Source organism: Meriones unguiculatus, chromosome 2, assembly GCF_030254825.1.
Source record: "Meriones unguiculatus strain TT.TT164.6M chromosome 2, Bangor_MerUng_6.1, whole genome shotgun sequence".
Classification (NCBI taxonomy): domain Eukaryota; kingdom Metazoa; phylum Chordata; class Mammalia; order Rodentia; family Muridae; genus Meriones; species Meriones unguiculatus.
Window position 1 is genome coordinate 165,797,651 of NC_083350.1, and position 72,089 is coordinate 165,869,739.

At 37.8% G+C, this 72,089-nt stretch overlaps 1 protein-coding gene across 1 annotated transcript; it reads left to right on the plus strand.

Annotated features, from left to right (window-relative positions):
• Nucleotides 1-7,334: 7,334 nt before the first annotated feature.
• LOC110539609 (arylacetamide deacetylase-like 2) lies at nt 7,335-49,709 on the plus strand. The gene is made up of 5 exons (XM_060376936.1): nt 7,335-7,478; nt 34,909-35,131; nt 43,233-43,302; nt 44,993-45,164; nt 48,651-49,709. The coding sequence occupies exons 1-5, from the start codon at nt 7,341-7,343 to the stop codon at nt 49,251-49,253; spliced, it is 1,206 nt and encodes a 401-aa protein (XP_060232919.1). The 5' UTR covers nt 7,335-7,340; the 3' UTR covers nt 49,254-49,709.
• Nucleotides 49,710-72,089: the final 22,380 nt, after the last annotated feature.

Sequence of the window (72,089 nt, forward strand, 5' to 3'; positions counted from 1 at the left end):
CTTATCAACATATTACACTCTGTTATGAGGTCAGGTTTTTTTTTGTTTGTTAGTTTTTGTATAGGTTTTATAGCTAGGGGCATGAAAGTTTTTGCATTCTGGTCAAATGTTCTATTGCAAAGTTAAATGCAGTGTGCTATCTGTCTGAAATTTTCTTGACATAATGTTCTCCATGTTAAAATTATGTCATATGTCATATTATTTTATTTATTCATCCAAAATGGCCACATACACTGAATCCAATTACTGATAGAGCTTTAAACTACATTTTTCTTAAACTTTATTTACATTCCCAGAAACTAGAATTTTATATTAGGTAGTAACTAATTCTATTTCTAGTTATTTTTTGACATTTAAACCAGTTTTCAAAAAGGTTATATTCATTTTTGATTCCCACAAAAGAGAATGGAGTTTTCTTTTTCTTCAAACTATCACAAACATTTTAGTTTTTAATTATTTTCATATACATAGAGTGAAATTCTATTGTTTTACTTTTATCCTTAATTCAACTTGTTCCTGGCAGTATTCAACATTTTTTTCCCATTACCATTGTACATTCATGTCCTCTATGAAAAATATTCTACTCATGTCCTTTCTCCATTTTTAAGACAAATTATTTTCTTTTCCCAAAGATAATCCCCATATATATATTAGGCATTAATCTCATCTTATAATAGGATCATTTTAAATTCGTTATTAACTTTACAAACTATTGGAACAGAAAACTCATCCAGAAAACTAATACATAAGTGATCTGCTATTTGCAGACAGGCAACAAGGGGCAACAGAGACCTGAAAGTAATTATACATGAGTCTCCAGAACTAAAGAAATGCTGGGAAAGATCAAGAAATTACTTTACATGTTTACTTTCCTTGTAGTCAAAGCACTACAAGTGGTCTTGTTTCCAGGGAAAAGAGGAGATGGTACATTAAGATACTGAAGTATAGGTGGGAAACTGGGATGTCCCATCTATTTTTATATTTTCATCACTGTGATTTTCAGTTAGTAGATGAAGTGTATAAGACTGTCATTGACTTCATCTGAATGAAACATCTTTGACCTAGAAGGAGCATGAATTTTGTTGGGTTTGTGGTAACTCTTGTTACCTGTTGATCAAATCTGCCTGAGGCAGTGACCTAACCCATGATTCTAGATATTCATGTGAGCAGTTGCCAAAGAGAAGATACTTTAAATTCACTGAGAGGTCAATGCACCTGTTTCTAGATCACCTCTTTCTGACTTTTGACAATACCTCTTAGCTATCCAGGTGTATAAAGAGGTTTAAACAGTAACATATCACTTTTGGTTGCTGGAACAGTCTAGAAAAAATTTTCTAGAGAAAACCTGAGAACATTAGAAGAATCTTTCATATCTACCAAAGCAGTGAAAGTGATAAAAATAAAATATGTCAGAGAGTGGTGGGTTTCTCAGCATTTTTCATGTGCACTAATTATGGTAGCAAAAATCTCAGAAAAGTTGTAAACTCAAATTAATTACAAACCTGACAGTGCTATGGTGGATTGTTCTAATTGCCACAGTGATGGGATCTGGGATCACTTAGGAGATAAGCCTACACAAGCTGTGGTCTTAGACTGCATAAAAAGGATAAAGTGAGCTGAGCAAAATATAAATGTCTCATATATCTGTTTCCTGATAATGGAGATGTAAATAGCTTCTTCAACCCCCTGTTGCCTTTATTTATCTGCTATAACAGACTGTAAACTTGAACTGTGAATTCAACCAAAACCATCCTCCCATAGGTTGTTTCTCATAAGAAATTTTACCAGAAAAACTGAAGAACTGATAAAGAAATATTAAGATGGATGTTTAGTAATCCTTGTATATAGCTTCACTCTACTGACCCAATAGTTGAACTATCCCTTAAGGCAATTTTCAAATATTCCATGATCACACAATGACAAGAGGAACCTAACATCCATCAGTTTTCCAATCTATGCATATATTACTTGAATTTTCCTGGACATTCCACAGGGGAAGATGTAGCTCCTTTCCAATTTATTTTTTCAATGGCAAATCACAACTTGAGTGTTATTAGCCATTAATTATGTCAATATAAAACCAGACCCACTATACCTGTTAGAAGAAAAAGTGAGGAAGAACCTTCAAGTCATTGGTACAGGAGACAACTTCCTGAATAGAACACCAACAGCACAGTCTCTAAGAGCATCAATAAATGGGACCTCATGAAACTGAAAAGCTTCTGTAAAGCAAAGGACATTGTCGTCAAAATAAAACAACTGCCTACCTATTGGGAAAGGCTCTTCACCAACCCTATATCTGACAGAGGGCTAATATCCAGCATATATAAAGAACTCAAGAAGTTAAACAGCAACAAATCAATAAATCCAATTAAAAATGGGGTCCAGCGCTAAACAGAATTCTCAATAGAGGAATATCGAATGGCAGAGAATCACTTAAAGAAATGCTCAACGACATTAGTCATCAGGGAAATGCAAATCAAAATGACCCCCAGATTTCACCTTATACCCATCAGAATGGCTAAGATGAATAACTCAAGTGACAACACATGCTGGAGAGGATCCGGAGGAAAGAGAACCCTCCGCCACTGCTGGTGGGAATGTAAACTTGTATAACCACTTTGGAAATCAATCTGGCGCTTTCTCAGCCATTGAGTGGTATTAGCCTTATTTTCAATCAGTTGCATTAACTCATTGTTTCTCATATGATATTTAATTTCCACTTTATCCTATGTGATGTGTTCCATCCTCCTGGATATTCCAAAGCTCAGGTCCTATTGTGCATCTGTCATCAGAAATGCTGATGAAATTCACACCAGCACGGTGAAAGAGTATGGATGGTAAGAGAAAAACCTCTAGAATGGCAATTCTAACATTTTGTAAGTTCATTTGTGGTAACTTAACAAGAGAAGAGACTAAGAAACATGCCATTTTCACAATTTCTAATTTAATATTCTTGTGGATGCAGCCACTTACTAGATTAGCCCCCCTTTCTTTCATAGCTATTCTCTACCTAACAATAGAAGTTAGGTTTAGCAGTTTTAGTAACCTAATCAGTCTTTCTGTTCATGCTGCAAGGCTATTGTTCCTAGTCAGTACACAATGCTTTAGTTGGTTGAAAACTTTCTGCTCTTGTTATGACATCACAGTTTCTATCCTGACATCAGAGCAATGGATTGCTTTCTAAGCATAGTTGCCTCAGGTAACTCACATGCTCAAGAACTAGATGCAGAGAAGATGTTAGTGTATCTACAACCAATTTTCTGTGATCAAAGATCTCATTCAGCACATAAACTTGTGTGCCTAGAATTACATTAGACCTATAAATACTAAAAGTATTTGACGTCATGACTTAAACATAAATAGATTTCCAAAACCTGCTGATGTCAAGGGTATCTTCTCAAGACAGAAACTTTGTCGGTTACCTTTATAAAGGGGCTAAACACATTCTTGGATGAGGTATATGTTTTCTTCAGGGCCTGTGAAAACCTACCAGACTTTGCTCTCCATTTTATTTATGCATTTCATTAAGTGTAAAATATAATTTTTTAAATATATGGGTTATTTCTATCACTTTGTGGTCAATGCTCTAAGCATTCAGCCTGTGGTTTTTATTCCACTTACACACAAAGAAAGATTAACCACATTGCATTTTAACCGAATCATGGTTTTATGGTAAAGTAGGTCCCAGGAAGTCTTTCAATAACAAAATATTGTATTCTGTGCTTCCTTAGACCTAATCCGCCAGTCTTGACCTAGTGTTGCAAAAGAACACCAGCTGAAACCTTCCCTACCCACTGCCCACATCTTTGTTGATTCCCACAGATCGTCCCTCTTAAACTTTTTATTGCTTTGTCCCAGGCCCCAACTCTAGCAACACCACCTGCTAAATCACTGACCATGCCTGTCAGAAAACTAGGTGAGTTTTCCATAGACACCCAAACCACACAAAGGCCAAAAGAAAAAAGTAGTATAGACTTATTCCCCTGAGACATAGATGCAAAAATACTTAATAAAATACTTGTAAACCAAATCCAAAAACACATTAAAAAAGAGCATCCGTCAAGTAGACTAGGCTTCCTCTAAGAGATGAAGAAATAGTTCAGCAAATGAAAATAAATGAATGTAATCCACCATATATATATATACATACATATGTATACATACATATACATATATACATATATGTATATATTTATATATAAATGTGATCATCTCGTTAGATGCAGAGAAGGTCTTTGACAAAATCCAACACCCCTTTATGATAAAGTCCTGGAGAGACTAGGGATATTAGGGACTCCTGAGTGTGTGAATGGGTACAACTTTGATTCTTGCACCTTTGCTTGGACACTTTTTCTTCTGTTGGTTTGCCTTGTGCAACTTGTTGATGTAATGGTTTTTATTTAATCTTTTAATATTTTATTTTGTTATAATTTGTTATCTCTTAGATGCCTGCTCTTTTCTAATGAGAGATGGACAGAAAGTGGATATAGATAGGAGGGTAGGTAAGGAGGAACTGGGAAACATAGAGGAAGGGAAAGCCATAATTAGGATATAATGTATGAGAAAATAGTCTATTTTTAATAAAGGAAAAAAATAAAATTAATGGGAGTGTATCTGGGGCTACTGGTGACTACATCCCTCTGACTTCAGACAAACATCCCAGACATATTAGAGGAAAGAACTAATGGCAATGTTAGGGTTTGGAGATCTGACCACGTGGCATTTTGCTTGGTATTGTATGGAGCTGTCTGCCTTCTGATAGCCTAGTGCCCACTTCACTTTGTTTATCAAATGAATGGCCAAGGAAACAGCATGAAAATTCCTCCCATTGATCAAAGATTTACATCAACGTTTGGGATGTCTTCTCAAAACCCCTATTGAAAAATCAGAGCCCTTCAGCTTTGCCTTGGCCTTAAAGTGCTCAAATGCACATGAACATCACTCTGGTATTGCTAGTAGCAATGGTTTTTACCTTCCAGGGACTGATGGGAAGCAAAAACCGAGCACCGTTGGTTAGGTGAACTTTGGATGCTATACTGGGTCTCATAGTTTTCTATGGCTGTAGTACTAAAGCATCAAAGAGTATTTCCTATTTATCTCTCCTCCTATCCTTTCTCCCCTTTCTTCCTTATCCCTCCCCTCTTTCTCTCCCTCTCCTTCCTGTCATGTCTCCCTCCTGCTCATCCTCCCCCATCTTCCTCTGTCCCTTCCTCACTCTCTACTTCTTTAATATTTGGGAAAAGATCTAGTTCCACAGTAAGTCTGACTAGGAGCTTGCTTTGTGGCCAGGTTCACTTTGAATTCATGATTCTTCCCAACAACCATTCTCTTGCTGGGACTTCAACTATGCCCCGTCATATATGGCTTAGGTTTATTTTTAGGTTTCTTTTTAATTTTTCTCTTCCAAATATTTCTCCTTTAAAGTCTTGTATTTGATCCTCTCTACGTCAATAGGTAACTTAGAGATTCTCATATGGCCTCCAGTTTTCCCCTCTCAGGCTTGTCTTTTGTGTCTAAGAGGGAAAACCTTTTCAGTTTAATGGATCACATGATTGGTTAGGCTAACTACCCTAGTCACCTTGTCTGAAGGTCCCTTGTCTAAAAACTTCATTCCATCTATAGAATTTCCCCAGAGTGCTAAGATTATTGTTTGACTGACCAAGTCAGATAACATGTATCTCTCAGTGACTGGCAATCTTGAGGGTCACCTCATATCTACTTACTACAAGGTCTGCATGGTTTTTTTTTTGTGAGCAGTTGTGAGTCTCTTGTGGACTCCTTTGTATTTATACTGCTTGCAGGTCACCGAGATAGTGGAGTGTGGGCTTGTGTCTTCTGTTTGTCTGGTCCTAACTCATCCTTAATCTCTTCTAGCCCAGCTCCTCTTCACTTGTTCTCTCTTGTGCTTGTGAGAGCCAACCAGACTTACATTAGATTAATGAGCAAAAGTGTCTCTTAGGTTTTGTTATCTTCTACATTTATTTTTTTTCTCTCAGGTTCTGTTAAGATTAATTTTATTGCCATGCCATTCATGCCTGCATGTTTATGTTTTACTAAAGCAATGGAACAAAATAATTTTATAGTTTCTTCAATTCTTTCCTATTAAGAAAAATGTGATTCAGATTCCAGTTAATTGTTTTTCTTTCTTTTTGATTATAAACTCTGCTTTTGAAACTATGAGGAGAATCAGAGCTTATCTGACTAGATGGGAGTGAGGATAAGATACTCTGAGTTCCATGTGAGTCCTGTGCAGTTCGGAGGAGAGAGGACAGAAATATGCGCAAGGGTCACAGTATTTTAAATACTGTGTTGGTGTTTCCAGAGTGCACAGGCAGGGTTTTCCCACTCTAGCGGTTTTCAGCCTCCTTAACGTTCTTCCATCCATGATCCACATGGCTCTAGTTCTTCACATTGGAGAATGACTTTTTGCTTGATATTCTAATATTCAGATAGTTATCAAAGCAGGGTTGGGTTAAGATTACAACATGAGACAGATAAGCATGCCAGGAACACCTTCTTCACACCAGTTAGTGAGGAGAGTGGGAGAGCCCTTATCTGCAGAAAGTACTTTATGGCAGAGCTGGTAGAATATGGAAAAGAGAAAGAGAGAGACTTTTCACCAACAACCAGATAAATGCCAAGTTACACTCAATTTTAACAATATTCTGTCTAATCTGAATATATGTTATAGCAAGATGCAACAAATATGTGTTTAATCAATATGTAGGTTTTCCATAGTTACATAACTAACTACATAAATCTATAAATTTTAAGTTTAATATATGGTATGTGGCAAGCAAATTTAAGCATTAGATGAATTGCCTCACAATTTGGAAAAGAATAGTAATTTCATTTCTAATTGCCTTTAAATCTCACTGACAGAGTAGATTGCAGTTTTCTAAATTATCTGTGCTATGGGCCTTAAAGTTGATTAAATATTCCCTAATATTCTGTCTTGCTTTTAAAATGTTGTCACTACTGTTTTTAAAATGGCAATAGAACAAAGGGATTTCTTGTTTCTTTTTTGGTGTGCTCTAATTAGGGCCATAAATGCTCATGCTCTTCTGATGTAAACTGGTGAAAGAGGAACACTGTTCCTCACTGTTCTCCTAATGTTTTTGTCATTGCTGTGTTTTTTTACTAAACATTTTTTTTTGGTAAATTGTGTTTCATAAAGCTGCCCAACCAGTTTCAACCGTGGCTTGAACTTGGAACTGAATGTCAAGACATTGTTGCTAAAACCATTGCTTTACTTCCTACCTTTGTCCTATTGCTCCATAGTTTATATATGGGATGCTGTTTACTATCACCACATACGCTTGTGGAAAAGATTTACCATGTGGTACAAAACTCTTTGCTTTGGATTTTTTGGTATTCTATTTGCTTATTGTATTTATTTACCTCTTCCAGAAAATGTTGAAGAACCTTGGAAAGTGAGATTCATTGATGGTGTTATAAAAATGACTTCACTTGTGGTAATGTATCTTCTAATGGGGAATTGGGATGCCATGTCATAAATATATTTGGAACTTATTTTATTTCAAATGTGTAAAATAGATTTAAATCTTTATGATATGTAAACCAGATAATCTTGATATTTATTTGGTCACTAACATACTTGACTGATCTCCAGCAGAGGTATATGCAGTCTTTGCCAAAACACTAAACGTTCTGAAAAATCAATATTAGGATCAAAGAAATAGTATTGTCTAAAAAGAATATTTGGGAATTGTTAAGAAGCCTGGATATTTTTGATGCTTTTGGTATCTAGACTCATAGATTCTCTTGAATCTTACAGATGATGTTCATCTAGTTTAAAAATTCAGTGAATACTAATTATTTATTGTTCTAGCTATTTTCTCTTTTAAGTAATTCTCAAACTTTTTATTCACAGTAGTTTTGTATATTCTTCGTGTTACTGAGACCTCAAAGTAAATTTTGATTTGGATACATTTGTCAATATTAACCTTGTGGTCAGTTTTCCCAGTAATGATAATGTTCTCATGATAGTAACACAATGAAGACTGTTAAAATCAGATGAAATATGTAATAATAACATGCCAAAGTGACAGTGGCATTTATTCTATCTTCTCAGATTTCTTTACTACATTTATCTATGGAAGATAGTTGACTCTCCCGTCTGGATTTTCAATAGTCTGTTTTCATATCCCATCTGTAAACTCAGTTGGAAAACTGCACTGTGCACTTATGAGCAGAATAGAAGTACATGTATTGACACCCTCCCTGACATGTCTCAAAGACCCACAGTGGATCAACAGCCACTTCCTGTGATCTAGTGTTTTTATTATCTTTCTTGGTTTTAAGTTGCTGGACTCCAGAGGTTGTTTTTTTTTCCTTCGAAAGTATCTTTTTTATTTTCTTATGATAACTTTTTAATGTCCTCCAGTAAAACTGAAGCAGGGAGAAAGATAAAACCATCTGCAAGATCATTTATTCACAATCTTTCAAAAATCATGTAATTTTATTTTATAGTAGTAATGCATAATATTAATAAGGTATACACAGCAGGCATTTTATGTCAAGATTTGATCAAAGTAGTCAATCAGTCAATTTATATACATTACAGATTACTGAATGTTCACAAATTTAAAATGTATATATTCTCACTACTACTTTAAAAGCAAATAAATTGATGAATTTATTAGATATATATCTTTGAACTAAAGTTAGAGTCATACACTCAGGACAGTTCCTGGGAGAGGCTTCCAACTCAATCTGAAGAAATGTGTTTTCCAGAGACAAATGATCAGGGAATTTGTTGTGAGACTTTGCCTCCTAAAAATGTCATAACTACACCCATAAAGTGTCAACCATATGACTGCCCAAACATGAGTTGAACAAAGGTGACACCAATGTGCCAAAGTAGATTGGGAAAAGCCCATGTAGCTAACCTTACACAGAGAACTACAGGCAACTAAGGAATGCTGAGTGCAAAAGAAATGGTCTTTCCCAGAGAAGAGTACACCAATTTGTTTTCCATTATCTAATGGTCAGCTCTGAAAATCAAACATATTAATAGCATTATACAGACTGAGCAGGTTATACTTAGGAATATATGTACATATATATCCACATACATATGTAATAAAAAATTAGTGAAAAGGGAGACATGTACATGAAAGAGAATAAGCAGCCATATATGAGAAGGCTTGGGGGATAGAAGGATTAAGGAGCATTGTTTTTGTTTTTGTTTTTGTTTTTGTTTTCAATGCAGTTTATTCAGGAACATTGAACAATCCTCGGACCCCGGGGAAAGCCAGCCCACAGCTTAAATAGCCTCTGGGTAGCCAACCCAGGCGTGCCACGGGGGCAATGCAGATAGGTCCACATACATGGAAGCAAGCCAGATCTTCGGCCTTAGCCAAATGTGGAGTTGTTCGTGACAGAGAGCACTCACCATCGGGAAGGTGGAAGGCGGAAACCAGCTCCATCTTTAAGGCATAGCATTCCGCAGCTCTCTACAGTTCCCCCTTTTTGTTTTACACGCATCAGGCAAGAGTAGAGGTCTGATCTCTGATATTAGAAATAAATTGGGACTTTGTACAGATGTTCATTTAGGTGTCATCCACCCAAAGAGCATCAGACCGTCCGATACCTTTTTCTCAGAGGCGGGACCTGGGGCATCAACCCGCATGCAATCAGATATGCTCTTCTCTGGGTCCAAAGCGGCTGACCCTGAGTGCAGTGCTTAGCCTCACATCCTGAGCGTATCATTTTAGCTTTTTATGGTATCCAACCATGCTTGGGGAGAATGTCCTGCTTCAATGGCTGTAAAGGCCTGAATGATCATGGCTGCATCACACTGTTGTGAGACTCTAATCTTGCATATATACCACAGGCAAACCAAGGAGACCAACACCAGAAGGCCTGCTAACGCTCCCATGCCCGCCCATTCCTTCAGATGATTCATTTTTGTTTTTAATGGAAGGATATACTCTGAACACAAGTCTACCACAGAGAATACACCAGGTTACTTTTAACAAAAATATGCCTTTTTTTCTTAATGTCATATAAATACAGAGATAATAGGAAGATTAGTAGAAGATAGGAGAAAACAGTGTGACAGAGACACAGAACGTGTGGCAGATGGGAAAACGCTACCTAATTCACTGCTGCAGAACGGCTCTCTGCTTTTCCATCTACACACCTACACTTCTTATTCTTAGAGTGCATCATTCTCTGGGTCTTCCTGGAATGGCGTCTTTCTCTGCTAAATAATCTTTCACTGTGTTTACTGGACAATTAAAGAAGAGGTGCATGAGTCAGTGCCTTTCAGTAGAGAAACTGCTACATCTTCTTTGAATTTCTCTTAAATCAAACTTAGATAATGACTAACACATCTTCATCAATAACATTGTAGACTGAAAACACACAATTGTTGAAGTTGACTTTTATTTTCTTAAGTTTCAAAATAGAATGTTACATGTAAATATATATATATATATTTATATATATATATATATCGTTACATGTAAAGATATATATACATATATATATATCTTTAATCACATAGGCACATATAAGAAATATATGAGTTCTTAAAATGTCCATTCTAGTGATTGAATAAAACCAACTGGATTTCAATTGATATGTAGTTTGTCATTGCCATAACTGAATTATTACAGCTCAGATAGTTTCCACTAAAAGTACATTTAAACACACTTCATGAATTAAAAATGAATAGATTTGATAAAATAACTTAGAAAAATTAAGTACTGAGGAGAAAGATATTCATTCAAATTATATACAGTATAACATGCAAAAGCACACAAATTTTATTTTTTCATACTTTTTTATTTTGGAGATTCTAATGTAATCACAACATTTCTTTTTTTATAGTTTAAATACATATTTAATTTTACTGAAATTGAAGAGTAAACATCTTATTTTTCTAGTAGTATCATGCATAATGCATAAAGCAGAAAAATACAATCACAGGTGGGTATGTTGAACTCCAGTTATTCTGAACCTTACATTCTATATTGGGTATTTTTTTTCTATTTTTTTCTTTATTAATTACACTTTATTCACTTTGTATCCCTCCTGTGGTTCTCTCCCTCCTCCCATCCCAATCCCTCCCTTCCTCCACCCTCTGCCTGCATGCCCTTCCCCAAGTCCACTGATAGGGGAGGACTTCTTTTCCTTCCTTCTGATCCTAGTCAATTAGGTCTCATCAGGAGTGGCTGCATTGTCTTCTTCTGTGGCCTGGTAATGCTGCTTCCTTCATTTTTCTATCTACATATCTTCCCATATATCCAGGAGTGTTCTTTTTATATTCCTATTAATCATTATTGCATGCATATATGTATTTTATGTACATATGTTCTTAAATATAACCTGTTCCGTCTGTGTAACGTTTCTTGTATGCATCCTTTAAGACTGACCGTTTGGTATTGGCTACACAGTATTTCCCCGGGGAGGATCTGCTCTGCTGCTCTCAGCCTTGCTTACTTTCCTGTAGTTGTTTGTGTGCAGTTGAGGCCTGTCTACATGTCTACACTGGTACATCTATCGCCTTCATTCCTACTCTGTATTTCCCTCCCCACTTTCTCATTTCCCCTAATTACTTGTGCCCTCCTATTGCCTGTCTTCCTTCTTCTGTATTTACCTCCATTTCTCTTCCTAAAGAGAACCCTTTTCCATATAAGCATTAAATGAGGTTAGCTCTTAAATAGACACTTAATTAAGTTTGTGTCTCTTTCTCTCAGTGGTAGAATGAATAACTACTCTGTAGCATTAGCATTCATTATATAGGGAAGTGTATGTTGACAAGCATCATTCAATAATGTCTTGAATTTAATCCAATAAAATATGGAGAGTATCTACATTTGTTTCATGATTGGAACAAATCTGATTTGTTTGATTGGAGCTAAGAAATATATAACAGTTAAATTTATAATGACACATATATTTGATTTAAAGTTTCTTTATAATTAGACATAATAATGAAAATATTTTTTAATTTTATTTTTTAAAACAATCTTAATTTTTAAATATATATTGATGGTATGCTTCCCTCCCCCAAGTCCAGATGTTCTCCGTTTCCTACCCAAACAACTTTAAGCTCTTTATCAAAAACCAAACAAAGACTCAATACCAAAAGAAAACCAAATAAAACAACATATATATATATATATAAAAAACGAAACAAAACCCCCATAAAAGCTTTAACAAAATAAAAACACAAAAAACTGTGGAGCTGATTACATGCTGGCCAACTACTCATAACATAAAGCCAGACTTGGAGTGATTGATATACCCAGAGTCACTCCATTGGAGAAAATGGATTTTCCATCTCTCAGCAAGTATAAGTAACAATTCAACTGTTAATCTTTACCTAGTGGCAAGGTTTTCATTTGTTTTAAAAAAAATATAACAAAATAAAATATAAAAAGATCGAACAAAAACTCACATTTTGTCAAAATGGGACATGACAAACCAAAAGAAGGAAAAACACTCATGTAAAGACACAACAGAGACCCACTCATTTACACACTCATAAATCACGTGAAAAAGCAACAAAAAACATAAAATGGAAGCCATACATAGATTTAGAGGATTTGGTACAGATCTGGGCAGGCCCTATGCATAGTGACACAGTCTCTGTGAGTTCATGTGAGCTTTGCTCATGTTGGTATAGAGGTCCTTGTTATCTTGTGTCCTGGATTCCTTCTGGCTGTGATAGCATTTATGTTCCCTCTTTTTTTGTTGTTTTAATTTTCTTTTTTTATATATATTTTTTATTAATTACACTTTATTCATTTTGTATCCCCCCCATAAGCCCCTCCCTCCTCCCCTCCCAATCCCACCCTCTCTCCCCTTTCTGCATGCATGCCACTCCCCAAGTCCACTGATAGGGGAGGTTCTCCTCTCCTTTCTGATCTTAGTCTATCAGTTCACATCAAAAGTGGCTGCATTGTCCTCTACTGTGGCCTGGTAAGGCTGCTCCCCCCAAAGGGGGGGTGATCAAAGAGCAGGCCAATCAGATTATGTCAGAGGCAGTCCTTCTTCCCATTACTATGTAACCCACTTGGACACTGAACTGCCATGGGCTACATCTGTGCAGGGGTTCTGGGTTATCTCTATGAATAGTCCTTGGTTGGAGTATGGGTTTCTGGGAAGATCCCTGTGTTCAAATTTCCTTGTTCTGTTGCTCTCCTTGTGGAGACCCTGTCCTCTCCAGCTCTTACTATTTCCCACTTCTTACATAAAATTCCCTTCACTCTGCCCAACAGTTGGCCATCAGGCTCAGCATCTGCTTTGATAGTCTGTAGGGCAGAGGCTTTCAGAGGCCCTCTGTGGTAGGTTCCTAGTTTGTTTCCTGTTTTCTTCTTCTGGCTTTCAGAAGACCTCTGTAGCAGGTTCCTAGGCTATGTTCCCTCTTATACAAAGGTCTCTGAGCTCTGAGGGAAGGGATTTTATGGAAACATACAGAGTATTCAAAGAACTCTCATGCTCTGTAATGTTTGACTTTGGGTCTTTAGCAATGGGCTCTTTCTGTGACTTTATTGAGAACAAAGTACAGTCTGTGTATTGACTAAAAATATAAATTAAATATAAATACTTTAATCTCATTCTGTTCAACTTGTACCCCCCTTGATAATCTTCAGTTGTCTTTTTGCTGTAGCTAAGACTTCAAGTGGTATATCAAATATTTCTGGAGATAACAACACTCTCTTGTTACTGATTTTAATAGGACTGCTTTGAGTTTCTCTCATTTTTTTTTTATGATGGCTATATTTTCTTGCTCTAGACTGTCTTTATTATGTTTAGATATGTTGTATCTTCAATATCTCCACAACTTTTATCATTAAGAGTTATTGAATTTTTGTCAAAGGCTATTTCTTCATCTAATGAGATTATTATTTATTTTTTCTTTCTATTTATTTAAGGTGGGTGACATTTATTGATTTTTGTATGTTAATTGTCCTTGAGTGTCTGAGTCATCTTAACATGGTGGATGATCTTTTTGATGTGTGCTTGGATTTGTTTTATAAGGATTTTGTTAAATATTATGGATTCCATTTTTATAAGTGAAATCATTCTGTAATTTATTTCTTTGTTGGATGTTAATGTCTTTTTTGTATGAGGGTAACTGTGGCCTCTTAAGATGAATTGTGCAATGCTCTTTCTGTTTCTATTTTGAAGAATATTTTGAGGAGAATTGGCACTAATTCTTTTTTGAAAGTCTGATAGAATCTTGTACTAAAATATCTAGCCCTGAGAATTCCTTTTATTTATTTTTATTGGGAGATATTTAATTCATACTTCTATTTCACTAGGGGATACTGGTAAGTACCTAATGAAAAATTATCTATTTGTTTTAGAATTATAATTTTCTGAATCTCCTTGGTGTCTGCTGTCTTGAACCCTATTTTCATCTCTAATTTTCTTAATTTAGATACTCTCTTATTGCCTTTTAGTTAGTTTGGATAAGGGATTTTTTATTTTGTTCATTTTTTTTTCACAGAACCACTTTTGTTTCATTGATTCTTTGTATTGTTTTCTTTGTTTCTGAGTTTGATTACTTCTTACATTGTAATCCTCTTGAGTATGATTACTTCTTTTTGTTCTAAAGGTTTCAGGTGTGCTGCTAAATTGATAGTATGAGATCTCTCCATTTTTTTTAATGTAGGCACTTAGTCCTATAAACTTGTCTTTTAGACCTGCCTTCATTGTGCCCTGTATGTGTGGATATGTTGTGAATTCATTCATCTTCAATTCTAGAAAATATTTGATTTCTTTATTAATTTTTGTCTTGACCCATTTTTCATTCAGTATAGAATTATTTAGTTTCCATGAGTTTGTTAGCTTTCTGTTGTTTCTGTTGTTAATATCCAGCTTTACTCCATGATAGTCAGATGAGATACAGCCTGTAATTTTTATTTTCTTGCATCTGTTGAGCCTTGGATGAGTATGTAATATTCTTCTTTATTTCTTCTAATTAGATGTGATTGGAAGTCTATTTTGTTATAAGGTAAAATGGCCAAACTTCCTTTTTTCTTAGGTCCATTTGATTGGAATATCTTTTTCCAATTCTTTTCCCTGAGGTGATGTCTATCCTTGGTACATTTCTTAAAGGCAAGAGAAAGATGGGTCCTTTTTCCTTATCAATTCTGTTAGTATGTTTGTTTTTACTGAGGAATTGAGACCACTCATGTTGTGAGAAATTGATGACCTACGATTATTGATTCATGTTACTTTATTGTTGTTTGCGGTGGTGTTAATGGTAATGGCGGCAGTGTGTGTGTCCTCTTTTGACTTTTCTTGACCTTAGGTTATGTTTTATTGAATATAGTTAACCTCTGTACACTGGACCTTACCATTTGACACCTTCTGTAAACCTGTTTATATGTCTATCTATCTATCTATCTATCTATCTATCTATCTATCTATCTATCTAACTATGGGTTTAGTTTTTATCATGGAATGTCTATTTTATCACAAGATGCCCAAATTTGGTTTATTATTATAGAATGCCTATTTCCTCAACTATGGTGATAGAATATTTTGCTGAGCATATTAGCCTGGGCATAGTATCTGTGATCTCTTAGAGTCTGTAGAACATCTGTTCATGCCCTTCTCCTTCTAAGGTGTCCATTGAGAAGTCAGCTGTAATTCTAATAGTTCTGCCTTTATGTGTTATTTTTCTTTTTTCCCTTGCATCTTTTAATATTATTTCTTTTTCCTGTACATTTAGTGTTTTGTTATTATGTGCCAAGGGAACTTTCTTTTCTGATCTAGTATGTTTGGTGTTCTGTATGCTTCTGTACTTTGATAGGCATTTTTTTCTTTAGGTTCAGAAAAAAATTTTCTTCAATAATTTTGTTCAAGTATTTTTCTGTACATTTTTTACTGTATTTCTTTTCTTTTTTTTCCCCTTCCTATTATTTTTAATTTGGTCTTTTCATAGTATTTTGGGTTTCCTGGATACTTTGAGGTAGAAATTATTCATATTTAACATTTTCTTTGGTTGGTGTGTCCATTTATCCTATATGTCTCCAATGCCTATGATCTCTCTTCTATAACTTGTGCCCATTTATTCTATTTTTTTAAATTTTTAGATTTTGTGTTCTATCTCTTGTATTCTGCTGGTGAAGGTTTATTCTGTAATTCTTGTTCAAGTTTCTAAATTTATATTTTATGATTTTCCTCAGTTTTTGTTTTTCTTCATTGATTCTATATCTGCTTTCTGGTCTTGAGAAGTTTTACCCATTTTCTTCCAGTGTTTGCGTTTTCATAGATTTAGATTTTTCTTTTTTATTTATTTCTTATTTATTACAATTTATCCATTTTGTATCCAGCTGTAGACTCCTCCCTTGTCCCTTTCCACTCCTACCCTTGCTCCCTTTTTTTCCTTCCATGCCCCTCTTCCAGTCTACTGATAGGGGAGGTCCTCCTCCCCTTCCATCTGACCCTAGCCTATCAGTTCTCATCATGGCTGGCTTCATTGTCTTCCTTAGTGGCCTGGCAAGGCTACACCACCAACTCTCCAGGGGAAGGTGATCAAAGAGCCAGCCATTGAGTTCATGTCAGAGACAGTCCCTCTACCTATTACTAGGCAACCCACTTGGGGACTGAATTGCCATTAGTTACATCTGTGAAGGGGAACCTGATGTCCCTCCACTGAGGAATAGATACAGAAATTCTGGTACATTTACACAATGGAATACTACTCAGCAATTAAAAACAAGGAAATAATGAACTTTGCATGCAAATGGTGGGAACTAGAAAAGATCATCCTGAGTGAGGCAACCCAGAAACAGAAAGACACACATGGTACATACTCACTTATAAGTGTATATTAACCATATAATATAGGCTAAACATACTAAAATCTGTACACCTAAAGAAGCTAACCAAGGGGGAGGTAGGATGGTCAATCCTCATTCAGAAAGGCAAATAGGATAGATATCGGAAGAAGGAGAAAACAGGGAACAGGATAGAAGCCTACCACAGAGAACCTCTGAAAGACACTACCCAGCAGGGTATTGAAGCAGATAATGAGAATCATAGCCAAACTTTGGGCAGAGTGCAGGGAATCTTACGAAAAAAGGTAGAAATAGAAAGGAGGGGATAGGAGCTCTGCAAGGAGAGCAACAGAGCCAAAAATTCTGGGCCCAGGGTCTTTTCTTGAGTCTGATACTCCAAACAAGGACCATGCATGGAGAAAACCTAGATCTAGAATTTTTAAAAGAAATTTATTCACTCATCTTTAAAAACTTTTATCATGTTCATAAAGTCTGTTTATGGTCTTTTTTTTTTCTTGTAATTCAGCTATGTCAGAGTATTTAGGGACTGTTTGATAAAGTCGAATGGCCCTTATGTATACATATTGTCCTGGAAGTTTTTATTATGTTTTTATGTTGGCATGTAGGGCTCTGGGATTGGAAAAATTATAAATCTAGGTGCTGCTATCTGATCTTCTCTTTATTTGTGGGTGTTTTGTTCTTCAGTTTGTGTTTCTTCTCTTCTTAGAGTAGTGTGGTATCTGTGTGGCCCAGTGGGAGAACTTTGGGATCCTGATAGTTGTGGGCACCAAAAGTTCTAAGCAAAATGTGTTTTTATGTATTGCATCCTTAGGTCTGGGAAAGTTGGACTGTGGACAGTTGAAGGGCTTCATGAGAAGAAGGAAAGCATGGTGTTCCACCACAACCTGCTTACTTAGTTCTCCAGTAACGTGGGCAGATAGTGAAGAGAGAGTGCAGCAGAAGTTCTGCTAAAGATCTGGGTTGAGATTGTGAGATTGTGCCTGGATGAATGGAGGGAGAGATGAATATTGGTCCTCAGTGCACTTCCTTCCCTTTTTCGAATATTCTGCTGAAGTTGGCCCCTGGAACAAAGCAATGGATGGGGGGGTTGTAGGAAGCTTGGAGGGAAGATCTGTGTGATCCACTGACTGAAGACAGGTACAGGAGGAGAAGTGAGACCACAGCAAGTCTGCTGCAGAGCTGGGAATGAGACTAGGGGATTGGACTGGGATAAATGGAAGCAGAGGTGAAGATTTGCAGTTAGCCTATGTGCTTTTATGGCAGCAGTTGTCTGTGGGTTCCTATAGAGAATATTGGTCAATGGATAAATTTCTGTAATATTGGGAAAATAATTTCAGAGTGAGTCTCATTAATAACCAAGAGATGTGATTCAAATGTTTCTGAGAGTATATTTTACATTTTAATGAGCTTGAAATAAACATTGAATAATGTATACATATTTAAAACAAAATCTTGTAAATTAGAAGTATATACAGCTATTGGTATAGTATAATGAAACCATCGTCAAAACAAAGTTTAATGAAAATCTAATGTTGTAATGAGAGGACAGATAGCATCACATCTGATTATAAGATTCATTCTTTCTCAGGCCAGAAATAGCATGACACTTGGCTTGAACTTAGAGGTCATAATCTCTTCAGAAATCAAAGCCACAGGATATATCACGTTCTTACCAACTAAATTTTCACACTCTCAAGTATCATCCCTCACTCATTATTTCCAAGCTGTTCTACAATATGTAACAGTGTAATAGCGGTTATGTGAGAGGCAACTTTCATAATGTTGACCTACTGCTAGAATCAAGGTAGGATCAATAATATAACATATAATGAATCAATTTAAAACATCTAAATTCCATATAAAACAACACAAAATGAAAATAATTATAATTATTGTTATAAAATGTCATATTTTATAAAGAGCACCAAAGGAACTAAGGAGTGGAAAATTCTGTACCATTAAGTTAAAAACAATGTTCTGGAAAATAAAAATTTATGGCTCTCATACAAATGTAAATATAACTCTAGTTAATGATTGCATTTTGTCAGGACCTGTTATAATTTCTCCAAAATAATGGACATAAATGAAAGTTTTGCAGAGAAACTCAAAAACAATAACGAGTTTTTCCTTTGTTTTCTTTTAAGCCAAGCAGAGATGTAAACTATTTCAAAGACATTAAACCTGATAAATTAAAATCTAGATAGGTAGATGTTTTCTTGGCAACCTATAGCTCGTTCTTGATGTCATTTTTCACCCTTAGTCAAAAGAAAGAGACAAAGCTCACTACTTCTCAATCCTAAATTCGTGATATATTCTCTCTGTGTACAGAGAAAGATGAGTTGTTAAGGAGAGCGCTTTGGGCAAGTAAAGGTCAGTCCACCAAGTTGAGAATTCAATTAGAAGCAGGAGTTAGTTCAAGGAAAGAATGTCAAGTCCTGCACCTCACTTAGCTTTTATTTGAAATGTGTGAGAGATGTATTGGGTGATGATTATAGTTTTTTAATGAGAACACACTGCTTTGGTTGACACATGTATAAGTTCTCTCAAAATAAGTTATGAATATTACCATGTAAATCAGATTAGCTTTTTAAAGGTGAATAAATTTTGATTGGAAGAGGAAATTAGAGGTAGTTTATGTAGCATTTTAGAATATCTCAGACCAGGGTAGACTGCCTGTCTGGAGATTCCAGACCTATAGAGGTTAGAAGAAGAAGAAAAAATAGAGAGGAAATGGGATGCAGATATATGATGAATTGAACTTACTCCATAACACACTTAGCTCAGTCTCTGATATTTTCTGTGTCCTGAAGGTGGAGCACAACATCTTCAGAGAGTCACACAGCTGAGCTTACTTCTGTCTGAACTTAATTGTGGCTTTTTTTTTTTTCTAATTCTACCTGATTTTCACTTTTCTTTGTGCTGGTTTTAGCTTTGAATTCATTTTGTCGTTGTTAAAATATTTGAGTAACGTTCTTTCATTCAGATACATATTGTGTTTATATGATTCTGGGACTTTAGTTTGTCAATCCTGGCTTTGGTGCTGTTTGTGAAGCAACATGAAAATGATTGTTATATTTTACCAGTGTTTTTGCAACACTCAATTCACAGCCAATTTTGATCTGGCTATTTTGATGTCCTTCTAATATATCCTCCTTCTCAGCCTAACCACCTTAATAAGCAGGCATGTAGCTTTAGTGAAATATTTTTATTAACTGGACCAACAGACAACTTATAATACAACCTATTGAAATCATGAGCATAAAGTAGGTGTTTATTAGCATTGCCCCCAAACAAATACAAGAGGTGACCTCACATAAAGAGGAACAAGGTATCAAAGGAGATGCTGAGTCTCATAGCCAAACTTTGGGCAGAGTGCAGGGAATCTTATGTAAGAAGGGGGATATAGGAAGACCTGGGACAGGAGCTCCACTAGTAGAGCAACAGATCAAAAAATTCTGGGCACAGGGGTCTTTTCTGAGACTGGTAATCCAAGCAAGGACCATTCATGGAGATAACCTAGAACCCCTGCACAGATGTAGCCCATGGCAGCGCAGTCTCCAAGTGGATTACCTAACAATGGAAAACAGGAACTGTCTCTGACATGAACTCAATGGCTGGCTCTTTGATCACCCCCCTCGAAGGGTGAGCAGCCTTACCAGGCCACAGAAAAAACAATGCAGCCAGTCCTGATTGAGACCTGATAGGCTAGGGTCAGATGGAAGGGGAGAAGGATCTCCCCTATCAGTGACTTGGGGAGTGGCATGGGGGGGGAAGTAGGGGGGGATAGTGGGATAGGGACGAATGGGTTACATTGGGCATACAAACTGAATAAACTGTAATTTAAAAAATATAAATAAATTAAAAAAGAGGAACAAGTGACCCTGACCCCTTCAGTATGGTCATCTTTGTCTCAGGATCACTTATCAGTCTTTGTGTCTATAATTTCACTTCACATATGCCTGGAGTTGGGCATCTATGCCCTCTTTTGCTTGTCTGGATTTTTACATTTTCTGTGAAAATCTAAAACCTTTTCTTCTCTCAACTCATCGAAGCACTCAGGTTTCATTTCATTTCATCATTTCAATTCTCCCTCTTTTCTCATTTTTCCTTTCTTTATATGTGTTTATACTATATTATATTTGTTGATACATTCTTAAATTTCTACAGTAGAATCAGTTTTGTTATGGTTTGTGTCTATACTTGTTGGTCTTCTGTGGCACAGCCATATCCACTGGAAAGGGTGAAAGCCATGAAACCAGCACAGCTGTTGGACACAGTTCTAGAAAAACTGAGTTTCATGTTGTGATCTGTCATTTTGTTTTTCATTTTTAGATTTTGTTTTCTGTGTTTTGAATTCTTGGGAACTTTCTACATTATGATTTATTTTATGTATTTTCCTGAGAAAGTTATTTCTGAAGTGTTTGTGTGTGTGTGTAGAAAAGTCATAAACTTATTATTTCTTCGGCTTATAGGAAAATAATGTTATCTGTCCCTATTTGGAAGTCTTCCTGATCCCCTGGAGATTGTGAACCTAAGAATTTCTAAATGAGGTCATGACTCCAGGAATCTTCTTTGGGGATCCACCCTTAAGCAAACTTAAGCAGATTAATTAATGCAGGGCTAACAGAGATAACTGACCGTCTCTGACTGGCCAATAGAATTAGGAACAGATTAAGACCTCATTTTACAATACTTTAAGAGCTCTGAAAATACTGTTTAAAGGCACAGGCCATACAGGCTGTGCCCCTGGAGGAATGGAACTGAGTACATAAGATAGATTGACTAAAGTAAACTTTTCCTGCTTTAGAGCATAGATGATGAAATTATAGAGTAAAAGGATTTAGGTGTTAGTATTTGCTGTTCATAAGAAGAGCAGTTCTGATCTTTTCTGTTTGTCTACAATTCTTTAAAACTGCAAATATTACCAGCATAAAATCAGGCTGTTATTCAATAAAGGTGTTGGAGAAATGTGTTAGATTCATTGTATTGGAGTTACAGGGCTAACAATATGAATACAATTTGTTCTATGTGTACTTTCTAATTGAGGCTGAATTTGTGACCTTGGGCGTGTAAGAAAAATATCAAAGGCATGTCCAGGTACAAAATGACATTATCTGTATTTTGTGAATAATCATCATTCTGTTTTTATCTGAAAAACCTATATAATTAATCTCATCTCTTAGTTCTCAATAGATAGGTTCATAACATTTTAGTCCTTTTTTAAATATAAATATCAGAATACAGCATTTCATCTGCCATTTTTCATTCCTGATATTCTTGATTCTAAAACTTGTCTGTGGCTGATATTTTACATCGTTATTATTGTGCTTGTTAAAATTTAATTTTTGTACACATGTTTTGAGGAAGAATACAGTTTCACACAATCCAAGCCATCCTTGAAGTTGCTGTATAGCTTAGGCTGTCCATAAACTCCAGATTCTTGCACCTCTGCTACCCAGTTGTGAGAACCAGTCAGCAGCACCTTGCCTGGTTATTGCTGTTTCTGTTTTTGTTGTTGTTCAGAAGTTGAATTTCGTTGCTGACCTTCTCATCTAGAGTGCCTCCTTTTTTTTGTAATCCTCAATTGACTTATTTGTGCATTTACTTGTTTGTAAGCTCTTTGAAGTCATTGGTCATTTTTAAAAGTAGAATTCAGAATTCCTTGTCCATTCTTTGAACCACATCAGTGTCTCTGACTTTACTAATTGTAGAAAATTATCTTTTCTAGTCTTTATATATTCTGGATTTTAATGTGTTTGTGAGTTTCTGTGTTTTGATTTAAAACTCTGTCTGGTTAGATGTATCTTTTATTTAAAATTCTTCAAAATGAGTAGTTTCTGAATCGTCAATTCTCAGTACCACTCAGAGAGGAATAATCAAACTTCTGTAAAAGGTATAACATCCAACAAAGCCAAATAGAGGCATACTTAAAATAAAACAAAACAACAACAGCAACTATATCGCCAGTGTACTGAGGCTAGGAGAGCACCGAAATGGCATTGGTGTCAGGTCCATTTTGCATTCCCATTATATACTCTAAAACCTCAAGTTAGGGTGAGCAAGCAGGTAAGATTTTACAGAAGCTCACTCTGCTCTGCGGTCATCTTTTTGATTTTAAGGCGTATATTATAGTTGGCTGAAGTAAGCCTTTGTGGTCAGGTTCTTAAGGACAATGACCCTTTGCTTTTGCAAGGTCTCTACATCACTTTGGTCCAGATAATAGTGAAATGAGTGTTAGGTAAATCTAATAATTGGACTTTTCTAATGTATTCTACTTCAAAACTAATATACCACCAATGAATATTGAATTGCAAAATATATTAACTTATGAGCTTATAATCAATGATATAAAGCAGTTAAGTTAGTTAAATAAAAGGATCAAGAAACAACAAAAGAGAAAAAAAGGAGCACTATCAGATAAAAGTAACTGAGAAGAAAGGTCATCTGCGCTAGGTAAGGGTAAGAAGGAGCAAGAGTGAAACATGCACAAGAAAAAAACAGATACAGATAAGAATACATAAATGAAAGGAAAAATAAAAACAACCCATTTTCAGCAATGATGGCACTTAAGAATAGTACTAAACATACACTGGAAAGAAAAGAAAGTAAATTTACAAAATAAAAATGTGGGTACCAACTTTTAACATCAAATTTGCCAGTTGCATAAAATATTCGGTCAAAGCTGGAATAGTCTCATTTTAACTACTGTTCAGGTTGGTTCTAAGCCTCGACTGTTAGGGACTAGATATCTAAAAGAGCCACTGTCATTGAGTTCCTGTTAGAAATAGGCTGGCTCTTTGACCTCCCCACCCCCCAAGGGAGGAGCAGTCCTGCTAGGCCACAGAGGAGGACTTTGCAGCCAGTCCTGAAGATACCTGATAAAACAGGATCAGATGAATGGGGAGGAGGTCCCCCCCCCCCATCAGTGGACTTGGAAAGGGGCAGGGTTGAGATGAGGGAGGTAGGGTGGGGTTGGGAGGGAATGAGGGAGCGGGATACAGAGTTAATAAAATGTAACTGATAAGAAAAAAATAAAATTAAAAAAAAAAGGAAAAAAAAAAAGAGCCACTGTCACCCTCCAAGCTTCCTTTGTTGGCATACTAGGAGCCTCTGCTGGCCAAATTTAGCTTTGCAGCCTGTGGGTCAGGCAGGTTCTTTGCTCCAGAAACTCCCCAGCTTGTACATCCCTGAGTGTCTCCTTTTCAAGTTTTCCAATCTTAGGAGTGTCTCTCACAGCTACAAAATAGTCTGAAGCTTTAAATTCTGTGTTTATATTTTAGGATTGTCATAACAGGAGTTTTTGCCTGTGACTGGGGCTGCCTATCACTTTGTAGCAGGTCTCCCTGCTTTAACTTATGCCTGAGCTTTCATCTCTATCTTCTTTTCCAGGGAGAAAGACAGAGCTGTGCCTCGTTTTCCTGATTAAACCGTTTCTCTGGGCTTTTGACCTGTCTGATGATTTTTTTTTTTATCATTTCTCATGATCTTCAAAATTAAATGATTTTTTTTTTCTTCTGCAATTTTCTCCTCCATAAGATCAATGATTAGAAGCCAAAGATGGCTTCTAATCAGCCATCTTTTCCAGCAAGTACTGTCAAACTATTTTAATTTTAGCAAACTATTTTAATTTATTTTAATTTTAGTAAACTATTAAGTTTACTGTCACCACTATGTTTTGTAGGTAAATCAGCAGCTTTAAGCACACTGATGTCCCCATTTACAACACTAATTTCTGTTCCTGTTTCTCTTTGTCTTAACAACTTTCTGGAATTGTTGTCTATTTTAAATGTATCATCTGAATAGAAGAATACAATATTTTTCCTTTTGTGATTGCTGTGTTTCATGTGGCATAATGTGGTAATGATGATTAATGTAGCAGAACATATCATTCCCTTTACCTTAAACCTGTGTAATTTTCAAGCGAGATCCAAGATGTCAGCACTGATTGCACACTATGTCTGATCAGCAGGGGAGAAATGACTGCTACATTTCTGCTACAACAGTCCAAATATGGTCCCCCAAACACCAGCCACCATGTTTCCCAGAAAACCCACAGTGAGGAAAACAATTGGGTCTGACCTCCGGTCACCCAGCTAATTCCCAGAAAAGTTCTCGGGTTCCTGAAGTCACTGGATCTCCTGGAGCTAGTCACAGGCCTGCAAGCCTTGTTTACCCTGCCCTGTTGAACTGTGACTAGGTCTCAGAGTTGAGAGGAAACCCCATTGGCTCTTCAAGACAGCCACACCCTCTTTCTTTGTGGCCTAGTAAGCCCACCTCACCAGAGGGAAGTGATCAAAGAGCAGGCCAGTGACTGCCCCTGCTTCCCTGACTAGGAATCTCACATGGAGACTGAGCTGCCCATGAGCTACATCTGAGCAGGGTGATTAGGTCTTCTCCATACATGATGCTTGTTTGATTCATCAATCTCTGCAGGCTCCTCTGATACGCTAGGGTCATATAGCAGGGGAGGAGGACCTCCCTTATCAGTGGACATGTGTGAGATAAAGAGGAAGGAGAAAGAAAGAGGGAGGGTGGGAGCGGGAGGAAATGAGATAAGGTACTACAGCCAGACTACAGAGTAAATAAATTGTAAATAATAATAATAACAATAACAATAATAATAATGAAAAAAAAATTAAAAGATAGCTACACCTAACAGTTTTTGGGCAGCTGCAGCTCTTTAACCTCAATGCAAGAAAGCCAATGGCAAGGCAGCTCTCTCTGGGAATTTCCGTGGTGCAAGGAGAGCCCTTGGGCTCCTGAGGAGTCCAGTTAGTCCACTGGATCATACACCTGAGGAGAGCTTCAGCAATTATCTGAGTACCACGAGCCAATAGGAGATTGTAACCAACAATCTGAGGAGGGCTCCTTTGGGAACATCAAACTTCTTGCCCAGGGCTTTTCCTACCCTGCACTTCCCTCACTGGACTCCACAGGGCACAAGAAACTACCAGCCAATTCCAGAGACAACCAGATGGATAAAGGACAGTGCAAAACCAAAATCAACAAAAGCTAAAGCAATACGCTATCTCCAAAACCAGGTTATCCAAAGGCAAGCAGCCCTAGACACTCTAACACAACTGAAACTCAAGAAAATGACCTTTAATCTATGCTTGTGAAGATGATATTAGAAGAAACCAAAAAAATCCATAAAGAAATACAGGAAGATACAGTCAAACAGATTGTGATCTTTAGAGAGGAAATAAGTAAATCATTGAAAGAAATAGAAGAAAGTTCAAATTGACAGATGGAGAAACTGAATAAAGGTCAGGATCTGAAAATGGAAATATTAAAGAAAGCACAAACTGAAGAAATCCTGGGGAGGGAGAATGTAGGGAAGAAAACAGGAACTACAGAGGCAAGCATTTCCAACAGAATATAAAGTTGGGTTAAGAATCTCAGGTATAGAAGATACAAAGGAAGAAATTGATGCATCTGTCAAAGAAATGTAAAATCTATAAAATTATTGACACAAAATATTCAAGAAATCAAGAACAGACATTAAGGAAATCTTTAGAATCATTAGGACTTATTTCAAAAACCTATATGTCACAAAATTTGAAAATCTAGACAAATGAACAATTTTCTCAATATAGTCCACTTACCAAATCTGAATCAAGACTGGGTAAATAAATTAAATAGTCCTATATCCCCTAAGGAAATAGAAGCTGTCATCAATAGTCTCCCTTCCAAACAAAGCCCACGGCCAGATGGTTTCAGCACAGAATTCTACCAGACCTACAAAGAAGAGCTAACACCAATACTCTTCAAACTATTCCACAAAACAGAAACAGAAGGAACATTACCAAACTCATTCTATGAAACCACAATCACCGGACCCAACAAAGAAAGAATTTCAAGCCAATCTGTGCTTTTGGTCTCCTATGCACAAAATCATTATCTACTAAGTCTGATGTCATAAAGCATTACTCACTTCCATCTTTTCTCCCTGGGGAGGAGTATTTGGATAGTTTTTAAGAACTTTTAAGTTAAAAAACTAAAAATTGTAAAAATCATCACAAAATGCATAAGTAATAAGGTCCCATTCTATCTGTGAGCTCAGAAACTACAATGTCTGAGAAATGAAGCCCAGATAGCCACCCACCTATCTTTCTCAGGATAAAATAAAATCAGAGATGTTCTCTTTCCAAATGTAGTTGTTTCACTGGACTTTATATCAATATATTTAGATGTTAACATAGTATTATAGTATACTATGCATAATTGATATATTTGAAAAGATGCTATATTTTAAATGTCTTAAACAGGGGGACCATTACTATTTATAACTTATCTGGTGAACAAATTTTATGTTTGACTTCTGTAGTTTCTAATAGTGTCTAGGGTTTGCTATCACATACTCCTTTGGCAGTTTCCTGAGTTCTTCCTTTGTTTTAATGAATTGCCAAGGAGAACCCAGTGGCTTGATCAGATTCAGATTCATTACTTAATTAACACAATATGTGGTAGAATTTAATTTTTTAATTCTTTTTTTATATATTCTGTCATGTATTTGTGTTCATGTGGTGTATGTATTTATGTATATGCGTGTGGAGGTCAGAAGACAGCCCTTGGGAGTTAATTCTCTACTGCCACCTTGTGGGTTCTGGGATTGGCAGCAGGTCATCAGGCCTCCAGGAAAGCACCTCTAGCCATGGAAGGAACATGTCACCACCCTTCAATTTTTAGTTTAAAAAAAATTATTGTAAAAACCTTTTAAGTAAGGAAGCATCACAGAGCGAAAAATAACCTGATTCAAAGTCTAAACAAATCATTAAATTACTGTACAGTTAGAAAAGCAATTCTAAAACTATGGACCTTCACATTGGATTTTATGCTTCACTATCAAATATATGTTTATGAATTTATTTACCACCCATAACTGAAAAAAAAAGCCTATTTCATTGTTAAAACTACAAAAAAACCCACTTGGTGTTTTCCCCTTCTTTCTTTTGTGGCTCATGTTCACTAACTACATTCAGTTCTTTCTTGGCCAGCTAATATATTTATACGGAATAATGAAACATGCTCCTTATTGTTTGGGGTTGTCTTAGATTATTCAGATTACAATAGCATAGCAAAATATTATGGAAAACATATCCAATATAAACAATGAACAACAAAGTTTTGTTCCTCACAGCTCTAGAGGGAATAAAGTCCAAAAAACAAACAAACAAATAAAAAAAAAAAAGAAAGGAAAAAAGAAAATAAAGATGTACTGTATGGTGAAGAAGCCTTGTGTTAATTCACTCATTAAGGAATGAAGGAAGGATTGATTTAGGTTCATAGTTTAGGAAGATTCTTCCCTATCATGGTGGGAAGGGCATGGCATGTCTGTCATTTGGACCAGGAGGCATCTAGTTAGTTCCCTCACACTAACAATGGAAAGAAAACTGAGCAGGGGGCCTTGGTACTCTCCATGCATGGTCCTTGGTTGGTACATCAGTCTCTGCAGGCCTGCCTGGGCCCAGATTTGTTGCTTCTGTCTCATTCTGGAGCTTCTCTCCATTCCAACCTTCTGTTGCCCCACTCTTTCTTACAACTCACTGCACTCTGTCCAAAGTTTGGCTGTGAGTCAGCAATCTGCTTCGATCCCCTGCTGGGTAGTCTTTCAGAGGACATTTATGGTAGTCTTCCATTTTGTTCCCTCTCTTCAACTGCTTCATGTGTCTATTGCATTTGCCCTTTTGAATGAGAATTAAGCATCTTCCCTAGGGTCGTCCTTGTTATTTAGATTTTTTATGTCTGTGGATTATAGTATGGTTATCCTGTATTATATGGCTAATGACTGCTTATAAGTGAGTATATTCCATGTGTGTCTTTAGGCCTCTGCTCAGATGTAGCCAATATGCTGCTCAGTCTCGGTGTGGGTCTTCTAGTAAGAGGAGAAGGGGCTATATCTGATATGGACTCCATTGCCAGCTCTTTGAACACTTCCCACTGGGATGGGGGCCCATTTCCAAGCCACAGAGGAAGAGGATACAAGCAGTCCTATTGGGACTTGATAAGCTGAGGTCAGTTGGTAGGTGAGGAGGACTTCGGCTTTCTAAGAAATAGGGGAGGGGAATAGGGGGATAAAATGTCCAGAGAGTGGGACCAGGAGGAGATGAGACCTACAATGAGGGCAATAAATGGGATGTAAATTGAATAAATTATAAAAATTAAATTTAAATTAAAAATAAAGTTCTACATTTTGTATCCATAATGCCCCTTAAGGAGCCACTCCTTTATGGTTTAGACTCTAGTCCATTTCAGTCTTTGGATGTGGTAGAGTATAAATGTGTCCACACTCATGTCTTGTACTGAGAAAAGGCCCTTGTCCCCCCAATAAGAAGTCGTTTAAACAAAGAAAAAATTTACTTGTACAGCTAGCAAAACAAAGAAGTAGAAACTCTCACAAAAGATGGTCCCATCTCAGATTTCAAATCATGGACTAGCAGATGAGGACTAAGCTATTTATAAGTTTTGTGTGGTTCTTTTCTGAGGGATGGATTTTTGGTCTCTGAAGTTTACTACATGTTCTAGGCTCTACAAATCTAAAGAAAAACTGTGTAATAGTTAGGGTTTCTGTTGCTGTAAAAAGATAATGTGACCATGGCAATGCTTAAAAAAATGAAGGCATTTAATTGGGGTTGGCCTACATTTTAAAGATTTATTCTATTATCTTCATGGTCAGAAGCACAACAGTACATAGGCAGACATGGTGCTGGAGAGGTAGCTGAGTTCTACATCTGGATTGGCAGACAATAGGAAGAGAGTGCCACAATATGCCTGGCTTGAACATCTGAAAAGTCAAACCTGCCCCAGTGACACACTTCCCTCAACAAGGCCATACCTACTCCAACAAAGCCACTCCCTGTTGAGCTATTTTCTTTCAAACCACCATGTTTAATTCACTGGCCCTTAAAGTCTTGTAGACCAATCATAATGCAGGAATGCATTAAGTCCAACTTTATAATTCCCCATAGTCTCTCACCGTCTCACCAAAGCTTAGAAGTCCAATGTCTCTTTTGATATTCCAGGATTTTCTTAACTATAATCCCCTATAACACCTATAAAATCCCCTATAAAACAAAAAAAGAGATCACATATTATAATGGCACAAAATATACATACCATTCCAAAAGGGAAAAAAAGGGAACATGATGAAAAAAAAAATATTGGCCCAAAGGAAGACTGAAAATCAGCTGGACAAACTCCAAACTGTGCATCTCCATGTCTGATGTCAAAGTGTTCTTCAGATTTTCAACTCCTTCCAGCTCTGTTGACTACAACACACTTCTTGGGCTGGTTCCACTCCCTGTGAGCAGCTTTTCTCAGCAGGTTCCCACAGCTCTGGCATCTCCAACATTTTGGGGTCTCCATGGCCATCCAGGCTTCACATTCCCAGCTTCACACAGTGGCCTTTCTAAGACTCCAAGAATATGCACCACTGACACATGCCTGGCCACAGTGACTTTCCCTAGCCATGGAGTCCCTTTCTTCCATACTTGACTAGAGCCAGAACTACCTGGCCAAAGTTGCCAAATTTTGCTGCTTGCTGGGGCTGGAACCTGCCTGCCTCATTCAATTACATCTTCTTCAGTTTTCTGTTTTCAATGATATTCTTCACTGTTTAAGATTGGCTGTCCTGGAACTTTCTTTGTAGACCAGGCTTGCCTTGAACTCAGAGGTCTGCCAGCCCCTACCTTCTGTGTTCTGCAATTAGAGGTGTGCACCCCCATGCCTGACCCTAAGCTTTTCTTTAATTCCTTTTCACAATTTGGAAGCTTAAATGAACTGTATTTTGCTTTGAGGTCACTACTTCCTGTATTCGATTTAGCATCAGGCTTTTCTTTAATCTGTTTGCACTTCATGGTGTCCCCTTTCTCCTCTCACTGTATACACTTTGTATTTTTCTTTGCTTGTCCTGCTCCTTTTATTAATATATGCATAAACATGGCCACTAGGAAGCACAGGACACAGTCCACAAACACTGTGTTATTTGGAGACATCCTTTGCCAAAGCTGTTAATCCAATACTCTTCAATTTAGCCTCAGGTAGACTTTTTAAGGGCAGAAAGAAGCCACACATTTCACTAAAACATCACAAGAACACTCTTTAGACTACATATTGAAACACTTCTTAGAAACCTCTTGAGTTGGTCCCCCACAGTTCAAATCAGCCTCACCAATATTGTCTTCCATGCAACTACTAGAATGTCCCATTAAGTCTGTTTTAAAATGTCCAATCACTTTTCTAGTCCAAAGTCTCAAAGTGTTCCATGTTTCTCAAAATAAAAACATGTGTGTTTGTAGTTGAAATTCTCTACAACATCATCTAATAGAATCTTGTTGAATCATGTTGCATGGATTCTATGAATTCAGCTTTTTGGGTATTTTTGAAATATGAATTTTTCTATTTTTATTTTTTTCATTCATTAATTAATTTGGTCACTTTGAGCCTGATTGCATCTCCCTCTTTCCTTTTCTCCCAGTCCTACCTTTGTATTCACTCCTCCCACTTCTTCCTCCCCTTTTTTGAGAATGGGAGACCACCCAAATGGGCACTAACCCATGCTGGCATATTAAGATACAGCAGGACTAAGAGCATCCTTTTCCACTGAGGCTAGGCAAGGTAGCCCAGCTAGGGAAAAGGGCTTCAAAGGCAGTCAACAGAGTTAGAGACTTCTACTCAGATTTTTAGGAGACCCACGTGATGACCAAGGGGCACATCTGCTACATATGTGTGGAAGGCCTAGGTCTGTCCATTCGTGTTCAGTCTTTGTGAGCCCCCACTAATTTTTACTCCATATGACTTCTTGCCATGTCCTTGACCCTCTTAGCTCCATCAATCCTCCCTCCCACTCTTCCAAAAGACTCCCTGAGCTCTGCCTATTTTTTTGGCTGCATGTCTCTGCATCTGTTTCCACCAGCTGGTAGATGAAGCCTCTCAGAAGACAGTTATGCTAGGCTCCTGTCATTAATAGTGACCATGGGCTGGGTTTCAAGTTGGGCAAGTCACTGGTTGGTCTTTCCCTCAGTCTTTGTTCCATATTTATTCTTACACTTCTTTTAGGCAAGGCAAATTTTGGGTCAAAGGTTTTATTGGTGGATTGGTGTCCTCCTCCACGGGAAGACCCACCTGATTATAGGAGGTGTAAACTTCATCTGCCTTATTCCCTGCTTCTAGGAGTCTCAGCTAGGGGTCACCCCCATAGACTTCTAGGAGCCTCCCCTGTCCCAGAGATGCTCCCCCACGAATTTCTGTTCTCTTTTCACTCCTCCCTGCCCCCCACTCTCCTAGCATCTAATCCCCATCCCAGTTCCCTTCTGCTCACCTTCTCCTGCCCAGTTCCTGTCATCCATCTATTTCAGATGTCTGTTTTTTTTCCTTCTGAGTGAGACTCAAGCACTCTCTTTTGGGCCCTTGTTGTTACTTAGCTTCTCTGGGTCTGTAGATTGTAGCATGGTTATCCAGTACTTTATAGCCAATACCATCTATAAAGTGAGTGTATACCATGTATTTCTTTCTGGATCTTGGTTAACTCACTCAGAAAGTCATTTTCTATTTCCATCCATTTGCCTGCAAAATTCATGCTTTCTTTTTTTTTAAATAGCTGAGTAGTATTGAATTGTGTAAATGTATCTCATTTTCTTTATCCATTCTTTGGTTGTGGGGCATCTGGGTTGTTTGCAACTTTTGTCTATTAAAATAAAGCTTCTATGAACCTAGTTGAGCAAATAACATTATGGTATCAAGGAGCATATTCTGGAGTATGCCCAGGAGTAGTATAGTTGTATCTTGAAATATTACTTTCTTCCTCTGGTAATATGCATAGCAACTTCCAACTTATAAAAGGTAGCAAATATAGATGAAGTTCCTAGGTCAATAACAGATTAATATCTCCAAGCATTTATTTATTGTTTGTTTGACAGTTTTATGCATTTAACCGATGAAATCTCTTTCTGTGCCTACTAGAATCCATTTTCTCAGCAATTAGGTCTTCTTGTCTTCATGCTTTTGTGCCATCCAATGATTTAATGAATTTCTTTCTTGAGCATTGGAAGATTATTTACTACAGAAAGGGTAACACATTAACAGCTATGAAAAAAATGACTACTCATTTTTCATCAACCAATAAGTAACTATATTTTCTCAGGAAGGGATGGGATTATCCATGATGAATTGTTGACAGACACAATTTTGTTTAGGTCTAAATCACATATCCATGCTGAGATTTTCATGCTTCCAAAATGTGTTAGGTTATAAAATTTAGAATATTATCACATGGTTTATTTTATGATCATTCAATCTTTTACATTTGTCTTTGTTAAAATAAAAATTTAGAGAGTCTTTCAGGGGCCCTCTGTGGTAGGCTCCTATCTTGTTCCCTGTTTTCTCCTTCTTTTATTTATTTATTTATTTATTTATTTTTTTATCAGTTACATTTTATTAACTCTGTATCCCAGCCGTGTCCCGATCCCTCATTCCCTCCCAGACCCTCCCTCCCTCCCTCATCTCCACCGTGCCCCTTTCCAAGTCCACTGATAGGGGGGACCTCCTCCCCATTCATCTGATCCTGTTTTATCAGGTATCTTCAGGACTGGCTGCAAAGCCCTCCTCTGTGGCCTAACAGGACTGCTCCTCCCTTCGGGGGTGGGGAGACCAAAGAGCCAGTCATAAAACGACCCTGAGATATCACCTTATACCCATCAGAATGGCCAAGATGAAAAACTCAAGCGATAACACATGCTGGAGAGGTTGTGGAGAAAGGGGAACCCTCCTCCACTGCTGGTGGGAATGTAAACTGGTACAACCACTCTGGAAAGCTATCTGGCGCTTTCTAAGACAAATAGGAATAGTGCTTCCTCCAGACCCAGCTATACCACTGCTAGGTATATACCCAAAGTTTGTTCAAGTACAAAAAAAGGACACTTGCTCAACCATGTTTATAGCAGCTCTATTTGTAATAGCCAGAACCTGGAAACAACCCAGATGTCCATCAACGGTGGAATGGGTACAGAAATTGTGGTATTTTTATACAATGGAATACTACTCAGCAATCAAAAAGGAGGAAATCATGAAATTTGCAGGCAAATGGTGGGATCTAGAAAAGATCATTCTGAGTGAAATATCCCAGAAGGAGAAAGACAAACATGGGATATACTCACTTATATAGACCTATAAGATATGATAAACATAATGAAATCTATACACCTAAAAAAGATAATCAATTGAGCGGACATGGGGTAAGATGATCAATTCTCCTTCTTTCAATGTCCATTCCATTTGCATTTCTGAATGAGGATTGAGCATCTTAACCAGGGTCCTCCTTCTTGCTTAGATTCTTTGGGTGTACATATTTTAGTATGATTATCCTATATTATATGTCTAATACCCACTTATAAGTGAGTATAAACTATGTGTGTCTTTATGCTTCTGGGGTACCTCACTCAGGATGATCTTTTCTAGTTCCACCATTTGCTGCAAATTTCATGATTTCCTTCTTTTTAATTGTTGAGTAATATTCCATTGTGTAAATGTAAATACCCTGAAAAGTATCAAAGGATATGTTGAGACTCATAGCCAAACTTTGGGCAAAGTGCAGGGAAAGAAGGGGGAGAAAGAAAGACCTGGATAGGACAGGAACTCCAAAAGGAGACCAACAGAACTGAAAAATCTGGGCCGAGTGGTCTTTTCTGAGACTGATACTCCAACCAAGGACAATTCATGGAGATAACCTAGAACCCGTGAACAGATGTAGTCCATGGCAGCTCAGTGTTCACGTTCCCTAGTAATGAGAACAGAGACTGTCTTTGACAAATCTCAGTGGCTGTCTCTTTGATCACCAACCCCTGAGGGAGGAACAACTTTTTCCAGGCCACAGAGGAAGACAATGCATCTAGTCCCGATGAGACCTCATAGACTAGGATCATACGGAAGAGGAGGAGGACCTCCCCTACCAGTAGAATATGGGAGGGTTATGGGAGAAGAAGGAGGGTGGGTAGGAGTGGGAAGGGACAAAGGAGAGGGCTTCTTCTGGGATACAAACTGAATAAAATATAATTAATATAAAATAAATTTATACAAAATTAAAATGTATAATGTTTCAAATTTTGTCTTTTTATAGGCCACATTATTTGAAGAAATAGGTCTCATGAAATATGACGACGTATTTTTAACTTCAACATCAGTTTTCCTTACAAAACCAGTTTCAGATGAAAACATAACAGTGATTGACACAAACTTCAGTGACATTCCTGTTCGTCTGTACTTGCCAAAAAAGAAGTCTGAAATACTGAGACCAGCTATCATTTACTTGCATGGTGGTGCATTTGTCTTGGGAAGTTGCAGTAAGTGTATTTTTTTATATGTATGTTATTCATGTATTCGTACTGAAATAATTGAAGTGTACTGACGACAGAGTTCTTGACAGAGCATTGGATTATTTTGTCAGTTTTCAGTTTCTTGAGTCCTTTATATATCTTGGATATTAGCCCTTTGTCAGATGTAGGATTGGAGAAGATCTTTTCCCAATCTGCAGGCTGTCATTTCGTTCTATTGACCATGCCCTTTTCCTTACAGAAGCTTTTTGGTTTCAAGACATCCCATTTATTAATGGTAGATCTTAGAGCTTGAACTGTTGTTGTTCTTTTCAGGAAGTTTTCTACTGCGCCAATGAGTTGAAGGCTCTTCCCCACTTTCTCTTTTAGTAGATTTAGTATAACTGGTTTTAATGTTGAGGTCTTTGATCCACTTGGAGTTGAGTTTTGTGCAGGGTGATGAATATGTTTTTATTTGTTTTTTTTTCTTTTTGTAAATATATTATTATTGTTGTTGTTGTTATTATTTATAATTTATTATCTTTGTATTCCAGTTGTAGCTCCTCCTTCATCCTTTCCCTGTCCCAAACTCCTTCCTTCTTCCTCCCCAATCCCTCTTCCTTAGTCTACGTATAGGGGCAGTCCTCATCTCCTACTGTCTGACACTACCCTATCAGGTCCTATCTGGACTGCCAGGGTCCTCTTCCTCTATGGGCTGGCTAGATACCCCCACTAGGAAGAAGTGATCAAGGAGCAGGCAACTGAGTTCATGTCAAAGACTGTCTCTCCTCCTTTACTAGGGAACCCACATAGAGACTGAGCTGTCTATGGTCTACATTTGATCAGGGAATCTAGGTCATTTTTATGTATGGTCTTTGGTTGATTCATCAGTCTCTGTAGTCCCCCCTGGACTAAAGAGGCTAAACATCAAGGAGGACTCTAGTGAATATGCTTAATTCTCATTCACAAGGGAAAACAGGATAGACACCAAAAGAAGTAGAAGAAATAGGACTGCAGCCTACCACAGATGTCCTCTAAAAGATTCCACTCAGAGGGAGTGCAGAGCCTCACAGCTATACTTTGGACAGAGCACAGGGAGTCTTATGGAAGAAGGGGGATATAAAAAAGACCCAGAGGGGACAAGAGCCACACAAGGAGACCAAGAAAACTATTTGTATTTTTTTTATGTAGACATCCTTTTAGACCATAACAATTTGTTGAAGATGTTCTCTTTTTTTGCATAGTATGCTTTTTGGCACCTTTGTCAAAAAGCAAGTTTCCATAGGTGTGTGAGTTTATTTCTGGATGTTTGTTTTGGTATCAGTGATCAACCATTGTGTTTCTATGTCAACACCATCAGTTTTATTACTGCTCTACAGCATAGCTTTAAGTCAGGGATGGAGATACCTCCAGAAGTTCTTTTATTGTAGAGGATTGTTTTTTGCTATTCTGTGTTTTCTTGTTTTTCAATATAAAGACTAGAATTGTTCAAGGTATTAAAGTAATATGCTGGAATTTTGATGAGGTTTGCACTGAATCTGCAGGTTGCTTTTGATAAGATGCCATCTTCACTCTGTTAATTCTAACAATCCGTGAGCATGGGATACCTTTCCATTCTGCTCTCTCTGCAATTTCTTCAGTGACTTGAAGTTTTTGTCATACAGGTCTTTGACTTGCTTGGTTAGAGTTACTTTGTATTATTTGCAACTATTGTGAAAGGTGTAAGTTTTTCTCTCTTGGCCTGTTTGTTGTTTTGCATACAACAGGGCTACTGAGTGATTTGAATTAACTTTGTATCTATCCACTTTGCTGAAGGTGTTTATCATCTGTAAGTGTTCTCTGGTGGAATTTTTTGGGTCACTTAAGTACACTGTCATATCATCTGCAAATATCAATACTTTGACTTCTTTCTTTTCAGTTTGTAGCTCCCTGACCTCCTTTAGTTGTCTTATTGCTGTGGCTCTGCCTTCAAGTACTATATTGAAGAGATAACATGCGAGTGGGCAGCCTTGTCTTGTCCCTTATATCAGTGAAACTGTTTTAAGTGTCTCTCCATTTAACTTGATGTTGACTATAGCCTTGCTGTATATTGCCTTATTGTGTTTAGGTAAGGTCTTGTATCCCTGATCCTTTCAAAACTTTTAATATGAAGTGGTGTTGGATTTTGTGGAATGATTTTTTTTTGGCATCTAATGAGATGATCACGAGCTATTTTCTTTCAGTTTGCTTATATGGTAGATTATGTTGATGGATTTTCATATATTGATCCATCCCTGGATTCCTGCACTGAATACTACTTGATCATGATGGATGATATTTTGATGAGTTCTTAGTCTGAAATTGGTCTGAAATTTTCTTTCTTTGTTGTGTCTTTGTGTAGTTTAGGTGTCAGGATAACTATGACATCATAGAATGAGTTTGGCAATGTTCTTTCTGTTTCTATTTTGTGGAATAGTTTGTGGAGTATTGATATTGGCTCTTCCATGAAAGTCTGGTAGACTACTGCTATGACAGGTCCTGGCCTTAGGCTCTTTTTGAATTGGAGACTTTTAATGTCTGCTTCTATTTCCTTTTGGGTTATAGGACTATTCACATTTTTACCTGATCTTGATTTAACTTTGCTAAGTGGAATCTTTCAAGAAAATTTTCCATTTCACTTTTATTTTTTAATTTTGTGAAGCACAGCCTTTTGAAAGGAGACCTAATGATCCATTGAATTTTCTCAATGTCTGTTGTTATGGCTCTGTTTTCATTGATTTGGAAACTCTCTTTTTGCCTTTTAACTATTTTGGCTAAAGGTTTGATTATCTTTTTTATTTCCTCAAAGAACCAGTTCTTGGTTTTATTGATTCTTTGCATTTTTGTTGTTGTTGTTGTTTTATTTCTAATTTATTGATTCCAGCCTTGTGTGTGATTATATTCTGCCATCTACTCCTCTTGGGTATGTTTTCTCCTCCTCCTTCTCTTTCTCTAAAGCTTTTTTTTTTTTAATCTGCAGGTAACATACCTTAAAAAGCTTGAGACCTTGGATTTTATATGACCTGTTTATAACCTCTGTGTGGTGATGGGGTTGTTTTTAGTTAACATTCTATTAAGTGAAAATACATGAACAATTTGAACATTTCAAGACATTACCCAAATGATAAGTTGTCATATTCACAACATGATTTTGGCCAACATTTACCATAAAACACAAAATATGAGCAACCTCTTGTTTACTTTAGGATGTCATGTGTATCCTTGGTACTACTAAAATTCCCAACAGTAGGATGAAAAAATGCACTATATCATGCCAATTCTATAGTGCAGCAATAGATTTATAGAAATTTCCACCTCAGACAAAATCATTATAAAGAATTTCATGGATGAGAGTATATTTGGGACCAGTAGGACATACTGGAGAGATCAGTTCTGTTTTGGTCATGGAAATTAAATCAGACAAATTACTTAAAATTTTGAGAAATGGCTAAATTATGAAAATAATTATGCAGTGCCTTTAATCCTTCATTTTAATTTTAGTTAAGCTTTTTAAATAGTAAAATATGTTCTACATTGTTTAAGAATTTCTACAGGTTACTTATTAAGATATTTGATGCTTTTTATAGCTAGAATTTTTTGTTATATTAAATTTTTTGTTATTGTGTTCAGATTATGTGAATTTCAAAAATTTTTTAGAATTTTTATTTATTACAATTTATCCACTTTGTATCCTAGCTGTAGCCCCTTCTATCCTTGCCTCCCAATCCTGCTCTCTCTCCCTCTTATCCACCAATGCCCCTTCCCCAGTCCATTGATAGGGGAGGTCCTCCTCCCCTTCCATCTGACCCTAGCCTATCAGGTGTCATCAGGACTGGCTGCAATGCATTCCTATGTGGCCTAGTAAAGCTGCCTCATTCCCTCAGGGGGAAGTAATCAAAGAGCCAGCCACTAAGGTCATGTCAGATACATCCCATGTTCCTCTTACTAGGAAGCTCATTTGGAGATTGAGTTGCCTTGGGCTATATCTGTGCAGGGATTCTAGGTTATCTCCATGAATTTTCCTTTGTCGGAGTATCAGTCTCATCAAAGACCACTGGGCCCAGAATTTTTGGTTCTGTTGGTCTCCTTTTGGAGCTACTGTCCCCTCTTAATCTTTCTATCTCCCTCTCCTTTCATAGGATTCCCTTTACTTTGGTCAAAGTTTGGCTATGAGTTCTCACCACCTGCTTTATTTTTTTATTTATTTTTATTTATTTTATTTAACTTTTATTAATTACACTTTATTCATTTTGTATCCCCCCATAAGCCTCTCTCTCCTCCCCTCCCAATCCCAACCTCCCTCCCCTTTCTGCATGCATGACCTTAACCAAGTCCACTGATAGGAGAGGTCCTCCTCTCCTTCTTTCTGATCTTAGTCTATCAGTTCTCATCATAAGTGGCTGCATTGTCATCTTCTGTGGCCTGGTAAGGCTGCTCCCCCCTCAGAGGGAGGTGATCAAAGAGCAGGCCAATCAGATTATGTCAGAGGCAGTCCCTCTTCCCATTATTGTGTAAGCCACTTGGACACTGAACTGCCATTGGCTACATCTGTGCATGGGTTCTAGGTTATCTCCATGAATTGTCCTTGGTTGGAGTATGAGTCTCTGGGAAGTTCCCTGTTTTCAAACTTTCTTGTTCTGTTGCTCTCCTTGTGGAGTTCCTGTCCTCTCCAGCTCTTGCTATTTTCCACTTCTTACCTAAAATTCCATTCACTCTGCCCGACAGTTGGCCATCAGGCTCAGCATCTGCTTTGGTAGTCTGCAGGGCAGAAGCTTTCAGAGGCCCTCTGTGGCAGGTTTCTAGGTTGTTTCTTGTTTTCTTCTTCTGGCTTTCAGAGGCCCTCTGTAGCAGGTTCCTAGGTTGTTTCCTGTTTTCTTCTTCTTCTGATGTCCATCCTCTTTGCCTCTCAAGATGGGGATTGAGCATTTTAGTTAGGGTCCTCTCTTTTGCTTAGTTTGTTTAGATGTACAGATTTTAGCGGGTTTATCCTATGTTATATGTTTATATAGTGGAGAATGGTTCCCCTTTCTCCACAACCTCTCCAGCATGTGTTGTCCCTTGAATTTTTGATCTTGGCCATTCTGATGGGTGTAAGGTGAAATCTCAGGGTTGTTCTGATTTGCATTTCCCTAATAGCTAATGAGATTGAGCATTTCTTTAAATGCTTCTCTGCCATTTGATATTCCTCTACAGAGTTCTCTGTTTAGCTCTGTTCCCCATTTTTTTTAAAAAATCAGTAGCACTCCTGTATACAAAAGACAAAAGGGCTGAGAAAGAAATTAGGGAAACAACATCCTTCACAGTAGCCCCAAATGACATAAAGTACCTTGGTATAACCCTAACCAAGCAAGTCAAAGACTTGTATGAAAAAAATTTCAAGTCTCTGAAGAAAGAATTAGAAGGTATGCGAAGATGGAAAGATCTCCTATGCTCATGGCTTGGCAGGATTAACATAGTAAAAATGGCCATCTTACCAAAAGCAATCTACAGATTTAATGCAATTCCCATCAAATTGCCAACACAATTCTTTACAGACCTGGAAAGAAAAATTCTCAACTTTGTATGGAATAACAAGAAACTCAGAATTGCTAAAACAATCCCCTACAGTAAAAGATCTTCTGGAGGTATCTCTATACCTGATCTCAAGCTGTACTATAGAGCAACAGTTATAAAAACTGCTTGGTACTGGCATAGAAACAGAATGGTGGATCAATGGAACCGAACAGAAGCCCCAGAAATGAACCCACACACTTATGGACACCTGATTTTTGACAAAGATGCCACAACCATACACTGGAAAAAAGATAGCATCTTCAACAAATGGTGCCGGTCCAACTGGATATCTACATGTAGAAAAATGAAAATAGATCTATACTTATCACCCTGCACAAAACTGAAGTCCAAGTGGATCAAAGACCTCAACATAAAACCAGACACATTAAATCGGCTAGAAAAATAAGTGGGGAATACCCTAGAACTCATTGGCACAGGAGACAACTTCCTGAACAGAACACCAACAGCACAGGCTCTAAGAGCAACAATCAATAAATGGGACCGCATGAAACTGAAAAGCTTCTGTAAAGCAAAGGACACCGTTATCAAAACAAAGCGACTGCCTACAGATTGGGAAAGAATCTTCACCAACCCTTTATCTGACAGAAGACTCATATCACACAATTGCTAGGGCCCAGAGCTCAGTCTGTTGGTCATTGTGCAATCACTGCTGTCCTGCCCCTTAGACACTGTGTCCTAGGTGTCACCCTTCTCCTAATGTCAAATATTTTTAGGCATGGATTAAAATCAAAGAATTTATAAGGAATAGCTGGCGAACATTAATATAATCATGTGAATAATTCACTAATTCCAATGGAGATGAAGATGATAGAGTTAAAAAGTGAGATCACTCAATTGAGATGTGTGGCTCTATCATAGCATGCAGACACATGCACAGCAAAAGACAATCAAATGCAATAGTACTTAGTCTTATGAATCAACTTTAAAAGCTTAGTAAGATTCTTTGGTAAGAAATATTTTTATTTCAAATTATTCAAACATATTCATATTACTCTCATATTTTCTGAATTTGACATGTCTGGGTAATCCTATTAGTGATGTTGAATTGCTTTTTAGTCACCAAGTGCACTGAAGGCCACTGAAGCATACAGACTTCACAGTGTGAACACACCTTCTGTCCAGCTCCTTCCTTCTTACCTCCAGGACCTGAAACCCTTAACCAGAATCCACTCTTCATTTTAAGACAGAAGTCACCAGTGAGCTTGAGGTTAATTGATGAGACTTATGATTCGAAGGTCATGAAATACATCAGTGTATCTTCTGGAGAGAGTGAGATATTTACTTGCATAAATTTAACAAATGCTTTCTAGAGTGTTCACTTTGCTTCTTTAGGATAAGTCATTGAACCTAGAGTTCCCTGATTTGAGTAGTCATAGCTGGCCGGCTTTTCTTGTCTGTTGAGTACAGGTGTTAAGGTTTATTTCTCATGCCCTTCATACGTTTACATGTCTACTGGGTTTTTTAATTCCTGCCCTTATACTAGTGAGTGCATTCCCCACAGAGCTACCTCACCCAACACCCAGAGTTCCTTCTTCCTTTACTTCTTCCTCTTCTCTTATTGCTCTACCTAACTCTTGTAAGTCTATTAAAACTTTGGAGAGCAGTATCACTGCATCGTGCCAGACAGTTTAGATAGTACATTCACCTTTTAACCAGGTGACCATCGCTTTGTTCTTTGCAGCTTCTATTGCCTTGTGATACATTTCAATTTCATCTCTTCCTAATTTTTTCATTAAATTCATAACAAGTTTTAGAAAATACTGAGTACCTTCTCTTTTTACCTACCTAGGTAATGATATTTTCATTCTTAAGTTTGTTTATATGGAATGTAACATTTATCATTTTTTTCGTATATTGAGATAACGTTGTATTCTATACCTAGCATTAAACTAAACTGAAAATTATGATTTTCTTAATGTGGACTTGAGCTTGGTGTGCATTTATTTAATTTAAAAAATTTAAATATATTTTCTACATGGAACATTTATTTTATTTATATGCCTGTACACGTGTACTTGTGTATGTGTGTGCTTATATGTATGTGTATACGTTTGTGTGCATGTGTGTATAGGTGTGTTTGTACACGTGTATGTGTGTAGAAGTGTGTGTGTGCCTGTAGATGTATGCATGTGTGTGTGGACATGTGTGCTTGCATGTGTTTTTGAGTGTATATGTGTGAGGAGGTGTGTGTGTGTGGACATGTGTGCTTGCATGTGTTTTTGAGTGTATATGTGTGAGGAGATATGTGTGTGTGGATGTGTGTGTGTATGAGTATGTAGCATGTATAAGTATGTGTCTATATGATTGTGGAGGTGTGTAGTGAGTGAGTGCATTTGTGTGTGAGTGTGTTTCTGTGAGTGTGTATATGTGTTTGTGTGTGTCTGTGTGTGCATTTGTGTATGTGTGTGCTGGATTTATGGAGTTAGTACGGAAATGCTGCTTCCCTTTCACATTTCTATCACTGTTCCTAGACTTAGCTTTGTTTCTGTAACTTAATAATTCACCAATCACACTTTTGTTTTTATCTCTTTCATTTCAGAGATTCAGCCCTATGATGACCTGAACCGATGGACAGCAAACAAACTTGATGCTGTTGTTGTGGGAATAGAGTAAGAAAATGACAATTTTCATGCTATAGTCATAGCCTTCCCAGACTAGGCTTGATTTACAAAGCAAGTCACCTAAGCTTCTGTCATGGCTGGATCCCTGTTCTGAGCTAGGTTTAAATCATTTTTTTAACATAGAAAGTGCAGCCACTACAGTCTTGGGATGTGTTTAACTTGAGCTACTAATAAAATCACTGTAGGTTAAAATCACTGTAAAATAAAATCACTGTAGGTTAACTGTAGGTTAGATTTACTCACAGACTTAGTAATGTTAGAAGATCAATGTTGGAACTTTCAGGTGTTCCTCAATAAGAATTCTTCATATATCATGACTTTGACCCAAGTTTCCATCATATACCAAGGATGGGAAGATACATGTTACATTAACATTTACTGGATGTACTCTATTTATGAAACCTTCATCATGAGGGTGAATGTTTCCTGCCAACTCCATAGTGCAGAATGGATTTACAGAATTATGGACTTATCTGAATACACTGAAAGGAATCTCTTCACTGCAAGTGTAATAGAAGCAAGTAAATGTACTGGATGGGTCAGTGCTGCCCTTGTAATCAGTCCTTAAAGCAACTAGAATAATTACTTATATTTTCAGAAATATCTGACTTACAATCTTAAGGATGGTCTGCCTTTCCTATTATAATTTCACTATATCTACCACATTATTATTTTATAGAAGATTTTGAAATGCTGTGTTATATTATACTTACTTTTATAATTTTGTATTTCTTTAGGTACTTGTGATTACTTACCTTGTCATGTGTTCATATTTTTAAATTATATATATTTAAAATAAATATTTTATATTTTATTATTTTAAAACATTTAGACACTATTTGAACTATAAAAACCCACAAGAACTATATGAATAACTGTGGAGAGCCAAGCTCTGCCGCGCCCTAAAGATGGCGCTGGCTTCTGCCTCTCGTAGGTAAAAGCTCTAGGTAATCAACTCCTTAATTTGTTGTGTATGTGCATCGGGCTCGCTTCCGCAGTTGTGGATTAATCTGCAGGCGCCAAATAACATTGTTTGTTTTGGTATATAAATAACTGAAGAAGTCTAATTGTTTAAAATGATAGAGATAAATAATAAGACAGCTCAACTGAGGCATGTTCCTGTAATACACAAACATACGCACACACTCACAGAATAAACCATCCAATAGTATATTCTCTTGCTAATAAATTTACAGTGTTTTAGGAAGACCCATAATACACTTGAATAATATTAGGATATCTTAATTATGGAAAAATATTTAAGTATTATTATTAACTATTAAATAATATTATTTCAACAGTGATTCAAATTCTCTGGTTTGTGATATGAAACTCTATATTTTTATAGTATTCTGACTGAAATCAATTCCTAAATGGAGGTACCCATGTATAATTGGAGACCATATTCTCTTATTTTACATTTTACTGGGAAATTCTTTCAATACTTATGGATTACTTTTGAGTCAGCAACTTCACTGAGGGCCTGGTAAATTCTTCAGATACAATGATGTTGAGGTCTCATCCTCTCTCACTCATTGTAGCATAGATCCAGTGCTAAGTCTAAATCTATTTGATGGAATCAAAATAGGGACCAATGTTGTTAATATATCTGTTGGTGAAATTGAAAGAAATCTGTGGTTTTTCTTATTTTTGTTGTTGTCTGTGTTTTTGTGTAAAGGTACAGGCTTGCTCCTCAGTATAAATTCCCAGCTGCCCTTGAAGACTGTGTTCTTGTGGTCAAGTTCTTTCTCCAGGACAAAATCCTTGAAAAGTATGGAGTAGATCCTGCTCGCATTTGTATTTCAGGAGACAGTTCTGGGGCTACGTTGGCAGCAGCAGCAACTCAATTGGTATGTTGTGTTTCTCTAGAGGTTTGACTGTTCTGCCCTGGTGTTCTGATGCTGAGGCCGTCACTCCTCCTGTCTGTCCACAGGGTTTCTCCTTGGCTGCTTCTAGTCTTTACATCTCACTTTAGCAGCTGCACTGGGCACCACAAGCAATTTTCCTTTTACTCTTTTTGTACATGACTCTACATCTTTGAAATAGCTAATGAAATTCTATGAGGTGGCCTACAAGACAGATCTAAAAATAACTCAAGCATTTACCACATGGTATTTGATAGCCAGATCATCTTTGTGACATCATAGCTTTTTTAGTTGAGGAGACATTGCTTAGACATATAACTGCAGCACTTTCCTTCCAACATTACGGAGGCCATAAAATTAGAGAAAGATTCTCTGTATCCTTGGAGTTTAATACTACTCATATATTCTATGGTAATAGCTACAGTCTTCCCCAAAAGTATCAGTGTTACTCCACAAAGGGCTGCTGGAAAAAGTAATGAGCAAATGTTTGTTGTAGATCCACTTCTGTGCCCTGCAATTTCAAATGCTTCTGGTCAGGTGAGACCTGTTATCCAGCTACATGGCCAACATTGAGACTTGTGAAGCTAGTCCTAGGACAGCTCCTAAGTCCTGGATTAACTCAGGCAACAGGAAGTTTTCCATAATTGCTATTTTACAAAAGGATTGCATCTGGAGCTCCCGATCATCAGAGCTTCTCTGGGAGATTTGGTATGTGATATTCTGGAAGAGTTTCAGTGCATTGAGATCCACTATTTTAGGTGTCTAATAATAAAGAATAGTAGTATGAACATACAGTATGAGATACAGGCAGATATTCCTATCATAAAAGTTTAGTAGCTTTAGTACAATGGGTATTGAAAGAAGAGACCAAGTGTCTCAGGACTGCATGGTAATACTAACATTTGGACCTCAGATACTATTCTTCCTAGTCATACCCTTTAAGGCTTCAAGTTTAAGCAACATGTTATTGTTCTGGACTTTTTTTGTTTCTGCTTCTTTTGATTTAAACCTGTGGAAATTTGAAGTACTGCAAAGAAAGTCATTATCCTTGTTCATTTTTCTAAAATGTGAAGAATTTCATTTATAATTCTTTTTTATTTCGTATAAATGCATCTACGTGTGTGCTGGTTCATGCTTAGATGTGTGCTCAAGCATGTAGACATCCATACATTCCATATTTACTTTTGATCTCATTTGAAGTATACTGATTCACTCTTCTTAAGCTGCAACATTCTGACAAGCTAGGTGGACAGTTGAATCCATGGATGCACTTGTCTCTACCTTACATTTGCTGACCTGTGTTCATAACAGGTTTATTCATAATACCTAGAATCTAGAAACAACCCGATGTCCCTCAATGAAGGAATGGATACAGAATTTGTGGTATATTTACACAATGGAATACTACTCAGCAATTAAAAATGAGGAAATCATGAAATGATGGGAACTAGAAAAGATCCTGAGTGAGGTATCCCAGAATAAAAAGACACACATAAGATCTACTCAATTATAAGTGGATATTAGATATATAATATAGGATAAACATACTAAAATATGTATACCTGAAGAAGCTAAGCAAGCAAAAGGACCCTGGGGAAGATGCTCAATCCTCATTCAGAAAGGCATACAGAATAGACATTGGAGAGGGAGAAAACAGGGAATAGGACAGGAGCCACCACAGAGGGTCTCTGATAGAGTTTACCCAGCAATGTATCTAAGCTGATGCTGAGACTCATAGCCAAATTTAGGCAGAGCTGCAGGGAATCTTATGAAAGAAAGGGGAGATAGAAAGACCTGGAGGGGACAGGAGCTCTACAGGGAGAACAATAGAACCAAATTATCTGGGCCCAGGGGTCTTTTTTTGAGGCTGATACTCCAACCAAGAACCATGCAAGGAGAGTTCCTAAACCCCCTGCTCAGATGTTACTCATTTCACCTCAGTCTCCAAGTGGGTTCCCTAGTAAGAGGAGCTGGCATTGTGTCTGACATGAGTTCAGTGGCCTGATCTTTTTAACACCCCCCCCCCTTCATTGTAGCCTTATCAGGGCACAGAGGAAGACAGTGCACCCAGTAATCTTGATACATGGTAGGCTAGTGTCAGATAGAAGGGGAGGAGGTCCTTCCCTGTCATTGGCCTGGAAGTGGGACATGGGAGAAGAGCGAAAGTGGGATTGTGAGGGGACGAGGAAGGGGGCTGTAGCTGGGGGCTACAAAGTGAATACATTTTAATAAATAAAAATTAGTTAATTAAAAAAGAATCTACCAATGCATTTGGGATCACCCTAGTTTGCTTATGGAGAAGCCATCATTTGAATCTCCCTCTGTTTTGGTTTCATGTACCATACTGTTTTCTCCTTGACTCTTCTGATAATACTGCACTCCTTTTTTAGATCAAGAAGACTGTATAACATTCTCTTAGGAAATTGTTTCTTTAATTTGTGGAATCTTATAACTATTGTGTGTGTGTGTGTATTTCTTAGTTGGCCAGACACTTTTCCTTATGTTTTCTTAAAATTTTTCTTAAAATTTCCTCCCATTTTAGATAAATTAACTTCTTGGATGAGGGCCTGTCCTTGACCTAAACAGATCTTGAACTCTCCCATGGAGGGCTGCAGATGCAGACATCTGTGGATATGGCACTACTGTAGATGCACATGAACTGCCTAAGTAATGACCCTTCAGACCTTACTGCAGGTTCTTGCCTGAATTTGCATAAGTAGAAAAGGAAAGGAAGGAGAATCTTCCTACATCTGCAAACTCAGAGCATTTTCTCTTTCTCATAAAGACAGGGATATATACACCAACATTCCACATCTTTTTCTGCTTCATTGATATTATAAATTACCCTGTGTGTTTTCCTAAAGTTAGGATTCGTGTTTGAATTTTTACCTGTAACATGTTAAAGTTCCATTTTAATTTACATGTCAAATTTAGCTTACTTTTACATGTTGTTTTTGTTCATACATACACATTATATATATATAAGATGTGTGTGTGTGTGTGTGTGTGTGTGTGTGTGTGTTTTAAGGATGATGAGTGTGGTGACACATACCTATGACCTGAGCATTTGGGACACAGAGAATGGAAAACAGTGTATTCCAAAACAATATGATATATACAAACATAGCCCCCTCCCTCTCTTTCTCTCTCACATTACACACAATCAGACACCCCAAAATGAATTTTTAAGATGTAGTCTTAAGCACAGTTTTTCCGTTGTCTTCTCTGGAAACCCCTGGCAATGTTTTGTTTGATTACCATACTATGAATAAATGTGAGTAAGTAGAAGCATGCACTGTATTTTCTTTGATGAATGTAGAATGACACATCCTTTCGTCTACAAAGCAATGAGTAAATGTGGGGAGAATAATCACTAGTGTTTACATTTAATGGTATTATTTGCCCTGTTATTAAGATAAAGCTATGAATACATTTGTATAAAATTTTTGAATACACTCTCTATATTTACAGCTCCAGAGTAATTCAGAGTACAAAGATAAAATTAAGGCACAAGCCTTGCTATACCCTGGACTACAGTATATTGACAGTTTGATGCCATCCTATCAAGACTATGAATATGGTCCCATTCTGTCAAGGAAGATGACATTTAAGTTGGCAATGTTATACCTGTCTGAAGACACAGCCCTGAAAGAAGCTATACTGAGAAATGAACACATGCCTGAAGGATCAAGACACCTGTTCAAGTTTGTTAACTGGAGTGACTTTCTTCCTGACAAATATAAAAAGAACCATATTTACACTGAACCAGTTCTTGGCAAACTAAAGGCTTCCTATCCAGCACTCTTAGATAGCAGGCTGTCCCCTTTGCTAGACAGTGACTCCCAGTTACAGAGTTTGCCACTGACCTACATCCTCACTTGTGAACATGACATTGTAAGAGATGATGGATTTATTTATGTTGCACGGCTTAGAAATGTTGGAGTTCAAGTTACTCATGACCACATAGAGGATGGAATTCATGGAGCCCTAACATTCACCATAGCACCAACTTATTTACATTTAGGATTAAGAATAAGAGATAAGTATATTAATTGGTTAGAAAAAAATTTATAAATCAAGTGTGCATGTACATAGGTAGTCATTAGTAATTTTAGCTAAAGTTTAGTCAACATGATTATACCTTGATTTTTAGATAAGCCAAAATTTAGTTTAGTGCAAAGATCATTGTGGTTTCTGATCTGATATAGAAGGACTCTGAAGGGACAAGAGCCCCACAAAGAGACCAACAAAGCCTAAAAAGTTGGGCCTAGGGGTGACTGCAGAGACTAATGCATCAATTAAAAATCATGCATAGAGAGGATTAAGACCCCTTGCTAAGATGTAGCCCAAAGACTACTCAGTGTCCAAGTGGGTACCCTAAAAAGGGGAAAAGAGACAATCTCTGACATGAACTCTGTTTCCTGTTCCTTGAGTGCTTCTTTCTGGTGGAATGACCTAGCCAGCCCACAGAAGGAAGATCCAGGCATCCCTGATGGGACCTGGAAGGCTAGGATCAGAAAGTAGGGGAAGAGGAGGACTTCCCTTATCTGTGGACTAGGGAAGAGGGATGGGCTAGGAAGAGGGAAGGGAGGTGGGACTGGGAGAAGATTTGTGAGGGGGCTACAACTGGGATACAAAGTGAATAAATTGTAAATAATAATAACAATAATGGTCATGATTGTTGTGTATGTTGGAGAAATATATTTAATTCTTTTAATCTTAGTCACTGATGGAGTGAAGGCATTGGCTTATTATTCCCATTACTGTCACGTGTATAGCAATAGATAGTCTCTAAGAATTCAAAAATTGTAGCTCAGGGTTGCAATATTATATATATGCAAAAAGACATGGCAGTTTCCAGGCCATGATAAGAATGGAATGATAGGAAGGAAAATGTTTAAAGGAGAAAACTTGAAATGACAGTTGTGTTTGCATTCTTGGCAAGGTTTCCAATTACATGTTGTCTGTATATGAATTTTATATGCTCAATATAAATTACTCTCTTTTAATCCAGACCTGAAAATTCTATACTCTTTAGAAAGCCCTTCTTTATTGCAGAAAATCTCGTCATCTAACCTGCAAATATTTCCTGTAGTTTAAATATATGAGCCTTATTTATAATTTAGTAAAATCAAACTTAAAGGGAATTAAGTGAACTTCATCCATTGTTACACAGTGATTCATAATCCATGGTGATATCCAAGTGACTATACGTGGCAGTCAGGTTATTCCTGCTGTTTTTCTTAGTTGTTAAAGTGATTCATTAGCACACACAGAGAGTGTACACATAGGAAGCTATATAAGCCGACACTCTCCAACCTATTTGCTTCTTTGCTTGATGGGACCCACACACTTGTCAGCTCAAACAACTGCATAGTAAATAATTTTTATTTCTTTTGGGAGTCATTAAAAACAGTATCTAATTTTCTAAAATGCCAGTGAGTGGGCTGCTTGCATATGGGTTCTTTTACCTGGTTTGATCCTATCGCTAAGCCAGATTTTAAAAACATGCTGAACTGTATTTGTGGATTTGATTTACAACCCAATCCTCATTAAAAAAAAAAAAAAAAGACAAAAAAGAAAAAAATGTTAGTTTTATTTTGGCTTCAGCTTGAGAATTTGTTTTGTTTACCTCAATGATAATCTGCTAACTAATCTCTAAGATTTCATTAATACGAGGCTCTCCTAATATTTAAACACTGGCTATTTCAAACAACCGGGTTTCTTTGCTGTTGCTTTTATCATGCCAGGTAAGATATTCTCTGTGTGGCTTACGGACTGTTCCTCCAGACAAACTGGCATGGAACTGCCGAGATAGAGTGCGTCCAAACCCTGGAAATCGCAAACTTGAGATTAATATTTAATCCTGAGAACAGAAGGTGAGGGACAAAGCTCTCTCCTGCTTTTGTGCCTGCCTCAGGAACAAGTAACACTAAACCCAGGTGGCTAGAGGTGGTCAGTCACATGATCTTGTCACCTCTTATCTTTCCCCTTACAAATGGAACATTGCCAACATTCTAAGTCCCATAACATTCTTCCTCAAAACCCCTCTCCATTGCCCAAGGATTATCAATCCCTGTCTCACATGAAATAAAGTGTGGAGCACCATCTGCTTCACCTAAGTACATCTGAGACTGGCTGCTCATTCTGAACTGTGGCACTTCCTCCTAAAGGATTCATCACTAGACCCTCAGACTGGACTCCCAGTCAGTCAGTCACACAGAACTGCCACAGTCACTGCTAGAGCTCAGTGGCTCTGTGAGCTTTTGCTGCTCACCTCTCCCTGCTGCTCACCTCCCCCTGCTGCGGTGCTGTTCTGCAGGAGTGAGCTGTCAGCTTTCCCTCAGCAGCCAATTGACCCTCCTGAGTCTTTTTGCTGTCTGGCTTGTTTGCCAGAGACCTGAGCTCCCAGAAGCCACCTGGAATGGTATCAGGAGGCCAGCTAAAAGGACAATAACACTTATTACAGAGAATATCTCCTTTTTCTATGCCCCCGACTGGAGCAGAACATAAATAATTTAATTCAGAGTTCTGTCTTTTTCCACCTTAGACCAACAAGACTTGGAACTTCTGGAGAAGCTTGCACCTATGGCTCAGTGCCCAGCAAGCTCTCTGAGGAACATGGAACCACAATTCAACATAACAATTCTTTTTTTGATTTATTTATGAAAGACAAGGGTCGTTGATTGATCTATGTGAAACCAAAAGAGACTAAAATTTTTTTGAATTATCCATTAATCATTTAATAATATGAGCAGACAATGTATAATAAGAACTTGTTTTATATCATTATGAACAAAGACATTGCCAAATGAGGACTGTTAGTTATGCATATATTACCTATAATAATTCACATAGCATTATTGAATGTTTCGACAATAATTTAAGCTTGAAAACCACAGGATACACAACTCTCAATGGGAAGGTTTCATCAAATTCTCCTTCTCAGAGCTCAGGAAACCCTGAGGATGAGGAGGTAGGGATGTGGGAACCAGAGGAGAAGCAGGAAACAAGGAGAACAAATCCCTCAAAAGCCACTGAGCAAAGCTCATATGATCTCACAGAGATTGAAGTAGCAAACACAGGGCTTTCATGGGTCTGCACCAGGTCCTCTATGTATATATTAGAGCTCTTTATGGGAATGCTGAGTGTGTGAATGAGTTGGTCTCTGATTCACGTGCCTTTTCTTAGGGCTCTTTTGCTTCTGTTGGTTTGACTCATCCTGATGAGCAGATTTAATCTGTCTAACACCCAGGACTATTGGCAAATCAGTAACCTGAATCAACTTCTCATCATTGCCTGTGTCACCTCTGAATGTTCCTATATAGTCTTGGAAGCAGCAATTCAGCAAGATCTTCCTAAACTCTTGATAATCATCTAGTTGTGTAGAACAGGTCAGTGGGCAAATTGTCATCAGAATCAAGTTCCCAACAGGAGAGAACATCTCATATTAGCTGATGAACCCAGAGCAGGCTCTAGGGTTGACACAACTACATCACCATTATTAAAAACAGCATAGTAGTTATTATTCTAGTCTCATAATCCTCAAAGCCAAACAAGAATGAACTACAGTCTCAATATTTATTGTTCTGACTGGGGAAATTGTCTGTCAAAAAGAGAAAGCAAAAACTTCCACTAGCAAACCCAAAAATGCAAACACAAGGCAGAAACTATCAAACATTCCCTTAGGAAAAGTCAAGAGATTTTGTACGGATATCCCCACATGTCCTTGCCATGTGTGGATCCAACTCCTCAGCCCTTGCCATAAGGACAGCCTTCTACATTACACTTACCTTTCCCTGAGAGGCTTGGTTTTTGCCTTTTCCTTCCAAACTGCCATTTTAAACTAGAACTCTAGAATCTCTCAGTTAGTGGCCATCGGTCTTTTATTATCTATCTGATGATGACTGGAAAGAAAATAACAAGAATCACTATCATACCTAGTATTATATTCCAATATATAATAAAAGACCAAAAATTCTTAGTCAAAACAAAAATTGAGTGAGTCAAGAATAGTTTTAGCCTCCTGTATTGAGGGAGTTTGTAAGTGAGTATTTGAAGTAGCATTGACCTGAGTATGAAGCTTGTACATTTCCATGGCCAAGTCAGAATTATTCCACACTCCTCACAGATGAGCCTGAATTCGTTCCCATGTAATCTCAGAGCCACTGTAAGGCAGCAGAGTTATACAGAGCCATTTATAATGAGCATGGCATGAAGTGGTAAGCCTATACTTAATATTATGTATTTGAGTCCTCATATATAAAATAAGTTCCTAATAAAGCATTGACTCTGATCTATTAATCTTTTCCTGAGTAATCAACACCAAGGAAACATCTCTGGATAAATTAACATGATCTGCAGTATGTACTTGTTGGGCCAGGACTGTAATAGACACAGACATAGCCCCAACAATATCAATCAATGTCACTTTGTTTGAATCAATCCTATTATGCTCATGCCAGGCTCTTACTGCACAGATAGTTGGTCACCTATGTTCATTACTACTTTATTAACAATAGCCCCAAAATAAAAACAGTCCAGATGCCCAAATGAGGAATGGAAAATGGAAATGTGCTGCATATAATCATTGGACTATTATTCACACAACTTTAAAAATGATACTATAAAATGTATGGACCTGATATAATCATTTTGACTTTTATACTCCAGATATCAAAACCAAATGTTCTGCATTTTCCCTCACATATGACGGATAACTTTGAATCTTTAGATATGTATGTTTAAGTTAAATAACCTTTCAAAGCCACGGAACTAGTAATGTCACACAGGGGATTTCAAGGTATGGGTACAGTTTCAAGGTATGAGTACAGTTAGTATAAGATAGAATTGGATACATTGTAACAGGATATATGAAAAGTGGTGGAGGATGGGAAAGAAGAATAAAAAAAATGGTAGATGAAAAGATAATAAATACTAAAGTTCCTTGAAAAAGCTATATCGAAATGTGCTGCTAGCGGTTGGAGAGAGGGCTCAGAGGTTGAGAGGACTAGCTGCTCTTCCCAAGGTCCTGAGTTCAATTCCAAGGAACCACATGGTGTCTCACAACCATCTGTAATGAGGTCTGGTGCTGTCTTCTCCTGTGCACATGTACATGCAAGCAGAACACTGTGTACATAATAAATAAATAAATCGTAAAAGAAAAAGATGATCTTAAAGAAAAGAAATGTGCTATTGGAAAATAATTTCCTGAAATATACACACATGTATATATAAATGTTGTTAACCTATACCAGAGGGTCAGTGCTTTCTCCAGACAAAACCAGTTTTGCAATAATTAGCCCAGTGCTGGAAATGAGTTACCTCTTCTGGAGGTGTTGGCCAATGGGGTCTCCTGTACTCTCCAAACATTGCAGACTGTCGCCATCGCTCTTTAACTTGAAGGTAAGATCCTGTGTCTGAAGACACCACATACTGGAGACATAGGATAGAGAGAAATCTAGTTTGTACTGACCTGGTAGATTAATCCTTACTGGCTATCTGCCATATTGCTGGGAGGTTGTATGAATGCTAACAAGGGAAAATCTCAACAGCTGTGTCATCAAATTGCAGACCCTGCATGGTACAACAATGATTGCCCAGACAAGATTTGTATAATAGTGGCTTGAATGTTGTAGGGTAACTGCCCACCAAATTTTGATTGAATTTAAGTGTGATCCTCAAAATAGAATTCATGCCTGGTACTACAAACTGTGAAAACAAACAAACAAACAAACAAACAAACAAGCAAGAAACAAATTACCCTGCCCTGCCTACACGAATTGCAGAGATAAGGAGGGAACAAACATTGAGGAAATATCCAACCAATAATTGACCCAACCTGAGACCCATCCCCCAGTAGAGAGCCAAACACTGGCACTATTAATGATGCTCTGCTATGCTTTCAGACAGGAACCTGATTTGACTATTATCTGGGAGGCTCCAGACAGCAGCAGATGGAGAAAAATGCTGAGACTTGCAGTAAAGCTCAGGGTGAATTATGCAAGTGTTAGCGGAAGATGGAAGGACCAGGTGTGGACATGAGCCTCACAAGAAGAACAGCAGAGATAACTAACCCAGTGTCATGGGGGATTACAGAGACTGAGACATCAACAAAGGAACATGCATGGTTTGGACCTAGGCCCCCTGCACATATGTCTGTATTGGTTGGAGGAGTTCTGTCTAAAATGGACTGTTTTACCTGCTCTTGGATCACTTCCCCTTGGTAGCACTGTCTTGCCTGGCCTCAGGGAATGAGGATATGTTCAGTCCTAATGTGACTTAATGTGCTAGGGAGGGTTGATATGGGGGGCTCTCCTTTTCTGGGGGAAAGAAAGAGGGGAATGGGGAACAAAAGAAAGAGGTTGGAATGGGAGGCAAGGTGGGAGGAAACACCCTTTGGATGTTAAATGAAGAAACTGAAAAAGAATTAAAAATGAAAGAAACAAAACAAAATAAAACAAAAAAATATGGCTGGATAGGTCATAGGCCCAGAGGAGAATCTGATATGTTATCCTGCTAACTTAAAACACTAAAAAAGCACCATATATATCCTTGTTTTTGTGGACATAGATCAGTGTATCTTTTAGCCACCATCAGATAAACCTCATTTGCAGTAAATGGTAAATAATAAGAGACTCCTACCTGATCAGTGTGCCTGGAATAAGAGACTGTGGAACACTCAGCTTTACTAAGACAAACCTTCCACCCAGTACTCATGAATAACCATGAAAGAGGATTGATTTAGTTCCATGAGCAGTTAAGACAGGAGGAGATGTACTGTGCCGCTTGGAGCAGAAAAAGGCACCAGGACACTTCAAAGTGCAGGCAAGCATGTACTGTAAGGGGTGTGTAATTGTTCAAGAGATTAGAACCATGAAAGAGAAGCTTTCTGCATTGCAGAAAAGCAACTGAAAAGGTGCTCAAGAGTGAGACTCCAGCAAGAAAAACATCCTAATGGGTTTCTTAGTCCACAAAAATAATTGCCTAGAACAATTTTCATCATCTTCAATGTACAGAAGCTGCTATAGCTCTGGTCCAAGAGTACCAGAGTTCATCACAAATTGACAGCCAAACGTGTAATTGTTTCCCATGTGATACTAACTTTAGAGTCATTAATGCTGTAAGAGTCAGGAGATAATGGATTTCCCCCAGGGTTTCACAGATAACAACTGCAATCAGAAAATATATCTGAAGATCAGAGTCCTAAGAGAAGGTTCAGTGAGGTAACAGGCCTGGCCTGGCTCCCCAACTCCCTTTCACTTTGTAATGATAGGAACTGTCTGTCTGCTGAAAGCCAGATGCCTGCTTCATTGTGGCTAGCAAATGAACATCAACAAAAACAGCCTGAAAATTTCTACAACTGATAAGAACTCTTTTTTTTTGTTTTCTGTATTTATTTATTTATTTTTATTAATTACAGTTCATTCACTTTGTATCCCCCATACCTCCTTCCCTCCTCCCTTCCTAATCCCACCCTCCCTCTTCCCCACCCTTGTCCCTCTCCCAGTCCACTGAAAAGAGAGGTCCTCATCCCTTTTCCTCTGATCCTAGTCTATCAGGTCTCATCAGGAGTGGCTGCATTGTCTTCTGTGGCCTGGTAAGGCTGCTCCCCCTCAGGGGGAGGTGATCAAAGAGAAGGCAAATCAGTTCATGTCAGAGACAGTCCCTGTTCCCATTACTATGGAGGCCATTTGGATACTTAACTATCATAGGCTACCTCTGTGCAGGGGTTCCAGGCCATCTCCTGATACCCTCTGCCAATCAGTAGAAAATCAGAACTCTGCAGTTTGCACCTGAGCTTAAAAAGTCTAATCTCCCCAACACACCATTCTGTTTTTCCACAGTTGCAGCTGAAGTCAGAAACTGATGGGAAGTAAAAACCAACTGATGCTAGAAGTGGGTGAGTAGGGCAGACTCCTAAATGTTATCTGAGCTCCTGCTGTTTCCATGGTCAAAGAACTGAGGCATCTTTGTAAGGAATTTTACTGTAAAGCCACATTCTTTCTGTCTTTTTCTCTCTCTGCATCTCTTTCTTTGTCTTTCTCTGTGTGTCTATTGTTTTAATATGGGTAGTGGTCTTAAACTGTAGCTCTGGCTTCCTGTATGTTCATTTTGAACTCATGATTCTTCCATATGTACTCCTCATGCTGGGCTTTCAACAGTACCCTATCATGTCTGCCTTACTTTCCTTTCTTTCTGGCCTTCGACTAAGATCATTTTCCTTTTAGAGGTGCTCACCTTCTGTGCTGTGTGACTTGACATTTGAGATCTCCAGCCTTGTTTTTCTCTAGTTTGCTCTTTGTTAGGTTTGTAAAAAACAAAAAAAAAGAAAGAAAACAAAACAAAACCTCAGATATATATCAGATTCCTGAATTTTGGAAGCATGTCTCTTATGATTTTTTATCCTTAATTTTATTTGTCTGTATTATAGTCTTTAGCCTTTAGGCTGTTTTGTTTTGTGTGTTTTTTTTTCCTCCCCTTGTCCCTATTTTTGGTAAAATAGCACCAGAAGATCGATTTTTATCTTTCTTGTGCTATGCTGACTGTCCCACTAAGATGAGTTTCTCTGAGATTAAAGAACTTTCTACTCTCATAATGTTTCTGCTCTTCATGAAAATTGTCAATAGATATGTCTTGACACATTCTGTTGCACAAAGACATACATTCATATGACCTGTTACAACAGTGGTCTGATCTTGGAACCTCATGTTCAATGAATGTTGATGTATTGACACCTTACCTGGGAGAATTACCTTCTACCTTTGTCTTGCTTTTTAGCAATTGATATATGAGGTGGCATTTGACTCTCCACACAGATAAGTTTGCAGACGATTTATCATGGTATACAAAATTCTGTGCTTTGGATTCTTTTGTGTCCTCTTTGCCTAGTACATATGTACATCCATACCAGAAAACACTGAAGAATGCTGGAAAGTGAGAATGAAAGACGCTGTTGTGAAAATGTCATCACTTGTAATATTCCCTCCCCCGCGCCCCGGGAAATTGGGAAACCTTGTGACAAATATATATGAAGTTTCCTTTAGTTAGTATTTTGAAAGAGACTTTGCTTTTCTTTAGTGCTATATCTACCAAGTAATATTATAGTTTATGTGGTTAAACTCTTAATCATTAATATAGCTTTATTAACTATTGAAGGACACACAATGTTTGTAAGATGCTATTTCTAAAGTTAATTATGTATTGACAACACAAAATAACATTCCTAATGAATGTTTGAGTAATTGTTCATATGCTTACATATAATTGATACTTTTCACAAAACATAAGCACATACATCTGCTTGAAATTATGTGTACAATTCATTCGCAGTATAAAATTTCAGAGTATTTTTAACCTTCCACTATTTTAATATCTTTTTTCCTTTTGAGGTAGTTCCTATGCTTCTAATACTCAAAACAATGTATTCTTCTGCCTGCCAGAATTTGGTTTACATAAATCAATACTGACTGTTTTACTAATTAACTCAATGGTAATCATAATTTCATTACAAGATTATACAAGTGTTATGGTATTCATATAAATTTTATTTTAATAATCAGAAAATTGTCATGTTAGTGGCATTTATTTTTATTTTTCATGTCATGTCATTTTATAACTACAAAAACTTAGAGCTTACTATCCTTTCTGATTTTGCATTAGTTTGTTGTGATATACCATCTGTGAAATCCACTAGAAAGCTACATTGTGTACTTTTTTTGAGCACAATGTGTGCTATATTGTCTTGTCCTCCTCATGTCTCAGAGGCCACATCTTAGCACCTACTGTTGTTCCTGTCTGTCTTTAGGTCCCATGCTGTTAAGATCCAGATTTTGTAATGATAGTACTCAAGAACACACCATGTTCTCTTTTACCAAAATGTGCTTCTGCCTGGAAGCCTCATGGCTATTGTGACAATAGGAAGGTTCTATTTAAAATCTTGGAAGTTTCCAGCTGTTAGTTCATCAAATATAAATTTTCTGCTGTAGCCTTTCATCACTTTTCTCCAAGTAGACAAATGTCAAATCGTTAGTCTTAAATATGTTATTTTTAGTTTCTATTACTGTTTCTATTTTAGATTGTATATTTCATTTTGATATTTTTTTCAAATTCAATGAATCTTTCTTTGTCATATTTTTTTCAATTAAAGTTTATGAACAAATATTTTGTTTTGGAGAATTTCCAAGTTCTGTTGTAACTCTTTCATTGAATCATTCTTAATACACTTTTCTTAAGACCATCTGTTATTTAATTTGTTCCCAAATGATTCATCTTTACCTTATAGAACATAAACATAATAGTTGTTTTTAAATGATTGACTTTAGAGGTAGACATTCTCATTTAACATTTTTTATTTTGTTTCCCTCAGTGAGATAGTCTCATTTGTTGTTTTTTTTTTTTTTTTTTTGAGAGGGGGGCAGGTAATTATGGTTTGTATCGTGCGTATTCTGAGTATCGTGGTGTGGTGGCTTAGATGAGTGTCTGCTATATGCTTACATGGTATATTTTAATCCTCGAGTCCCAGTCATTGGAGAGTATTCCCAGTTATTTGGGAAGCGTTTGGAGGAGCTGGGTCAGTGGGCACCAGTTTTCAGGTTTCAAGAGTCTTGTGATTCACAAAGCTTTTTCTCTCTGCCTTATGGTTTTGTATCACAATCTCAGCTTGCAAATGCATCTTTGCTTTAATATTATGGACTCTAACCCTTTCAAAGTCTAAGACAAATTAAGTGCTTTCTTTTATAAGTTACCTTGATGACAGTGTTTTATTGCACCAATAGAAAAATAAGTAATTCACTTTGAGCTTTTCAAAATTTCTAATAAGACTATAGACTATTTTTGCCACTGCTTTGTTTTGGGATTCTATCAGTCAGGTTATCAAGAGACTAAAAGAGACAATATATTTATATTTGTTTAACATATTCAAGAAGATTATTAGATAAGAATTTTAAGAATTAATTATATCCACTTTTTTTGTTATCTCCAACAATTGTCATTATTTTTTTATTCTGCATTCAATATAAAATCTCCAAGAAGGCTAAAACTAACTTGGGAATGCATCTGATTTAATTAATAAATTGCCAATGCCATAGCAATTGATGGCCAATAAAATACTTTAACTAGTAATGGTAGTGGCTTTGTTAAGTGGATTAAAACACTGTTATCAGCAAAAAGACATTCACAGATAATAAGCTTATCAAAAGAAGAATTATCTATACTTCTATCCTGAGACATTTACGTTAATACATGTTTCTAAAATATTCTAGTAACAAATATCTATATCTATATAGCTACTTTAATTGAACTAGTAGTTACATGTTAGAAAACTGATTAGAAATAACCAGTAAGAGATACTTTCTTCAGCTATAGAAATAGAGTACTTTATGGAAAAGATAAGTAACATCTTTGTAGTTAAAAATAGAAACTTATATTATTAGTTATATAGTAATTAAATAATTATATTTTGATATTGAAATGGGTTGAAGGATAGGCCGATGATGTAATGGATAAAACATTTGCTGTAAATGCAAAAAGCATGAGTTTGAAAGTTCACTTCCACATACAACTAAATAGAGTGGTATTCATTTATGACCTGGTGGCTCCCGCAGTGGCTTGGGCAGATGAGATGAGAGAATCCTGCAAGTTCATGGGCTGGAAGAACTGGCATGTGCAATGGCAAAGAAGAGCAGACCCTAACTGAAACAATAAGGAAACTCATAACCAACATCTGAAAGTATCTGCTGGCTTCCATGGAAACATGGCACCTACATGCCTGCACACACACACACACACACACACACTCACTCACAAAGTTAAATTTTAAAAATTGAAACTAAATTTAATAAATAAACAATAAATAAAATGTTGGAGATATGCATACAAAGAACAGAAGCATAAAATGTTACTTCCAGATTGTATTTTTAGATAAAACATACACTTAAGAAGATCCTAGCCCAATGAAATGTACAAGAACAAAATTTTGTGGTATCAAATGAGATTATTTCTGTTTTCAAACATTGCATGCTTGGGATTTCTTTTTCCATGCTTGACAGTCTCATACATTCATGTGATAATTTCCCCTCTCCTCTGCTGAAACTTTTGTCAGATTACTCTTTCAATCTTTACATCATCTTTCTCTGTGAGACCCAATTAGTTTAATCAATTTCTTGCCTTGACATAGGGCAAGGTTATGTGCCATAGAAAGGGCAATTCTACCACTGAAAAAACTGATAAGCCCTCCATCCCCAACAATTAACTGTGTGTGTTTCCTGAGGTTGAAGTGGGGCTTCATGAACAACTTCCTCATTCATCACACAATGTTGACTGTCCCAGTATTACAAAAGTCATGTGCAGATGACATTATTGAGACCTCTAGAGCAAAAATTATAGTCCGTTTTTAGGACATGTATTAAGTCTAATTTTTTTTTAAGAATCCCTCAATACTTTTATGTTTTCTAAAGCAAGAATGATAATTATTTGAATTGCTTGGCATAAATGTTTTCTGACTGTATTTGTCTTTATACTTGACTAATACTATTTTTAATATAAGTTTTTATTTTTTATATTAATTACAATTTATTCACTTTGTATCCCAGCTGTAGACCCCTCTGTCATTCTCTCCCAGTCTCACCCTCCCTCTCTCTTCTCCTCCTCCTCCCATGACTCTTTAAGTCCACTGATAGCGGAGGTCCTCCTCCCATTCCATCTGAACCTAGTTTATCAGGTCTCATCAGGAGTGGCTGCATTGTCTTCCTCTAGGGCTTTGTAAGGTTGCTCCCCCCTCAGAGGTAGGTGATCAAAGAGCCAGCTACTGATTTCATGTCACAGATAGTCCATGTTCCCCTTACTAGGCTATTCACTTGGATACTGAGGACTATCTGTGCAGGGGTTCTAGGTTATCTCCATGCATACTTCTTGGTTGGATTATCAGTCTCAGAAAAGACCCCCAGGCTCAGATTCCTTGGTTCTGTTGCTCTCCTTGTGGAGCTCCTGTCTGCTCTAGGTCTTTATATTTCCCCCTTCTTTCATAAGATTCCCTGTACTCTGCCCAAACTTTGGCTATGACCCTCAGCATCTACTTTGATACACTGCTGGGTAAAGTTTATCAAAGGTACATTGTGGTAGGCTCCTGTCCTGTTTCCTGTTTTCTGCCTCTTCCAATGTCTGTCCCATTTTCCTTTCTGAATGAGAATTGATCATCTTACTCTGGGTCCTCCTTCTTGCTTAACTTCTTTAGGTGTACATGCTTTAGTATGTTTATCCTATACTCTATGTCTAATGTCCACTTATAATTGAGTTTACACTGTGTGTGTCTTTCTGCTTCTGGGATACCTCACTCAGGGTGATCTTTTCTTGATTCTACCTTTTGCCTGCAAATTTCATGATTTCCTTGTTTTTAATTTCTGAATAGAGGTCCATTGTATAAATGTACCACAATTTATGTATCCATTCCTCTGTTGAGGGGCATCTGGGTTGTTTACAGATTCTGGCTATTACAAAAAAGCTGAAAAGCTGCTATGAACATGGTTGAGCAAATGTCATTGTTGTGTACTAGGATATTTTGGATATATGCCCAGGAGTAGAATAGCTGGATCTTGGGGAATCACCATTCTTAAGTGTCTGAGAAAGCACAGGATTGATTTCCAAAGTGGTTGTACAAGTTTACATTCCCATCTGCAATGGAGGAGGATTCCCCTTTCTAGACAACTTTTCCAGCATGTATTGTCACTTGAGTTTTTCATCTTAGCCATTCTGATGTGTGTAAAGTGAAATCTCAGGGTCGTTTTGAGTTGTGTTTCCCTGATGACTAAGGATGTTCAGCATTTCTTTACATGTTTCTCTATTATTTGTTATTCCTCTATAGAGAATTCTCTGTTTAGCCAAGTACCCCATTTTTAAATTGGATTACTTGATTTGTTGCTATTTAACTTCTTAAGTTCTTTATATATTCTGGTTATTAGCCATCTGTCAGATAAAGTTGTTTTTTTTAAATGTCCTTTCCCAGTCTTAGACTGTCATTTGGTTCTGATGACAGTGTCCTTTGCTTTACAGAAGTCAATTTCATGAAGTCCCATTTGTTGCTTGTTGGTCTTAGAGCCTGTGCTGTTGTTATTTTGTTCAGGAAGTTGTCTACTGTGCCAATGAGTTCAAATCTCTTACCCACTTTTTCTTCTTACAGATTTAGTGTGTCTGGTTTTATTTTGAGGCCTTTGATCCACTTGTGCTTTAGTTTTGTGCAAAGTAATAAAATAATATTTTTATTGTTTTGAACATATTAAGAGTCTTGCTCCTGCTTCGCCTCTCCTGCTTGGGCACAGACAGTAAACTCAGGGAAAGTAAGCTGGGCTTGGGTCCCAAGACCCATCGTCTGTCACCCTGAGGAGGCCTGTAGGGTGTCATCATGGAGTTTTCAGCTTGGAGCTTTCTCTTCCAGCTCCCTATATGTCTACCTTGGACACAGAAAGTGAAGCCAGTGGAAGAACACCAGGGAAGCTAACAGCAGAGATAACCAGATGGGTAGAGGTCATAACCAATGGCCTAAGATCATAACCAATAAAACTCAGAGTCATATGACACCATTGGATACAAGCAGTCCTACCACATTGGAAAACAGTATGCCCTAGAGATACTATCACATCAGAAGACCAAGAAAAAGATTTTAAATTTGACATTATAAATATGTTAGAGGCCTTAATGGAGGAAAATAAATCTGACAAAGAAATATAGGAAATTACAATCAAACAGGTAAAGGATGTAAATCAATCCCCAAAGTAAATGCAGGAAAATGCAATTAAATGAGAGAAAGAAATGAATAAAGCTTTTTAGGACCTAAAACTAGAACTAGTAGCAACACACATACACATACACATACACACGCACACACACAGACACACACACAACTCACACACAATATCTATTTCAATCCTGTAGATGGAAAACCTAGGGAAGAAAACAGGAACTAAAAACACAGGCATCACCAACAGACTATAAGAGATGGAAGAGCGAATCTCAGGTGTAGAAGATACTACTGAAGAAATCAATACATCAGTCAAAGAATGAGTTACATCCAAAATGTTCCCGACACAACATTCAAGAAATCTGGGACACTATGAAAAGACCAAGCCTCTTGAATAATAGGAATAGAAGAAGACTCCCACTCCAAGTCCAAGAAAATACTTTTTTTTCTTTTTCTTTTTCTTTTTGATTTTATTATTATTTTTTTATCAGTTACATTTTATTAACTCTGTATCCCAGCCATGTCCCTATCCCTCATTCCCTCCCAGTCCCTCCCTCCCTCCCTCATCTCCACCGTGCCTCTTTCCAAGTCCACTGATGGGGGGACCTCCTCCCCATTCATCTGATCCTGTTTTATCAGGTATCTTCAGGACTGGCTGCAAAGCCCTCCTCTGTGGCCTAACAGGACTGCTCCTCCCTTCGGGGGTGGGGAGACCGAAGAGCCAGTCATTGAGTTCCTGTTAGAAATAGTCCTTGTTCCCCTCATTTTGGGAAACCAATTTTAACAAAATCATAGAAGAAAACATTCCCAACCTAAAGAAAGATTGCCTATAAACATACAAAAAGCTTGCAGAACACCAAAGAGATTGGACCAGAAAAGAAAATCATCCAGCTACATAATAATCAAGACAGCAATCAAACAAAACAAAGAGAGAATATTAAAAGCTACAAGGAAAAAAAAAGACAAGTCACACATAAAGGCAGACTTATTTGAATTACACCTGAATTCTCTTGCTTAGTTTCTTTAGAGGCACAGGTTTTAGTGGGTTTGTCCTATGTTGTATGTGTATTTGAGTGAGTATATACCATGTGTGTCTTTTTGCTTCTGGGACAACTCACTCAGGATGATCCTTTCCAGATCCCACCATTTACCTGCAAATTTCATGATTTCCTTATTTTTCATTGCTGAGTAATATTCCATTGTGTAGATGTACCACAATTTCTGCATCCATTCTTCAGTTGAGGGGCATCTGGGTTGTTTCCAGCTTCTGGCTATTACAAATAAAGCTGCTACAAACATGGTTGAGCAAATGTCCTTTTTGTGTACTTGAGCCTCTTTTGGATATATGCCCAGGAGTGGTATGGCTGGATCTTGAGGAAGCGTTACTCCTAGTTGTCTGAGAAAGCGCCAGATTGATTTCTAGAGTGGCTGTACAAGTTTACATTCCCACCAGCAGTGGAGAAGGGTTCCCCTTTCTCCACAACCTCTCCAGCATGTGTTGTCACTTGAGTTTTTGATCTTGGCAATTCTCATGGGTGTAAGGTGAAATCTCAGGGTTGTTTTGATTTACATTTCCCTAATGGCTAGTGAGGTTGAGCATTTCTTTAAGTGCTTCTCTGCCATTCGATATTCCTCTACAGAGAATTCTCTGTTTAGCTCTGTTCCCCATTTTTTAAGTGGATTACTTGGTTTGCTGCTTTTCAGCTTCTTTAGTTCTTTATATATACTGGATATGAGTCCTCTGTCAGAAGGTGAAGTTGGTGAAGATTCTTTCCCAATCTGTAGGCAGTCGTTTTGTTTTGATGACGGTGTCCTTTGCTTTGCAGAAGCTTTTCAGTTTCATGAGGTCTCATTTATTGATTGTTGCTCTTAGAGCCTGTGCTCTTGGTGTTCTGTTCAGGAAGTTCTCTCCTGTACCAATGAGTTCTAGGGTATTCCCCACTTTTTTTTTCTAGCCGATTTAATTTGTCTGGTTTTATGTTGGGGTCTTTGATCCACTTGGACTTCAGTTTTGTGCAGGGTGATAAGTATGGATCTATTTTCATTTTTTTACATGTAGACATCCAGTTAGACCAGCACCATTTGTTGAAGATGCTATCTTTTTTCCATTGAATGGTTTTGGCGTCTTTGTCAAAGTTCAGGTGTCCATAAGTGTGTGGGTTTATTTCTGGGTCCTTTGTTCAGTTCCATTGATCCACCATTCTGTTTCTATGCCAGTACCATGCAGTTTTTAAAACTGTTGCTCTATAGTACAACTTAAGATCAGGGATGGAGATACCTCCAGAAGATCTTTTATTGTAGAGGATTGTTTTAGCAATTCTGGGTTTCTTGTTATTCCATATGAAGTTGAGAATTTCTTTTTGCAGGGTATAGTAGCCTGGGCTGACATCTGTGTTCTCTTAGGGTCTGCATGATATCCGTCCAGGCCCTTCTGGCTTTCATAGTCTCTGTTGAAAAGTCAGGTGTGATCCTAATGGGTTTGCCATTATATGTTACTTGGCCTTTTTCCCTTGCAGCTTTTAGTATTTTTTCTTTGTTCTGTATACTTACTGTTTTGATTATTATGTGGCAGGAGGATTTTCTTTTCTGGTCTAATTTGTTGGGTGTTCTGTAGGCCTCATGTATTCTAATTGGCCTCTCTTTTAGCTTGGGGAAATTTTCTTCAATGATTTTGTTGAAAATATTTTCTGGGCCTTGGAGAAGGGAGTCTTCTTTTTCCTCTATACCTATTATTCTTAGGTTTTTTCTTTTCATATTGTCTTGGATTTCTTGGATGGTCTGTGTAAGGAATTTTTCGGATTTAACATTTTCTTTGACAGATACATCGATTTCTTCCACTGTATCTTCTACACCTGAGATTCTTTCTTCCATCTCTTGTAGTCTGTTGGTTATGCTTACCTCTGTAGTTCCTGTTTTCTTCCCTAGATTCTTCCTTTCCATTATTTCCTCCATTTGTGTTTTCTTTAATTTTTCCAATTCTATCTTCACGTCTTGAGTTGTTTTGTTTACTTCATTCACCTGTCTGATTGTACTTTCCTGTTTTACTTTTAGTTCCTTCAACTCTGTTTCTTTTATTTCATTCAGTGCTTTAAGCATTTCCTTTCTAAAGGCCATAAACTGTTTGGCTGCAGCCTCCTCTATTTCTTTACGGATGGCAATATTCTGTTTGAGTTTATCTTCCTCTATGTCTTTACGTAACTTATTTGTTTCCTCTGTTATCATCTTCATGAGCATAGTTGTTAGGTCATCTTCTTGGATTTCAGTTATGCTGGGGTGTCCAGGGCTACTTGCCCCTGGGTAACTGGGTTCTGGAGATGCCATATTGCTCTGTCTTTTGTTGCTTGAGCTTTTATGCTGGCCTCTACCCATTGTGCTATCTTAGGTGTTTGGGGTTATTTTCTGGTGGTTCCTGGGGATCCTGTGGTGGAGAGAATCCCCTTTGCAGAAAGCTGGTTTTTCCTGAAGGATGTCTTCTCAGCTTTTTGGGTATAGTCCCTGGATGGCTGGTGTTTTTTCAGGAGTTGTTCACCTCAGGGATATAGACCTGAGTGGTAACTGTGGTCTTTGTTAGTCGAGAGGGTTCTCCTCTCACCCAGGGAAGTCCTGAGGGCAGCTGCCCTGTGTCTGGGTTTCTTGTTGTAAATTTAATGATCAGCTGCTGTGACCCAGTTGGACATCAGGCACGCAGCAACTGTTTGTGCCTGTGTGTGGAGCACAGCTGAGAGATGGCGCCTTGGCCCCACTGGTCTGCTAGACTTTTTCTAGGGAAGGATTGGGTGATTTAAGTCAGTACAGTTTCCTTCCTTCCCTGTGGATTCTCTGGAGACACGGACTCCCAGTGTCTTTTGTTTGCCCTGGTGCACACTGCTCAGTGTCCACCAGCTGGCTGGTCACAGAAACTGCCTGTGCCTGGAGCACAGTTGAGTGATGGCGGCTCAGTCTCTGCCAGCTGTCTGGTGCGCAGAAACTGCCTGTGTCTGCCTTTGCGGCCTTTGGGAGCCTGAGTGCCCCCCTAAGCTGGGTAATTTTCCGGGGACCTTTTCAGGCTGGGGGTGTCAGCTGAGTGCTCTGAGATCAGACCAGCCATTTTCCTCCCTGTGTGTTTGCACCGGACAGTGAAACTCATTCGCTGGTGCCCTGGTGCCCACAGTTCTATCTCAGGCGGCGAATCAGGCGTGCAGGCAGGCAGGGCTCTCTGCCTGAGCCTGGGTCCCCAGCTCTGGCTCCGGGCTGGCTCCTGGTGTGCCCGTGGAACCCGAATCTTTTCCAGGGGATGTCTGGGTGACCTAAGGCCAGTCCCAATCGTTTCCTGTACCCTGGGGTTATCTCTCGACTGAAAATTCCAGTCTCTGATAGTGTGGTGCCCACGGTTCAGTCTGGGACCGTGACCAGAGACACTGGCTTGTGGCTCTGGGCTGGGGCTGGGGCTGGCAGCCAGCAGCCAAGCGTCTGGCGGAACCAGGATCTCTTCAGCGGTTTAGCCGGGTGAGTTAAAAGCTGATTGAATCCCCTATCGTGGGGTATCCTCTCACCTGGGAAACACAATGACTCTGTTTTATGGCCACGAGTTCTGATTACTGGTCACTGTGTTGTTCCAGCTGCTGCTGCTCAGAATGAGAGTCCTCCCAGCACCGCCATCTTGCCCCTTACACCTGAATTCTCATCAGAAACTCTAAAATCCAAAAGGGTCTGGACAATTATCTTACAGAAACTAAGAGATCATAGATGCCAGCCTTGTCTACTATACCCAATGAAACATTTAAATAGTATACAGGGAGAAAACAAGATATTGCATGACAAATACAAATTTAAACAGTAAGTATCTACAAATCCAGCCCTACAGAATATACTAGAAAGAAAGTTCTACCAAGAAGGCCAACTACACCCAGAAAAACACTTCACATATGCAAAATGAAAAGAAGGAAAGCACACACACATATTCTTCCATAACCAACATCAAAGTAATAGGAAGTAACAAACACTGGTCATTAACATCTTTCAACATCAATGGCCTCAACTACCAACAGAAAGACACAGGTTAAGACAATGGATGTGAAAACAGGACCCGTCATTCTGCTGCATACAAGAAAGACACCTCCAATGAAAATATGCTACATAACAAAAGAACTTATGGAGATATCTCCATACCTCATTTCAAGCTATACTAAAGAGCAATAGTAATAAAAACTATATGGTACTGGAACAGAAATAGACTCATTGATCAATGAAATCGAATTGAAGTCCCAGAAATAAACCCAAATACCTAGGGACACTTGATTTTTATAAAAGAGCCAAAACCATATAATGGGAAAAAGACAGCTTCTTTAACAAATAATGCTGGACTAACTGAATGTCTACATGTAGAAAAATGCAAATAGATCTATATTTATCACCCTGTACAAAACTCAAGTGCAGGTGGATCAAAGACCTCAATGTAAAATCAGATACACTAAATAAATGGAAAAAAAAAGTGATGAAGAGCCTCTAACTCATTGACAAAGGAAAAAACATCCTGAAAAGTACACCAATATCTCAGGCACTAAGATCAACAATTAATAAAAGGGATCTCTTGAAACTGAAAAGCTTCTGCAGGGCAAAGTAAACTGTCAATAGAATAAAAGGACAGTCTACCAATTGAGATGTTTACCAATCCTACCTCCAACAAAGGGCTAATAACCAAAATATATATAGTTAACTCAAGGAGTTGAATACCAAATGAGTCACAGAATAATACAGAAAATTCTTTTCATAATCATTATTACAATTTATTCATCTTGCATCCTGTCTGTAGCCTCCACATTCATCTGCTCCCACCACTGTTCTCTCTTCTTTCTCTATGCCTCCCCCCTAAAGGGCTTAAAGGCCACTGAGAGGGAAGGTCCTTCTCCCCTTCAATCTGGCACTAGCCTATCAGGTCTCGTCAGGACTGCCTGAATCCTCTTCCTCTGTGTCCTGGCAAGGCTACCCTCCTCCCCAAAAAAAGAGTTGATCAAAAAGTCATCCACAGAGTTCAAGTCAGAGACAACCACTGCTACTAGTGAACCCACATGGAGACTGAGCTGTCTACGGACTTCATCTCACACTGGGAAGAATGGCTAAGATCAAAATCTCAAGTGATAGCACCTGCTTGCTAGGATGTGGAGAATGGGAAATACTTCTCCATTGCTGGTGGGAGTGCAAAGTTGTACAACCATTTTGGAAATCAGTCTGGTGATTTCTTAGAAAATTGAGAAGTGCTCTTCCTCAAGACCCAGTTATACCACTCCTGGGTGTATATACACAAAAGATGCTCCATCATACAAGGACACTTGCTCAACTATGCTCATAGCAGCTTTATTCATAATAGCCCGAATCTGGAAACAACCCAGATGTACCACAACAGGAAAATGGTTAAATTGTCATAAGTTTACACAATGGGATACTACACAGCCATTAAAAGCAAAGAAATAATAAAATCTACACACAAATGGGTGGAACTAGAAAGATAATCCTGAATAAGGTAACACAGACCCAGAGAAAGACACACAGTATCTACTTACTTATAAGTGGATTTTAGTCATATAGTACAGTGTAAACATAATATAAGGCACAGACCCAAAGAAGATAAGTAACAAGGAGGATCCAACAGGAAATAGAATTGACAGAGGTAATGGTTGAAGATAGAGAACAAGGTAGGAGAGAGGTATATGAGGGTGGGGATCAGACAGGGGGATAAAGTTGGCAAGAGGACAGAAGACCTACAGAGAAGAGAGAAATTGAGGGTGAGGGCATCTCTGATAAGCTGGAGACCTAAGTCAGGGTAGGCTCCGTGAAGGATATGAGTGGGATTCAGGCAGACTCTTAGTAGCAGAGGCCAGAAAGCCTGAAGAAGACAGCCTCTAAGTAGACAAGTCTCCCAGCAGAGGTATGGGAACAACAATGCTTCCATAAAAACTTCAACCCCAAATTTACAAGATGTGCAGGAATAAGGCTAGGACAGATAGAGCAGGGATTGAGCGAATGTCCAACCAAAGCCTGGCCCAACCAAAGACATACCCTTTGGGAGAGTGCCAACCCCTGACACTATGAAAGATACTCTGCTAAGCTTGGAGACAGGAGCCTATCAGAGTTGTCCTGAGAGACTCTAACAAACAAAATCTCAAAATTGAGTCTGAGATGCACATCCACACATTGGGCTATGCCTAATAAGTCCTGTGGAAAAATGAGAGGAAAGAGAAAAGGACCTGTAGGTGACAGGAATTTCACAAGAAGACCAATAGAGTAAACTAACCAGGGTCCAGAGGACCTTGCTGAGGCTGAAGCATCAACCAAGGACCATACATGGACTAGAATTTACCCACCTCTACAAAGATGTAGAGAATGGGCAGCAATGGGCAGCTTAGGCTTCATTTGGGTCCTCAAGTAATGAAAGCTGGGACTACACCTAATACAGACTCTTGAAAGCTTTTTGATTACCTGCCCCTGGCAGAACTATCTTACCATAGGAGAAGAGGACAGGCTCAGTCTTGATTTGACTTGATGATTCTTCACAGTAGTATTCAGATGGAAAGGAACACATCTCAACATAATAAAAGACATTGTGCAAAACTATAGTTAATTTGAGCAAAAAGGACAAGTATGTGTAATTCATTCATTTTATTTGATAAGGTGCTCAAAGTCTTCCATAGAGAAATAAGACAAGATAAGCAAATTAAAGAGATGTAAATAGTAATGAGAAGTCAAACTTTCTTATTTGCAGGTGACACAATTCTCTTCTACACATGAGGGAACCTCATTCTTTATCAAAAGACACTGAGAACTGATAAGTACATACAAGAAAATTATGGAAGACAAAACTAAATTCAGAAATCAGTAACCTCCCTCCATAAAAAAGACAAAAATTTTGAGAAATAAATTAGGGTAATAATCCAATCATCAACAACTTGAAAAGGTATGACTGTGTAATTCATCTTAAAATGGAAGTGAGAGAATTTTATAATGAAAAGGCTAAAATCTTAAAGAAAGTAATTTTCATTAGATTCTCATTAGAAAATGAAAAATCCAACCATGGCTATGGCTTAGCATATCTGCGTATTATATTGAGGTCTTTGATCCACTTGGATTTTAGTTTTGTGCAGGGTGATAAGTATGGATCTATTTTCATTTTTCTACATGTAGACATCCAGTTAGACCAGCAC

Bases quoted from the DNA above. Each gene is read 5' to 3' on its own strand.
- LOC110539609 (XM_060376936.1), top strand. From the start codon at position 7,341: ATGTGGTACAAAACTCTTTGCTTTGGATTTTTTGGTATTCTATTTGCT. The intron at 7,479-34,908 runs GTAATGTATCTT...GTCTTTTTATAG, and splicing joins TAAAAATGACTTCACTTGTG to GCCACATTATTTGAAGAAAT. The intron at 43,303-44,992 runs GTAAGAAAATGA...TTTTGTGTAAAG, and splicing joins GCTGTTGTTGTGGGAATAGA to GTACAGGCTTGCTCCTCAGT.